The 72,089-nt window shown below is 33.0% G+C and overlaps 3 protein-coding genes across 7 annotated transcripts; all 3 read left to right on the forward strand.

The window, feature by feature from the left end:
- Positions 1 to 4,693: 4,693 nt before the first annotated feature.
- Positions 4,694 to 19,958, forward strand: LOC130636530 (uncharacterized). 3 transcript variants are annotated; one of them, XM_057446275.1, is made up of 15 exons: positions 4,702 to 5,268; positions 5,862 to 5,918; positions 6,890 to 6,917; positions 8,071 to 8,125; positions 8,654 to 8,805; positions 11,489 to 11,611; positions 11,844 to 11,891; positions 12,049 to 12,154; positions 12,286 to 12,492; positions 13,394 to 13,500; positions 13,689 to 13,780; positions 15,304 to 15,330; positions 16,123 to 16,199; positions 18,031 to 18,189; positions 18,846 to 19,958. In XM_057446275.1, exons 1-15 carry the CDS (start codon positions 5,188 to 5,190, stop codon positions 19,099 to 19,101), a joined length of 1,575 nt encoding a protein of 524 aa, XP_057302258.1. In that variant the 5' UTR covers positions 4,702 to 5,187; the 3' UTR covers positions 19,102 to 19,958. The 3 variants fall into 3 exon arrangements, with proteins under 3 accessions (XP_057302260.1, XP_057302258.1, XP_057302259.1); XM_057446277.1 differs by lacking the exon at positions 18,846 to 19,958 and having other exon boundaries at positions 4,694 to 5,268; positions 16,151 to 16,199; positions 18,031 to 18,184; XM_057446276.1 differs by lacking the exon at positions 5,862 to 5,918.
- A 9,702-nt stretch (positions 19,959 to 29,660) lies between these two features.
- On the forward strand, positions 29,661 to 49,733 carry LOC130636531 (uncharacterized). Of its 3 annotated transcripts, XR_008982272.1 has the most exons (13): positions 29,661 to 30,852; positions 31,471 to 33,725; positions 33,865 to 33,911; positions 37,385 to 37,439; positions 38,202 to 38,350; positions 38,997 to 39,119; positions 39,986 to 40,033; positions 40,139 to 40,244; positions 43,237 to 43,433; positions 44,114 to 44,210; positions 44,363 to 44,454; positions 46,948 to 46,974; positions 47,947 to 48,471. XR_008982272.1 is itself a non-coding variant. In XM_057446278.1 (9 exons), exons 4-9 carry the CDS (start codon positions 37,414 to 37,416, stop codon positions 43,337 to 43,339), a joined length of 555 nt encoding a protein of 184 aa, XP_057302261.1. In that variant the 5' UTR covers positions 29,661 to 30,852; positions 31,471 to 33,725; positions 33,865 to 33,911; positions 37,385 to 37,413; the 3' UTR covers positions 43,340 to 43,507. The 3 variants fall into 3 exon arrangements, 1 of the variants encoding a protein (XP_057302261.1); XR_008982271.1 differs by lacking the exons at positions 29,661 to 30,852; positions 31,471 to 33,725; positions 33,865 to 33,911 and adding exons at positions 48,513 to 48,670; positions 49,134 to 49,733 and having other exon boundaries at positions 35,132 to 37,439; positions 47,947 to 48,023; XM_057446278.1 differs by lacking the exons at positions 44,114 to 44,210; positions 44,363 to 44,454; positions 46,948 to 46,974; positions 47,947 to 48,471 and having other exon boundaries at positions 43,237 to 43,507.
- Positions 49,734 to 60,481: 10,748 nt separating this feature from the next.
- LOC130636532 (uncharacterized) lies at positions 60,482 to 61,349 on the forward strand. Its single transcript, XM_057446279.1, has 2 exons — positions 60,482 to 60,725; positions 60,942 to 61,349. Exons 1-2 carry the CDS (start codon positions 60,551 to 60,553, stop codon positions 61,076 to 61,078), a joined length of 312 nt encoding a protein of 103 aa, XP_057302262.1. The 5' UTR covers positions 60,482 to 60,550; the 3' UTR covers positions 61,079 to 61,349.
- The last annotated feature ends 10,740 nt before the right edge of the window (positions 61,350 to 72,089 follow it).

A 72,089-nucleotide genomic window follows, 5' to 3' on the forward strand; every position in this document is an offset into this window, starting at 1 on the left:
TATATATATAAAAGATTTGATATATATATATATTTGATATATATATATATATATATATATATATATATATATATATATATATATATATATATATATATATATATATATATATATATATCAAATATATATATATATCAAATCTTTTATATATACATATATATATATATATATATATATATATATATATATATATATATATATATATATATATATATATATATATATATATATATATATATATATATATATATATATATATATATATATATATATATATATATATATATATATATATATATATATATATATATATTAAAAAAATACATTTGTTCAAATATTTTTAGTAGTTTGGTTGTATATATACCTTTTGTATTTATGTGACAATGCAGTAAGTAAATAATATGCTCACTGAAGTTTTGGATTAGGTTTTTCAAAGAATGTTGGTGTGCTGTATTACACCTACAAACTGTTCAACCTCATTCGTTTATAAAGTAATTGCAATCATCAGCGCAAGTGTATCACACCAATGACCTCACAACTATTTGATGTCCAAGTCGTCATATTTTGGTAAGCCATATCATTTATTTTGTAATAAAGTTTCCGACGAATGACCCTATCTTGGCTAGAAAATATTTAGTTCATATTTACACAAGATAAGCTTCATTTTTTTTTCATTGTTTTGCAATAATGAACCTCAAAAGTATTTTGTTGTTATTTAAACCTATAAACTGCTGAAACGATACTTTTTCTTGTTTTGAAAATTGTTTGTTCTCATTCATAGCTTTTCTCTAATGCTTGTCATTTGCTACAACAGTCACGCGAGTGCAACTGAAGACTACACAGATCGTATGCAGCCTTTATATTCGTCTGAACCATCACGTGAGCATTAATCCATCAGGTAATCTAGAAATCGCATTACGATCTATGCTGGGGCATATACGATGCACATGGCGACATGCCTAATCTTATAATGAAAAAAAACGCATTACGTTCCATGCTGGGACATATACGATTTACATGCAGACTTGCCTAATCTTATAATGGAAAGAAAACGCATTACGTTCTATGCTGGGACATATACGATTGACATGCAGAATGTTATAGAACAATCTTGTGGAGCAGGTTGCTACTTCGTGAAAACGTCAGCGGCCGTAAAGCTATATGTCCATTTAGCGATTTTGTCGCTATTTCGCAAAATATAAGTAATAGAATACTCATGAACATGCACATATACAGAAACGACGAGTGTTTCAAACCGTCAAGATTTCTTGTCTTTGTTTAAGATGCGCACTTTGTTTGTTTTCCGGCAAAAAATCTTTAATTTTAGTTGCTAACCCAAACCAAAGGAGTTAGAGCAGAAGTTAAAGAGAAAAAATAACACTCCCGTTCCCAGGAATTTTTGCGGTTTGAGGTTTGAGCTAACAGCGTCGTTTTTTCTCATATCTAAAATACAACAATTTGCTTGTCTATGTAACAGAAACATGCAAGCGTAAATGCAGGGCGATAGTTATGTTTTATGGTGATATTGGACTCAATGGATTTAATGGATATCTTCATTACATATACGCAACGCTTGCACAATTTTCTCACGTATATTTTCACCATTGATTACGTAGATTACATTAACCGCACTCCTCGACGTTGATTCTATGCTACATTCAAACGTAAGGATGGATTCTATAGAACCCATCCTTACGTTTGAATCGAAGGTACATAACAAAATATAACATCATTTGAGAGACATCAACAAAATCAATTGTATTTATGTCCAGAAATATTATCCTACAGTCGGATTTTCTTCTAAAGAAATTATGCCGATCTATTTTAAACAAACCAACCAATGGCATTGTTTTCCTGTCAAATGGCGAAACAGTTTGGCCGGTATCTTTCCATATTCTTCACTACGTTCAGTTACGCAGTTACGTTAAGTTATACCATTGAGCACTCTGCATTGTAATTTAATAACGACATTTTATAGAATCCTCTTTGTTAAATTTTTTTCTTCCTTCCTTTTAGGCTAAGTGACACATGTGTATTGGAATACAATTTATTCCTTCAATGTTGACTGTCAACCCATCATCAATCAATCAATCCAGGCAGGTCTTCACTAGAGAAACTTATTCTCTTCAATTCAACTCCTCCTCTACTCCTCGCTGCTTGAAATTGTTCTTAACGGGCTTTACAAACTCAGGCATTTCTTGAAGAGATAAAAAATCATTGACGTATTTATCTATATGCATGATCGCAGCGATATAGGGATACTTATTTTTGATAAATTTGCATTTTCAGGATGTCTCGATCAACTTGTTTGGCAATTAAACGCGCTCTGGAGATTAGTATTTTGTTTAATTTTACGTAACATTCCTTTGTTTCATCTAATTAATCGCACCAATGATATCGGTGAAAAACAATGTTTTAATTTTTACTCTAACAAAGCATGTATGTGGAAAGCTGCAGCATTCGTTGACCATCTGATAGCAATTTCTTACAATTCCTTGAGTTTACTTCTTCCCTTGGTGAGAATATCATTAAAGCTTAATCCAGTGTCTGTGATTCAGGAAGCGTAAAATACAAGTCTGCATGTTGTTGAGAACAAAATTTTGTAGTTGCCTTTACCAACTGAATTATTAGATCTTTAAAAAATTCCGACAAAGATGAATTGTTAGTACCTACCTGGTTATTTAAAGAAAACCTTCTAAAGTATGCGAATTCAGCTATGTTATTGTGTCGGAAACGAAATTATGTCTCACAAATTCCTATACAGACGGCACAGGTGGGTATAGCGAGTAGTGTCTGTTTTTAACTGTAGTGTACATATTTCTTGAAACCTCTTTTAACTTTAGTTGAGATAAATTTAATAGCCCGTCTAGGGTAATACAGAAAGCCAGCATCTTCATTGTCAGATTGTCGTGAAAGTTTAAAAACTAATTAAAACAAAAGTTTACCCGTTGTAAAAATATGAAAGACTGTTGTTACATTGCTTGCAGAAATATATATGTTACAGGAAGTGTGATAAGGCATTTTTAGTGATTAGTGCGATTAGGCATTGTTACCGGTTATTATGCATAATAACACTAACCCTAACCCTTTGGTCGCCTTCATCCTAAGTAGCCGTAGCTAAGCATATACCTTACATTTTACATAGTGGTTTCCAATCAGCTAACTACCTACCTATAATTACCTCATACCTTGGAGGTTGGTCATAAGGAAAATATGTGTAGTAATATCTAGCGGTGTGTCATCTATTTTCTAACAAATACTTCAGTCTATGCTTACTGACCCTGCAGTCACTAGATGACCATTTACAACCATTAAACTTTAAAAGTTTAATAACTGAAAGTTGTTCTTACTTGAAGCGTTTTAATAAAGGTAATCTACCATAGAGAGGACTAGCAGCACCATTTTAGCACGTTATTTAGAAGTTTAATGTTAGTATAAAAAGCAGAGGGTGAGGAAACAGAACGTTACACATTTTTGCCTTTTTTCCTATGAAACAAATAATTCTTTGTGAGAAAGTGACCAGGACTATTGAGTCAAACGAAAAACAGGCTAAAATTTGTCCCTGCAAGCACTTTACTTGTGCCCAGACTGCGCTATATGAGAGTCGGTATAAATAGTACACAATGACAATAACACCAAAACTCATCCTTGTTGTTATCCTTTAAAATGTTCAAATTCCGTTCTCGTCCCCAGGTTCGCTTAATTACTGAGCCGTTAGTACGAAGCGTCATGGTCATCGTAAAGCTCTGGGAATGAGCCTGTTTGCTTGTCAGAAGGTGTGAAAATAATTTAAAAATATATAATTTTTGTTCACAAACACAATGTGAGCTTAATGTAAACAGTTTTTTATGAATAGGTGATGAAGCGGAAACAAAAAGTGTCAATAATGTTTGTTTTTCTTGATGTCTTACAAAAATAAAAAATATTGTGTAGTTGGTTCACCGTTCTTAGAACTTTGTTGAGTGAAAACTGGAGTGAAAAAATAATAATAATAATAATAATTATAATAATAAGTAGATATACAATAGGTAAACATAGGCTATTGAGATTTATTAACCCGAGGTGATTTATATTCAACGACGCGCAGCGGAGTTGAATATAATATCACCGAGGGTTAATAAATCCAATAACCTATGTTTACCTATTGTATATATGTTTTATTATATACGCAAAAGAGATTGTTATAATTAATATTACTTATTTTGTTTTGTGTTTGTTTTGTTTTCGTTTCATTTTATAGTGTAGATCAAAACATTTTTTTGTTTTGATGTTTTTGTAAAAAGAATTTTCTCGACAAAAAAGTTCCCGCCATTTCACGTGTTTGGAAATCGACCAATCAGAAAACGGACCACTAAGAAACAACCAATCACAGTTAATTACGATAAAAATTAATGAGGCGGAAAGGATAAAATCAAAACATGCGTTTACGAATGTTTTGTCAAAACTATTGTTACGTCACAAGCATTGAATAATACGGGTGGAATACGATTATTTATTCAATGGCTGTTTTTGCTTACGGGTATATAATAATAAGTAGATATACAATAGGTAAACATAGGTTATTGAGATTTATTAATCCGAGGTGATTTATATTCAACGACGCGCAGCGGAGTTGAATATAATATCACCGAGGGTTAATAAATCCAATAACCTATGTTTACCTATTGTATATATGTTTTATTATATACCCAAAAGAGATTTCTTTGTTTTGATGTTTTTGTAAAAAGAATTTTCTCGACAAAAAAGTTCCCGCCATTTCACGTGTTTGAAAATCGACCAATCAGAAAACGGACCACTAAGAAACAACCAATCACAGTTAATTACGATAAAAATTAATGAGGCGGAAAGGATAAAATCAAAACATGCGTTTACGAATGTTTTGTCAAAACTATTGTTACGTCACAAGCATTGAATAATACGGGTGGAATACGATTATTTATTCAATGGCTGTTTTTGCTTACGGGTATATAATAATAATACTAATTCATGCTCGATAGTAACCATTCAAATGTCATATAACTTATAAAGCAGTCGCATGGGAACTTACTTTAACACTTTTCTTTTCTATTCCTTGAATACACGGTAGTTCATCGTAGTAATGTTGATACAACGTTGCAGCAACTTTACTTTAACGATACTGTATTACTGGAAACAGTATGATTTATAGTTTTTTTATTGCAGATAAAAATGAATTTAAAGAGATTGTTCATGTCTGGAAACACAACACCATTACCTTGGAGGCTTCTTACTGCTCTACTACTAGTCATGGTAACAAATTTCTATGTTATTCTATTATACCGAAATTGCTAATTTGTATTAATAAATGTTTGCAAGAGGTAAGACTGAAGAAAACTTTTAGTAATATGTGCAAAGAAATTTCATATTACTAGTCGTTAGCACGTGGAAAAATCCACGAGTTCGCTAAGCTACCATTTTACGTGACGGACGGACGGACGGACGGACGGACGGACGGACGGACGGACGGACGGACGGACGGACGGACGGACGGACGGACGGACGTGTGTTAAAATTTATTTTACAAAATGAAAAATGCACTGACATATTGCATGTTGTCAAATACCGATAAACCCGCTATATGTATTATTTCGTGACAAAATCAAAATTGTCTCCAACAACTTATGACATTAAGTGGTTGTCGGGAGACACAGAAAACAGAGAAACTTCGTACATGGCATATATAATGCCTTGTAGTAGCGTAATTCGATCCACGGCAGCCAGATTTACGACGCGCGAACGAGTGTAGTGGGTTTGATTTTTTGGGCGCGCTATTCTTTTAACTTTAACTATACTATCTCGTGAAAACCCATTGGCATATGTAGGACATTTCTATAACATTTTAGGTATTTGATACTATGAATATGACAATGATATTTTCATTCCTACCTAAACTGGTGAAGGTGAGTTTAATTAAAGTTTAATAATTGCATTATTTACTTCTCCATTTTTTATTAAAATAAAACGAGGCCTTTTTTTTTAAAACTTGGTGAGCATATTGGTAATTCGCATGCTCTTGCAGTGAATAATTTTAACTCATTTGTACGTACCTACAATGCTACTCTTGAGGCACGACAGCTAACTTCAGAACCATAAGTAATTGCATATGGGCTAACTTTATCACATTCACGCATTATTAACTTGTCAATAATCACTTGTAACTATTTTAGGAGAACGTAGGACTTTGGTTAATTAGACGAGTCCAAATTCTTGAGATGTGCTAACTGCAGCAGACGTCAGCATGACAATTTTCTACCGATTTCTTGGCCCTCGCGGGCCCAACGTGAATTATTTTCTGGAGCAAGCGTGCTAGAAAATGTGATTAGGACATTTTAATCCCTGTGTGCCTATCCTAAGTATGTGTAAAATTAGCAACTTCCAAGTTGCGGAGTATTCTCCATGTGAATCCATTGTCCTTATTCGTAAAATGAATAAAAAACTGCCTTTGAGTCAATATCCTCTCTAACATTGTAACAGCAATGTGCTGTCACAAATCAGCTAGCTCGTTCTACGAAAAAGAATAATTAGATTAGATTCTCACCTCATAGGAAGTTCAGACTTGTTTAATTAGTTGTTTTGCTTCTTATTTATTCGAATTCAAAAAGTTCTTGTTAAAATTAGAAGAAACCTTGTAGGCAGCGCTGGTGCGTCCACCAGGCAATGCAGACAAAATGTTTTCAGGATACCTAGTCATTGAAACAAAAACAACGCACGTCAGCACCGCCTTCGTACTTTTTTTACGATAGAAAAAAGTTAAATCAAATACGGCCTTGCGGATTGTATGAAAAAAACGATAATTAGTCGTGTCTTTTGATTGCTATGAATATGCTATAATTAATAAAACGTGCTTAATTTTTCATTGTTATTTATTTAGTCTTTTGGAACATCAGAAGCTGATACAGGTAAGCCTCATAAACTGTTTTAAGAAAGCATCAACTCTATTTACAAACAATTTAGTAAGGGAGCAGATTTAAAGAGAAACTGCATTTGAAAAGATCAAAAGAAAAGAGTATGATGCATTTTCGAAATACTTATAGGAAATTATCTATTCCACAAAACTTGATCGCAAACATTGTTAGATTGGCCGAATTTAAACGCGCCAAAGTACTATTTCTTGGTCATGTATTTCTCTTTTAGATGCCTTATATTCTAGCTGTGTGCTTAGAATTGACTTTATCATATTGCAAAGGTTCATCTGTTTTAATAACTAAAGTATTCCATGCTATTTAGACATCCTAAAAAAAAACGGACATTTCAAGTTAGCGGACACATTGTTCATACACCGATGGTGCCGCTAATTGGAGAATAAACTGTAGTCTTTTTTATTGATATGCCGATTCCGTCTGGGTGCTATTATATTGTCCACAATTTTTTACAACACAATGAAACATCGCCTAAACCTATATTCTGTGTTTTATAAAATGTTTATTTACATTTTTAATTGGGTAGAACACCTTGATTATTGATCTGCTGAGAATTTCACTGTGTTCTAATTTAAATTTAACGTGACAGGTTTAAAACTTCAGGTAATGTAATCATCGTTATAGATTTGCGTACAGGCAAAGTCACGAGCAATTAAAATTTATGATAAGAAGCACAATAAATTTTAAAAAGTTTCTGTAAGGGAATTCTTCCACAGGTTTCATGAACTAGTTTAGTATAACTGTGTAATTTTTGATGAAACCCAAAGATTTGTCTTATTTGCAAACTCTTTCAATGAAAATTAAGAGACATATATTTAAGGAACACATAGCTATAAATCTATTCAACTTTTTCTGGTAAAATTGTTTAGTAAAAACTTGTAGGAAATAGATTGCCTAAATACTGACTTTAAAATTGTGTAGGAGAAACGTCTGAATTAAATCTTCTTAGACATTATTTTCCCTTTATATAAAAAGTTAAAGAAAGGACGATGCAACTAAATTTATAAAGTCGTATTATTTTTGCTCATCAAAGATTTGAAGTTTCCACTTGCAACTTCTTGCAATTTAAAAGCATTCCATAGAAATAATTATGACTGATGTGTAATCATTATCTTCTTATTTTTTTTGCTAGGCTATTATGCAGGTATCATTGCATCTTCTATGGGTATCGGACAAACAATCTTCAGGTATTCCTCCTTAATATGTCTTTTTATTAGTCACTACTAAATACGTTTCGTGCATATTGATAAACGAGGTAGACACTAAGTCATATTTATTGTATGACAATCTTTAATGGAAAGTATTAGACGACTGGCAAACAAAGCAACCTAATATATTAAGTCCTAAGTCCACTGGGAAAATTTACAGCACAGATAATCCGCGTGTATCACATCAAAGCGCCTTTAAAATATCTTAGGGGAATTTAGAGTTTTCCCCTTTGTCTTCAAAGATTTTAGTTCATTGTCAGATATTTAATCCGCGCATTTGCGAACTTTGCTTACCTTAAAAGTACTAGTTTTCGCACGGTGCAGAGTACAACATGATATATTTTTCGAGTTATATTATTTCTTAAGGCAAGAATTAGGCTCTTCGACGGTGTTTTGCTAAAAATAGACGAAATAGAGACACCCGAAATATGTATGATGGGTGAAACCGTGGGTATTCCACGGGGTAGAGACCAATCATAATAGTCGAGTACATACTTTATCTTGCAGTTTAATCTGGGGAAGCATTGCAGATGGTAAAGGGAAAAAAACGACCTTAATCGCTTCAACAGCATCAATGATGATTGCTACACTTGCATTTGGATTTAGTCGTAGCTTTACTTGGGCAGTTACTACGCGATTTATTGTGGGAGCATCTTTAGGTTAGCATGTACATTTAATGAAGCAAATTAATTGTCACATGTCTGTTCGCACAATGCACGATGTTTACATGCTATTATGCCTTTTTTAAACTCGTGGCAAAACGTTCTTGTTTTCTGTTTTTATCTATGCTTGCACTACCATGAATGTACTTTATGTCAAAATCTTTTATCCATTTGTTTTTTAACATTCTATTCACAGATAAGAAGTCACGATTTTTTCTAACGATTTTTATTATTTCTCTATCATGGAGGTTTTTATTTTTTTATTTTTGTTATTTCCATTCTTCTGTGTTGAAGAGAAAGTTTTCTTAACATCATTATGATTGAGAATAGTATTAAAGTTAAAAATTTCCTTATTGCGTAGTATTTAGTACAGAAGGGAAAACATAATTCTATATTTTACATAAAACACGTACATCGTTATTGCAAAACAAGGAATTTTACTATTGCCCATGATACTTGTTGGGGAATATAAGTTGCAGTGACCATGTCGTTATCTCAACGAATAATATTTCTGTACAGGGAGGATAATGTATACCTTAGACATAAATTATTTTTTAAATTAGGCTATTTGAATAGGTTTATCGATAGACTTTTGGCAAAAACAGTTACAGCCGTTGCTTAACAATATTTCATGATAAAGGGTTTTGTGTGATAGAAATGAATGTAAAGAGAACAATGCAGATTTTAAAATCGTTTATATTGTAGAGAATCTTAGAGGTTAAAAACTCACGACCATACTGCTCTTTGTTTTTCTTCATTACGGGACGGTAAGAAGAAATAGGACTGGCGCACAGTTATCACAATTTTCTCACAGTTATCACAATTTTCTCACAGTTATCACAATTTTCTATAACGATGTCTGCGAAACACTCGTCACCATCTATGATCTGCAATGTATAAAACTTTAGGTTACATTTCTAATTGAGCAGAAAAACTTATGTAATGAAAATAAATCAATTTTATTAACGAGAAATATAATTGGATGTTAATTTAAATTTACCGGGACGGCTTAAAACAACAGCGAAGCGCATCACACTGTCTAGAAAAGATAATGCATTATAATTTTACTAGCAGAAAAAGGCCTAACGACGGTTATTTCAGACAAGAAGAATTATATTGATAACTGTTATGACCACCTTAACAACGGTCCATACCTCAAAAGAAATTTAATGGAAATTATCAAGCGTTATACAAGGAACATCTTCATATGTCATAGTCAGACACTCCACCAACCCGATGCTATCGTCTTCCTAAGATGCATAAAATTCCGTTACACCCAATCATTTTGTGTACAGGATCTGCTTTGTATAATTTAACGAAATAATCTGTTTCAATTCTTAGCAAGTACATAAAGAATGATCACTGTAAAAGCTCAAAAGAGTTTTCGAAATGTATCAGTAATTACGGATTGAGGACTACGAGGGTATGGTATCATTTGATGTTATTTCATTGTGCACAAAAGTACCGATAAAGGACACAGTGCATATCATCAGAAAATTATTGCTAAATGATGATGGTGTGAGTATAGGTGGCCCAACTTCCTCTATGGATAGATAGGTACACAGGCTTATCAGACTGCAGCTTTATCAACTTCATGTCTAGCTCCCAGGGCTTGGAAAACATTTGCGGATGAGGTCTTCTTAATAATTATTAGAGCACGTCTAGACGCATTTCATGAAAATATAAAAATTTTCAGACAAGAACGATACCTTTCCTTTCTTAAACATTCTAGTGTCCTGCAACGGTGGTAACTACAGTATCATGATAATGCAAACTAACTAATATTGATCAATATCTCAACTACACATCTGACATCAAATGTCCTGCAAAAAAAGCGTAGTGTCCTTATTATTTGACAGATCAGTCAATGCAGTCGGTGGAGAAAATAACTGAAAGAAAAAAAGTTATGTCATATGAACAACGCCTTGTACTCGAGACAAAACAATAAAAAGGTTGAAAAGAAAATCAAAAACAGAACTGATGGAAACAATGGCAGGGAGGATGCAGAGGATGAACGAGCAGCTGCAGTATGTATACCATATATACCACAGACAAGTAACACACTTCTTCCGTTATCAAAAGATCATAAAATAAAGCTAGTGTTTCAATTTAAAAACACGCTACATAGCATACTGTCGCATCTGGAAGACAAAATATGTTTAGAGAAGCAATGTAATATTGTCTACGAACTTCCGTGTAATACTGTCTATGAATTATAGACTGAAAGTCCGGTTGGACAAAAAGAAAAGTGAAAGAAACTATAACTAGTATAGACAGAAATACTCATATCAATAGTATTTTTTATCAACTTCTAGAAATTTGGTTATCCGCACTTTGGAAAGCGAATATTTAAGAAAGTGCAGAATGGTTCGGGACAAACGCAACAAGAACCGAACTTTTAGGAAAAGGAACCAAACATAAAGCGAACGACTTTAATCAACCTAATTCTTTCATATAGGTCCGTAAATAGTTTACTTTAATTGCTGTGTTCCGATTCGTTGATTTCGATCCTCTAATTGTCTCCTTAACTAATAAATAGCCAAACATATATATGATCATTGTCCGTTGATGACAGATATAGCTGTCGAAGCGTCGCCTAAAATAAACCTGCTTTTTCTTTATTTTCTCACAAAATTGTTTGATTTTTTTTATATTTCCAATGATGTTTATATTTCTGCAGGTATTTCTCTAATTTCAAAATCAATAATTGCAGATGTTTGTGACGATACAAATATGGCGTTTGCCATGACAATCTTACTTTCGACAGTTTCGGTTGGTTTCATTATTGGACCAAGCTTAGCAGGTGCGTTCGTATGAAAATAAGTTTGTTAATTAGAAAGAATGGAAATGTAATTAGTACGTACATGTATTTTCTTTTATTTCTTCCGGTAGTAGTCAAAATTGCAATTTTAGTACTAAATTTTATGGTCATTTCATCATTATCGTACGGTCTCTTTTTTCTCAATAAAGTGATTATGTCAATGCACCATTACCACTTAGTGTATTTTCACATTAAGTATTTCATTATTTTTTAGGTTTTTTGGCATTCCCGGCTGAACAATATCCAGATACGTTTTCTCAAGGTTAGCAATTATATAGGCTACAAAACATCCAACTTCTGCCATAGCTTGTTTGTTCCAGTGAATTTACACACATGCATTATATTTGACTGATTTGAAGGAGTAAAATAAGATATGCTTAATGCTTTTTAAATTCACGGAATTAATATTCTTCTTGTAGATTCTGTTTTTGGAAGATTTGGTATTCTTCTCCCAAATTTAGTTCTAGCTATTGGTTTGGCTATTGGAATCATTCTCATTGTTTTATTTATCCCAAACAAAACCAGGTATAATTTACTGTACTGTTGGGATTAACTAATTTAAAATAGTTTCAATGACAGTAATATTAATGTAAAAGTAATATAATCTTTAGTAAAATATAGACTTCAATCAATGTTATTCAAACGAATTTATCTAGGACTAAAAATGGAGGCACGCCATTACTAAATTCTTCAACTCAGACGAAAGAGGATTTAATTACTCGCGCGGTTGAAAATGCTACAGGAGAAAAGAAAAGCTCACAATACGCCACCTTTAGTTTGCACTCAAAAGATAATGCTCAACAACGTGGCTGGAGGACATGGTTAACGAAGGTTAAAACATATAAACTGATAAAACTAATTTGGTAAGCATCTCGTTTTTTATATTTATATCCTTCGGGGTAAAGAGAATTCATATATCCTTTGTATCTCGGAGGTAGTACTGGTTTCAATTTGATTTAAAAATAAACTGACGGTTTAGTAGGTGAGGGACAATCGCTTCGCAGTTATATTGAAATTAACTAAGGTTATTTCAAAATATCGAAAGCACTTTGGTAACACACTTGTGTGATACATGCAAGATATTTTACTATTTATGCTTATTGATATCTTATTGATAAAAAGGAACTGCTAAGAGGTAACTTATTTTTAACCCCATTCACAGGTATAGTGGGGCTAAGGAAATCTGTGATGAAAGGCGGATAAAGCTCTACCAACACAAATTTTCATGTAATGGGTTGTAAATCATCAAATTTGGTGGACTTAATGTTCGTCACAGGAAAGCGGAACATCTGGCCTACGTTAGCATTTTTATTAAAAGTTTAGTTTTCAAGGAACTAAATTGATGCGCAATGTTGTTAAATCGTTTTACTTGCGTATTTTCTGATAGTAAAGATTCATGTTTACCACAACTTTGGATCAAAATGAAACTTTTTGCAGGACCGCACAATCCCAAAAACTGGAAAACAGACGTAAATATGCGTAACTTCAAAAAGATAATAATTCAAATATCGGTATAATGTCGCAAAACGTAATCCATTTTACTTCTTTATCCCCGGGCACTAATAAGGATAATACTCCTTAATTATTTTAATAACTGATTTTTAGGCTTTTATATCTATTTTGGAAAAATGTGATGGAACAATGTAATGTTTTCTATTTAATCAGGATTGGGCTTTTCTATATACCATATACACATAAAGGTGAGATATACGCGACTTAAAGGAGATCAACGTGTAAAAGTACTGCTTCTTACCTCGTTTTTAGCACTAAAGATTATGCACGAGTTAATGTGGTATATTTCACTATTGGTATGAACGCATTCGGGAATCATGAAATACTCCCATTGTTTGCTGCTAGTTCCACTGAATATCGTAAGTGACATTCAAACAAATTACTTTGTTGTTCTTAGTCTAGATCTTTCCTGAGATTAAACTGCAACACTTTTGTTTTTGGTAATATGTGCGCCCCAAAAAGTGGGCGATTGTTTTACAAGCATCTAAACAAAGTTGTTATTTACAAATGCAGACCTTTGTTTACACTTGGTTGCTTCAACTTTTAGATGGTATGGGCTTCTCTACGTCAAAAATCGGACTGACGCTTCTAATGGTGTCGGCGTGCTTCCTGCCATGTCAATTGTCGATCATACCCAAAGTAAGTTAAATGATTACGTGACTAAATATCCTGATATATGCTTAGGAATTCCTGACATGGCGAATGTAGATTGAAAATGTATCACACAAAACACTATTGACGCAATACCGTTTTACGTGCCCACTTTATTTATCGTGTATAAAGACTTTAAGAAATAAAGTACCAGAATTTTTACACCTTTTTTTTGAGCCAAAATTGTGAGAAACTGATTTTTGTAAAGGACATTATGCATAACATGGCGCGTTTGTGTAAGACTTACACACGAATTTGTGACATCATTTTTCAATTATATTAAAAACTTACTCGGCAAGGCAAAAAAATGGACGATTTGTTTTCGCTATTACATGGTAATAATAGGTTTTGGACCGTATTTTTATTTCCACCGATGTTGTATAGGTAAAAAATAATAATAAAAAATATATTACACTCGGAAGGCTTTACTGTTATAAAGGCTAAACTGGATTCGCAACAATCCCTGTTTCTTATTAAAATTGAGGCCTACTCCGGATACATAAACGCTTTGTTTGTTGCTTTTGCTGGTACAGGTTTACGCCCTAAAACTCTATTGTGTGATTAAAGGATACTTGCACTAAGCTCTTTAAAGGAATGTCTGTCACAGTACACCTGCTTTTAACAGTTTAACTTGGGGTCCAATGCAAATCACCTAGTTAGTTACAGTCTTATTATATAAGACTAGTTGTCTAGCCCGAACGGTTTAGGCGATAGTGTTTAAAGGTTATTTGTGACAAAAAGTTAAAACAAAATATAATCCACTTTGCAAACGTTAATACACACACACGGACAGACAGACCGACAGAGCATATTATTATATAAGACTAGTCGATGGTTCCGTGGCTGACATCTCTGTTCGTTGAGTTTTTGCATATCTTTTAAACTTGTATTTTTGAACTTCTTCTTTGTTATAATCATCCCAAAATGTAGTAAAACAGGGTTGGAGATTTCGTCAGACACCACAAGTAATTACACAGATTATTTTTATGCCATTCTCATGCATTTTGAACCTTTATTGTTTACAGCGGTCTGAGAAGGTAGAACTTTGATTAGATTCAATCTCTTAAACTGTAGAAATTACTGCTAACGTCAGCATGTGATTTGTTGTTTTTGTATAAAGCAGCTTTCCTGCAGCCTCTACGATTCAATGCAGTTTTTTAACTGACTGTCTGGACACATGTATTTGTGTAAATGCATTTGTAAGACGACGCAGCTTACTAATAATATTAATAAGCAGTAGTCTATATAAGACACGAAATTAAGTAAGTTTACTCAGTATTTCATCCGAATTCGGGCAGCGTACATTTTTCTCAACTGGTCACAAAAACTCACTTGTTCAACATGACCGTACAAGCATTCATGACAGTTCTGAGAGTTGTTGTTCTTTGGTCAGACTTGAGTTTTAACATTCATAAACGTATATGCGCTCTTAAGGTTAAGAAATTTACTCGTTATGTTAAAGTGAAATAATTATTCAAATATTGTTTAAACTTTTCTTTTTGTATGTGTAGATCATAAGACGTTATGGATCGAGAAAGGTAAGTGTACATAAATAATTAGCAAGATTTTCAAGAAGGTTACAAACATTTTAATCGCTTCTTTATTTAAAGGGCGTGCCAAACGAGCTGTTGATTTAAGACTTTAGTGACTTAAGTTACATAAAACTTTAGAGTTTTGTTACATATAACTGTAAACAACAAAAAAGTACATTACAAAAATTTGATAAACAAAATTTACTTTATCTATTTTGACTTAGTCTGCTGATAAATTTAGCATTTTTAACATACACTGTTGTTATTTTCACTTTCTCATCAAAGCAATATTTCCATTTTAATGTTATGCATTATGTGTCGCAAAGACCAACCTGTGTTACCGTCAAAAAGAATACTGAAAAACATTGAAAGATAGTAAATTTATTTGTAAAAAATAACTTCAAAAAATTGCCAAATGATAAAGAAGCAATTTTCAGTATCTCGTTGTCTATATTCTTGCAGTTAAGTTGGACTAACTTCTTACACGATCTTTTGAAGATGCACAATGGTATTCCGAATGTGCGTGGATTGAGAATAACATTAATCTTATTTGAGCCGCTTTGTAGCCTTTATAAAATAGAATGTTCATGCTTAATATTTCCGAAGGAATAAATCTTTTGATATTTTCAATGTTTAGGCGGAATCCGCCGCCTCACCTTGACTGGATAGGGTGAACACCTTCATTCAGTTAAATTATTGGTATCTTTATGTTTTATGCTCTCTTCGCATGTAACTATTTGTTATCTTGAAGTTCAACGTTCCCTTTCGATGTCACTATATAATATTGTTATGTTTAAGACCCTCATCGGATGTAATCTTTTGTTAGCATTTGTATGTCCATGGACACCTATTTTGGTTAATATTATTTCCAACAGGTATGTTGATTATATAGAACTGGTTTCGTACTTTATCTTACGTATTTTTAACGTGATATCATTTCAACTTCAATTACATAGATATAATTATTTGCTTTAATTAGAGATACTTTTGCAAGAACAAAAACTCGCGACATTTTCCGCAATGTCTGAAATTGGAAGCCTTCCAAACATGGATGGGCGACATGTTTTACTTCTACTAATTTTTATATTTTCACGGGAACTTATTCTTTAAAATAGAAGGCTGTTTTTGCTGAGACAGGGTAACAAAAGGTTGTAACCTGTATTCTCGTATCAGTTAGAGTTGCGGATAACCAAAGCGCTGTATTGCTGTACACGCTTTATTGTGCGCACATACCGTACACCTTGTCTAAGCGCTTAACCAGACGTCCATCTTTAGGAAGACTTTATTGCTGCAAGCGGTCTACTTAAAGGTTGATTAAAGTGAGACCGCTACTGCTGATGTGCGTTTGAGCCTTGGAAATGATGCGATAGAAATTATCGATCTTGTTGAGAAATAGGTAAAAAGAAACCAAAATAAACTATACATCTTGTTAAAAAGACGTATTTTTGCACTTCTTGTCTAATTGGCGCCATTATAAATGTCAAGAAAAGTATAAAAATAATACCAAATCTAAATATTTAATCTAGCCCAGTGATTGAGTTATTTCGCGTAAGCAGTCAAAGCAAATTCAGTGAAAAACACGGTCCTGCCGTGATTCTGAAAGGTACGTGTTAAGGTGCGTATGACCAAAACAACGTCCGTAAATATCGGCTTTTCTGGGATCTTCCAAAACAAATTCAGCGCGCAACTATTATGAAAAAGTAAGGCTAATATTAAATACAACAGTCAGTGGCCCGTAGATAAATTCACGCGTTTGCCTGTCTTTCATATACCAGATTTTGTGTGTTTACTTAGCACATTACTACTTCTGGTACCACCTTGTGAAGAAGACAAAGCGTTAAGATTCTGGAGTAAGCCGGTAATCAGGCGTTGAATGCTAGGCTAAACGCTGAAATACAGGTAAACCGTGCCGTATATTCAGATGAACAGCCGTAGCAAAGGTATACATTATATTATAAATTTCAGAGCAGCGTCCACAGTGTTTTAGCGTTTCGGGTGTAATGCCTTTTTCCAAAAAATAACTGTCCCGCAAATTTAGCTAAAATAAAAAGACAGTGTACAACCTATTTTCCCGGCATAACAAAAATAGTTGACCAACGTTTTTTAATTTGGCAGAATAAGTTCCTGTGAAAGTTAAAAAATCGTTCACCAGTGCTAAGCGCTTAGTACAGGTAAACCATGTTGCACATGCGTATAGGCGTAATAGCCTTTTCAGAAAAACTTGATTGCATTTTCAGTTTAAATAAAAACACAGAAAACATCCTGTCGTTACCCGTCCTGCTAAAATGATCAAGTTTTTTTGACAGTATGAAAAGGCGTAGGTATGTAACTACATTAAGCATAAGGATTATTTTGGGGAATTTCGTTGTATCTAAAATGCATTTGTTTACTTTCACCTTTTAGCTAAATGTAGCTAAAAATAGCCACAACCCCAACATAGGTGTTATACCAAAGCTTTAATAATATAATAAATAAGACTAGTCAGCTGGCTTTGGAATGCACCCTTAAAATCTTCGTTCGTATCCAAAATTAGTGCGTTATAGACTTGTACATTGTTAGAGAACGTGACAATATATTTATCCTAACATCTAAAAGCATGCAGAAAAAAAATATTACAAAAATTTAAAGACCCCCTTAAAAGACCGTTTTCCACTTATATTGATGATGTTAGAAATACACTTATATTAATGATCTTTCTATTTGTAGAACTGCTGCGTGGATGGCTGTGGTAGTTGTTTCATTTTTGCAAAGATTATGTATGGCAACTGTCTTTGTTTCAATTAATATTCTACTTAATAATTCAGTTTCACCAGATCTTTTGGGATCAGCAAATGGCTTTTCAATGATTTTCCTATCACTCGGAAGGTAACTGCTGCATTAATATATTGTATGAAATTGACAATGTAGCTAGGTTGTTCATTCGTTCGTTGTTTCTTTATTTTTTCGTTATTTTTTTTTAAAGAATACTGTAATGGTTCTGAAAGATATTTAGTATATTTATTGCTTCTGGGTTTTGCTACAAAATTATTTATTGAATATAAAAGCAAATTGAATTATCTGTAAGATAATATATCGTATTTTAGTCCAGGTAGCCTCTCCGTTTTTTTGTTTAATTTAATTTTTTTGTTGTGTGATAATTCTCAGTCAATTCAGCATTATCATAGCATCAATGCTATGCTACATTCTTTCAAAAAAGCGCTTTTATTTTTTATTAAAAAAATTTGTAAAAAAATTCTTTTTGCTTTGTCTTTTTTACGCGAACCCGTCTTATTTACATAATCAAAATCTACATAAAATGTGGCAAATCAATTCGCAGCAGGTATTGATGAGCACCGGTATAAAGTTTTATCAAAATTCTCTATCGTGATTAAGAGTTTCGGTCGTCGTAGTGAAAAACGAAAATGGAGATTTATGGCTACCTAGAAAAAATCTAAATTTCATATTAATTTTATCCTATAGACAATTAAAATTGCTTTTATATTTAATGAGCAATCTTGTAAAAAATAATTTTTCTTGTTTAGAATGATTGCACCACTTATCGTCGGCAGCACGTATTCTTGGTCACTGAAAAACATTCTTGACGTTTCGTCTAATTATAATCCAATAGGATTTCCATTCGATCAGCATTTTTCATTTTATGTTTTGTCTATGATGGCAATATTTAATAGTTTCTTGGCTTCAAAAATCTCACCTACATTGGACAAAAAGAAGATAATGTCATCTGTAATACCGCTGAACAGGGATGCAGTACGAAATGCTCCAGAAAGTACACTATAAGGTCATGATGATAGTGCAAACTTCGCTTTTCATTACTGGTACTTTAACAATAAGAATTCTCGTTTGCCAAGCATTGATCATTAAAAACAAAGCACCAATTTGGATTAATCCTTTTCGTGCTAGGGAAGGGGTAGAAGGGGAGAGGGGCTGGGTTAACTTGGTCTCCCTCTCTTTTTTAATAACTTTTTATGTGTTAATAGTTACTTTAAATTTTGTGACTTCTCCTAACTTTTATTTAGATTTGCTTTCTTAGAATGTTTTTTTGATTTAGGTCGAAGTGTTGCCATGTTAACACTTTTTTATGTTAAGTAAAATTCTTAAAAAAAAATTATTAATAAAAAATGTTTTTACATGTTTTTAAAAGCTTTATGTGACTTCTTAGTTTATATTGTTATATTTTTTGTGTTTCTATTATTATTGTTACCAAACTCATCGCATTCAAAACCGGTAACAAAATTTAAAGTTAGTGCTTCTTTTTTAACATGTCACTGGCCTTGATGACGTCATCACCAAATATGCTGACGTCATCCACATTTTATTAGGAAATTGTTTATTATTACCTGGACAACACTTGTGGTAAGTTTTAAGTCCAACGGACAACAATTGTAGAAATCACCCCCCCCCCCCCCCCCCTTGAGGAGCCCCTAAAAGGCCCAGCAGGAATAGGGTTAAGAGCAGTTGTGTTTTTTATACACACGCAACTTATTTTTCGGCGCCTAGTTTTAGCGCACGCTTAATTATTATGCTTTTGGGTAATATATATGAGTAACACCCAAATGTTTTGGACAAATTTAAATATAGGTGTTTATGAAACGTCTTTGTAAACAGATCGTTGTACATGTCTCTTTACTTTAAAATTTATTCTTTCTTTTTTCCCCTTTCGCGCGATCTTGTTCCCCACTAGTTGTGAAAAGAATTTCTTTACGCATTCAAATACTGGAAATATAACTATTTTTACACGTCCAATTATTCGCGCAGAATTTGATGAGTGCGATAAAAAAGAAATAATGGTACTTTTAAATTGGAATTTCTATTTATTAGTGAGTTTATTGCTATGCAAAAACCTTTTTAAAAAATATGGGAATAATTTTTTTTTAAAAAAGACCATATCGGAATGAAAAATCAACTGCAATATACCCTTTATTTGTTAAGTGGTAGACATATTTATTAACATATAAATAATATATATGAAATTTTGGCGATTGTGTGACTAAGTTATTGGTGAATAACAATTCGCAACTACGATTGCTTATAAAAACAATGAGATAATTTTAAGTAGTCCAACCTTGGGAAACAAAGTGCAAGATTTAGCAAAGTTTGTCAGCAAAGAAATGCAGAAGCAGCCATTAATATTAATGTGAAAGTAACAGATTGCAAAAAAGCTAAATTAATAGTGAAATCGACAATGCAGAAGCCTTGCCATAAAACTTTTGTAACCTTAATGGAATACAAACTTCGGTGTTAAAAAAGATGTTAAAAAAGATTCATTTGAGAATTTTTGTAGAACTGAAAATGGAAGTCCACCATTACGGAAATCTTTAACTCAAACACAAGAGAATTAGATTCCCTTCGCGGTAAAAAATGCAACAGGACAAAAGAAAAGCTCAAAATATGATGTTCAACAACGTGGCTGGAGGACATAGTTAGCGAAGACTAAAACATATAAGCTAATAAAACTAATTTGGTAAGAATCTCATTTTTTATATTTATATCCTTCGGGGTCAAGATAAATCATATCTCTTTGTATGTCAAGGTAATACTGGTTTCAAATTAGAAATAGATTTAAAAACAAAATAACTCTTTAATAATGTAAGGAACAATCGCCTCGTAGTTTCATTAAAATTGACTGAGGCTATTTCAAAATATCGAAAGGACTTTGGTAACACACGTGTGCGACATAAGATATTTTACGATTTATACTTATCTTATTGATAGAAAACTTTTTAATAGGTAACTTATTTTTAACCCTATTCATACTGGGCATGGTGAGGCAAAAGAAGTCTGTGGTGAAAGGTAAAAAAATTTTTACCAGCATAAATTTTTATGTGTTGAGTTGCGAATCATAAAATTTGGTAGGATTGATGTTCGTCACATGACAGCTAAACATCTGGTCGACGTCAGCAATTTTATTAGCAGTTCAGTTTGCAAAGAACTAAATTGATACGCCTTTCTTGAAAATCGTTTTATTTGTGCATACTTGCTAAAAAAAATTCGTATTACTAAAACCTTTGATCAAAATAAAACCTTTTGCAGGACCGTGAAATGTGATACAACATTATATTCTCATTTGATAAATTTGGGCTTTTTTATACCGGATACACAAAAAGGTGAAATATAGGCAATTCAAAGTAGACCAACGTGTAAAAGTACTGCGTCTTACCTCGTTTTTAGCACCAAACAGTATGCGCAGGTTAATTTGCTACATTTTACTATTCGTATGAACGCACTTGGAAATCATGAAATACTCCCAATGTTTCGTAAGTAACATTGGAACAAATTACTTTGCTGTTCTTAGTCTAGATCTTTCCTGAAAATTAACTACAATTAATTTTGCTTATGGTAATATGTTTGCACCAGAAATCAGTCTATTGTTTTACAAGCATCTAATTAAAGTTGTTATTAAGAAAATCGCGAGAAAATGATTTTTGTAAAGGACATTATGCAAAAAAGGACGCACTCCCGTGAAAGTTACACGCGAATTTCTGACATCATTTTTCAATTATTACAAAAACTAACTCGACAAGACAAACAAGATAGACGGGTTGTTTTCGCTATGACCAGGAATGCTTTACTGTTGTACGTCTCAACTGGATTTGCAACAATTCCTGCTTTTTTAATAAAATGGAGGCCTACTCTGCAGACAAAAACGTTGGTTGAGTGTTTTTGCTGGGACAGGTTTACGCTCTGAAACGCCATTGTGTATGTAAAGAATACCTGCACTAAGTTCTTTAACGGAATGTCTGTCACGTTAAACCTTTTTTTAACAGTTTAACTTGGAAACCAATGCGAATCACCTACTTAGTTACTGTCTTATCATATAAGACTAGGTGTTTAGTCGAAATGGGTGAGGAGATAGTGTTCTAAGGTTTTCTACAACCTTTTTGGGACCAGAAGATTAAACAGATTTAAACCACTTTGCAAAGGTTAGACACACATGCACGGGCAGACACACAGAGCATATTATTATCTTAGACTAGTCGATGGTTCCGGGACAGAACCACATGCAGACAATATATGTTGTCTAGTATCTCTGTTCGTTAAGTTTTGCATATCTTTTAAAATTGCATTTTTCGCACTTCCTCTTCTTCTTTGTTATAATCATCCAAAAATGTAGTAAAACAGGGTGGCAAATGTCGTTCGACACCAAAGTAATTATACAGAATATTTTTATACTATTTTCATGCATATCGAGCTTGGTAATGTTTACAGAAGTTAGATATTTGGTTAGATTCGATCTCCTAAAATGTGCAAATTACTGCTGACATCAGCATGTCCATCTGATTTGAATTTTCACTGTTAAACAGCATTCCTACAGCATCCACAATACACCTTTCCCAAATTTCATAAATTATAATGATTATGACGTCATCCAAAATTTTATAATGGTTCTGTGCTCTTCAAATAAGGATATTCAGATAGAATATTAAATTATCATGACAAAAATAAAGTTTTTAGAGCAATATAATATTCTGTTTGGATTTTATTTAGATTTGCAAAAAATAATGATTTTGAAAACGAGGCTGATCTTGGAAAGCTCGTCTATATAAAGGGTTTGACCGTAACTTTCAGCTCGGAATTGAGGCACTTAACGAATAGAAATATTTACGAAATTAGGTAATTTGTTCTACCTTTTGCTAAGGAACTTAGGGATGAGAATCATTTTTAGTACCGACCTCTTTAATTGAGTTTGGCATAATTAGGAAATTCGGAAAAGGTCTATTCAATGCAATTTTTTAACTGACTGACTGGAAACGTGTATTTGTGTTTTTGTTAGGAGATGTAGTTTACTGATAATAGTAATGAGCAGTGGTCTATAAAAGACACAAAATAAAGTATTTTACTCAGTATTTTATCGAAATCCGGGCAGCGTAAATTTTTCTCAACTGTTGAGAAAAACCCACAAAACTTGTTAAGTATGAGACCATATAGGCATTGATAACATTTTTAATATATTGTTTTTGCGACATATGCATATATATGACCGTCTGTCCTCCATTTAACGTTAAGCACCTGTTCGCAAAGCAGCACATTTTGATAAAGATTTTAAGAGTTATTGTAGTTTGGTCAGATTTATTTTGAAGACGTTAACATTCATAAACGTATACGCTTTAATTGTTAAAATGTTTACTCGTCATGTTAAAGTAAAATATTATTCAGATATTGTTGAAACTTTTCTTTCTGCATGTATAGATCAATAGATGTTATGGATCTAGAAAGGTAAGTGTGCATGGAAACTTAGTAAATTTTTCAAAAGTTTAGAAATATTTTAAACCCTTAAGCATTTAAAGAGCCTACAAAACGAGCTGTTGATTTTAGATTTTAGTAACTTTAGATACATATAACTTTAGAGTTTAGCTACAAATGACTAAAAACAACAAAAAAGTACATTACAAATATTTGATATCCATAATTTATTCAATTTATTTTGACTTCGTTTGCTACTAAACTTAGCATTTTTAACATACACAGCCCTTCCTCTTGTTTTTGCATTGTTACCAAAACAATATTTCCATTTTAATGTTTTGCGTTATGTTTTGCAAATAGTAGCCTGTGTTACCGTCAAATAAAATACTGTAAAACATTGATAGATAGTGTACTTATTTGTAGAAAAAATCTTTAAAAAGTTAAGGAATAATAAAGAAGCAATTATTTGATAACTCGTTGTCTAATTCTTTCAATAGGGTCGGACTAATTTTTTTCTTTTGAGGCAAGGTATTCCGAATGTGCGTGGATGAAGAATAATATCAAGCTTTGTAGCCCTTATAAAATAACATATTCATGCTTAATATTTCCAATAGAATAAATCTTTTGATATTTTCAATGTTTAGGCTGTTTTCGCCACTTCACCTTAACTGGATAGGGTTTATTTAGTTTAATTATTAGTATCTTTATTTTTTATCCTCCCCATGCACGTAACTATTTGTTATCTTCAAGTTCAACGCAATGTCTGGAATTGTCGCAATCTTACTCTGTGTGTATACTTCATTTATCGCGTATGAAAACTTTAGGGAAATAAAGTTCCAGAGCTCTTACATTAATTCCCCAAAATAAACTTACTAATTGTCTTTCTGTTTACCAGGATAGGATGAAGACAAGGCTTTGCTTGTTTTTCAACTGAAATCGCGAGGAAATGATTTTTGTAACGGAAATGATGTACAAAACGGCGCACCTGTGTAAGAGCTACACAGGGATATGTGACATAATTTTTGAACTATTACAAAAACTTACTCACCAAAACAAAGAAGTTGGGGGAGTGTTTTTACTATGACAGGGTAATAATAGGTTGTAGACTACGTTTTTACTTCAGCCGATGTTGCGTAAAGGTAATCTTTAAAAAAGACATTTCACCAGAAATGTTTTACTGGTCCAAGCGCTCTGCTAAATTTTCAACAAACCCGTATATATAAAAATCGAAATTACATTTCATTTTCTTTTTTTAGAAAGGTTTTGTGCGTCGTAAAAGAAACCTGTACTACCCTTTTCAGTTGGATTTCTTTCACAATTTGTACTTAACCGTCAAACTTCGAGTTAGTTTCAGTATTGTTATATAAGACTAGTTTCAGACCCGAACGTTTAAGGCGACTGTGTTTAAAGGATTCTTACCACATTAATTGAGACATCCTATCCACTTCTGATATCAAGGAACACCTAGTAATTTTCACGCGAAGTGATTTCCTTTATTTTTATTCGCTACCAAGTTATATGGCATCAAATTTTGACAAGCACCAGCTTAAGTTGGTTTAATAACACGCTAATATGTAGTTTCACCGGTAAAGTTTTGTAAATTAAACAGCTAATTTATAGGTTAATTTTATGGTCATTGTTAAAGAAAATTTACCAAAATATAAACCACTTTGCAAATGTCAGACACGCACACCCGGATAAACAGAACATTTTATTATATCAGAATAGTCGATTGTTCCGTGAAAATGCAGACAAAATATGTTATCTGTCATCTGCAGTCGTCAAATTTTAGATATCCATTAAAGAGGAATTTTATTGCATTCTTTCTTTGCGTAGCGTAAAGGACATTTCTACAACTATCCAAAAAATATTGCACCACAGTGTGACAAGTTTTACGCCACAAGCAATTACACAGATTTCCTATACTATTTTAACGAAATTTTAAGTTGGTAATGTTCACAGCTTATTCAAAAGGATGCATGATAAGATCCAAACTCTTAAAACGGGCTAGTTATTGCTTACATAAGTAGGAAGAAGGAAAATTAGAAAATGGGATCACAATGATCTTAGATTTAAGATCTAGAGGTTTTGCCCCTCTCTAAAAAATGTGCTTGCAAAAAAAGAGAACTCTACTTTTTCCAAGGAGTTAATTGTCACATAAGAAGTAATTCGACAAACAAACAAAGAGTATTTAGTCTAAAATCTATTAGACATAACAAATGTTTAAAATTCAAGCAAAAGCTTTTCAATACATTCATATCATCGTCAGTTCTATGCAACAAAATGTTATCTACTTATGTCGATATGACATTAATTTAAAAAACTAAACAATGAGTATTAAAATAAAATAAAATGAGTTTCAAAGTAAAAGAGTATTTAATAGTATATATGTCAAAAACATTGTGGTGCTTTATCTCCAAATTTATGAACAAACCAACAATGACATTACAATATTTAGAATATAATTAGATTTATTCGTAAATCATCTTCAGCTAAAATATAAATTTAAATTATTAAACAGTAAAAACTGAGTTAAAAAATATACATATTTATAACATCAAAATTCCCGTATTCACTAATCACTGAAACGGACAAATGCGCCGTGTGTTGTTGTAATACAATCAGAAAAGTGAAATCCGTATTATCGTCATTGCCGTCATTGAAGATCCAGTTGCTAAATCCCTAAAGAGTAAGATAGTTTAAAATATTAATTGTTCACGAAATGATGCGTGTTATGTCGGGAAAATAGCCCGTGATCTGATTTTCCCAAACTAAGGAACATCAAAGAAGTGGTCTTATTAAAGCTCACATTAAAGCATGCAATCCATTATCCTTTGACGATGGCGTGAAAATTCTAGCACAGACAAAACGATCTGTGTATCATTTAATGACTTTGGAGGCATTGAATATGGAAGCAATTAAGTCAATTTTAAATACAAAGATGAATATAAGAGTAGAACTCGAACAATAAAAAGATAATTTTAAAAAGTTTCTTACTTTCGACGAAACTTTTTAATAAGGTTATATGTGATATGTTGATGGTATACGGGAATTTTGATGCTGTGTATATGTTTATTTTTTTAAATCAGTTTTTACTGTTTAATAATTTAACTTTATATTTTAGCTGAAGATGATTTACAAATAAATTGAGATCTATTCTAAATATTTTAATGTCATTGTTGGTTTGTTCATAAACTTGGAAATAGTATTTATTTGTTAAGCTTTTTGTACACTAAGTACATCTTCAGACTATATAATCAACTAAAATCAAATTTAAATACTTACAGTTAAATAGGTTTTGAGAAAAGCTCAAGGGACCTCATGTAATTTTTACCTAAACAATGAGTATTCTCAATAATTACTATATAATTATCGATGGGTAATCTGGACAATTTACAATAATTGCTAAATAACGTAATACCATTTCTAAATAGATGTAAAACTTTTGGATCTATTTAGTTATCCAATTATAGTTTTTTAATAACACTGACGATGATATGAATATATCAAAAAACTTCTGCCTAAATTTTTAAATATTTGTAATGTCTATTATATTTTACACAAAATTCTCTGGCATATTTTGATTATTACTATAAACAAAGACTAGGACAGGACTTTTGTAAAAGGTACAAGGGCTTCAACTCTATTCCTAAACCAGGCTAGCCAAAATGGGTAGCTGGGTCACTTAAAAAGAGATCTGCGAACAGTCGTCAGCAGGAACTAGTAATTTTTTTCGTCCATAAAACTTTTTAACTGTCCTAATAACGTGATTTATTTTGTAAAGTGGCAGCCTCTACGATATAAGGCAGTTTGTCACTGGAAAAGTGCTGTTATGTAAATGTTTTTGTAAAGAAATGTGGCTGACAGATAATAGTATTAATAACCAACGATCTAAATAAGACACGAAACCAAAAATTTACCTGCTATTTCATCTAAATTAAGACAGCAAACATTTTTCTCAATTTGTCACGGAAACTTTCTTTTGCAGCACCAAACCATAAAGGCATTAGCTAATGCCAGTTTAAATAAATTTGCATTGCGAGATAAGAATGTATATATCCGTCTGTTTCCACTCTCTTATTTTTGTTCGCAAAGTTGTTCAAACAGTACATTTTGAGCTGAAAATTTGAAGAGTTTTTTGCAGTTTGGTCAGATTTAAGTTGAAGAAATTAATATTCATAAACGTATACGCGCTCTAAAAAATATTTTTATTACGATGTATTTTACTTCAGTGGATATGTTAGCATCTAAAAAGATTTTCCGGCTCATCATGTTAAAATAATTATTTAATTTGTTAATGTTAAAGGTTCTTTCTGCATGTGTAGGTCGTAGGACGTTATGGATGGAAAAAGTAATTCAGCATCAAAAAATTGATAAGGTTTCTAAGAAGTTTACAAACATTATAAACGGATGGACAGTTAATGAAAAGACCTAAGACCTGTTGATTTTTTACTTTAGGAATTTAGTTACATACAATTTTAACCTTACATATAACTGAAAACGACAAAAATTAAAAATATTTAATATCCATGAATATTTCTAAACAGACGCTTAAAGGGACTACGGAACGGCTGTTCGTTCTCGACTTGAGTGACTTACACGAATGTCGAGCTGATGGCGGCAAAAAACAAAAATGGTTATTTTTCAGACATGTATGTAATTTAATGATTTGAACATATAAATATATTTAGAATTTTTATCTTCTCCAGCCTTGCTCATGTTTTCATCAAGAATAAGTCTTGGTAAAATATTTCTTTGTAATATAAAAAAATATTGAGCCAGCGAGCAAAGTGCGCTGGTCTGTTCATTGCGCAAAACGCTTTTGCCAAATTTTTAATATGTGCGGGGGATGTACGGAATGTGAACATCTTAAACGGTTCATAGTCCCTTTAACTTGTTTTCTTGTAATAGAAGTTTTGCACATTGTTGACGTAGTTAGGTGCTAAACTTATCATTTTTAACAAACACATACTCTCAGGTTGCTTTCGCTTCCTTATCAAAGCAATCTTTAGATTTTAATGGTATACATTATGTTTTGGAGACCGCAGCTTGTGTTACCGCCAAAAAGAACCTTAAAAAATGCTGAAAGTTTATGTATCTATACTTAAAAAAAGCCTTTGAAAAACAACAAGTATATTCAAGATTGATTCAATGGGAAATTGCTACTACTTTCTCTAAAAAAATTAATTTGATTTAAAAAAGACCTTGTGAGCTTTTAAAGCCACAATGTTGAAAAACGTGTTGTACGTCGTGATTCCATCTATAAAATATCTGCAGCAAGAATATACAAATGTGCACAATTAACTGTTTGCAATATATTGTAGCAGTGAAAACTACGCTATAAAGAATCAATTATTCGTTAACATGTTGGTTATATTCTCGCAATAAAGTGGAAATTATATCTTGTACAATCTTCTGAATGGCCTGGTTATTACACAATGTTATTCTGAATGAGCATGAATGAAGAGTAAAATCAATCTTATTGAGGCGTTTTGTAGTCCCTTTATCATAATATATTCATGTTTTATAATCTCAATTAAAGTAACGATTTGATCACTTTATTGTGTAAGCGGAAGCCGCCACTTCCCCTGCACTCCAGTGTTAGGGTTACCATTGGCATTATTATTTTTAATGGTCTCTTTGCACGTAAATATTTGTCATCTTCAAGTTTAAGGGTCTTTTAGGTTATACCTATATCTTATGCTCTGTTCAAGGCTCTCATCAGATGTAACCTTTTGTTAGCACTCACATGTCCATGGACACCCATTTTCGTTAATATTATATCCATCAGGTATCTGAATTATAAAGAACTAATTTCGTACTTTTTCCTACATATTTTTTCATATCTTCTACACTTTTAATTGAAGATACTTTTCCAAGAACAAAAATCGGCAAAATTTTTCGAATAAAATGTACCAAGTAAATAAATTCTCGCGATGTATAAAATTATAAAGTTGTCGCAAGAGAAGGGTTTCCGCTTCTCGTTTTTGGATTGCCCGGACGGTTTTACTGGTCATTAATAAGCAATGGAACAACTCCTATTATGTGTTCATACCAATAAGGTGGCCCATGATGTTAATGAAAGAGAAACAGTCCACGACTGTTGTTATAGGGTTAATTTTTTAGGCTGCATACGTTCGAGCATTTAAACCATTACCTCACTTTGTTATGAAGTATAATTTCGAGTTTCAAGAGATTTTGGAGGACTCGAAAGGAAAACATTTGTACTGACTAAGTTTTTGAAAATTGTTTCCCCGATTATTGTCTTCTTGTTAATGACATCATTAAATGTATTTCATAAAACAACACGGTTTTCTAATCTATATTAAAAGTGCTGTGTGTCTGTTGGTTTGGAAGTGGTGCAGTGGTGTTGAGTTGAGGTTTGTACGTTACTTTTTGACCTTTTTATCTTTTTAAATTTTTCTAAAAATTTTCGACGGGCTAACGACTATTATATATTATATTACCAGACTTTCCATCCTGACACGTTATAACAATAATAATCTTTGAGGTAAAGTAAGGCAAGAACAGCTTAAATCTTCTATTTGGTTTTTAAAGTTCTGTCTACTTCTTTCTTGTTTTTTTATTTATATTTAAAAGTTTGTTCGGCTTTACCACCTTTTTTGGCTACGTAGGACCCTGTTGATAACAGCTTATATTATTTAAGCTGAAATGGAAGTCCTGTGTAAATATTTTTAAGGATTAGTCTGCATCGTTATAATAATAAGAAAACCTGCGCACACAATTATTAATCTATTATGTTTAGTTACTGTAATGTTACTTTGGTAAATGGTGAGAGCTATCTATAAAAAACAACGTTGAACACGAACCACTGAATTGTTTAATTTCTTTGGATGATTCAAACCCTATTTGCGAAATGCTGCTAGGTAGACACGAGTGCAATGTGAACTTGAAACATCTGCCAGTTCATTAGCAGTATGGTCAAACGATTTTAGAAATATCAGCACATGCCAAACAGGTTTTTTAACGAACTCCATATCAACATGAAGCCAATAATCATCGTTGTATTTAAGCATTGCATTTTAATATTAACAAATTCGACCAGATGAAAGTTAGGTCATGATGGTACAGCTACTATGTTGTAACTAGTGAGATAGCTTCCGTCTTATATATATGTTAAATGCTTAATTTATGTTTGAGAGAATTTATTTCACTTGTGAACTTATTGCTACATGTGCCGTGTGACGCAAAGTCTCGGCTAGTCATTTCTCATTTGTTATTGCAGATGAAAAAATGAATTTAAAGAGCTCTTTCGCCAAACTGTTCATGCCTAGAGATGCAACACCATTACCTTGGAAAATGCTTTCTGCAATGCTATTTGTTATGGTAAGGAACTTTGTTGATATCATATTATAATGAAAAGGAAGGAGTAATCAGTGTCTTTCATGGTAGCCTTTGTCGTATGCCAATGCCTTAAGATAATTGTTTGAGAAAAAAGAAGAAATAATTGTTCCCTTTAATATTAAATTTTTTCACAATATACGCCACAGAGGCAGACAGAGATGATCAGACTAGCGTGTTGAAATGAAAAAAACTAAGTGGTTTACACAGCGCTGTCTATAGATGGGTTTATAGGCTATATTTTTCAAATACTGAATATACCAATATGGGGGCTGTTCAAATACCAGAATCAGTACCGATTTCAATGTTACATTAATAAAGAATTTCACCATTGTGAAAAAAAGGAAGTTGCACAATTAGATTTAAAATTATGGTGATAGCATTAGCCAAGTTACGTCAATCAAACATTGGTTAAGTGATGAGATTTAAATTTTGAACACTATTACAAAACTGTACAACACGCACATCTCAGTTGCATTGTTTTCTTTACTTTCGCTTTAAAAAACCCAATTTTAAGAATTACTTAAAAGTTTCGCCCAAACTAAATATACTTTCAAATCATCCCTTTCTTATGACTACATTCACATTCTTTTAACATTTCAGATACTCCGAACGATAAATATGACAATGATCTTTGCATTCCTACCCAAATTGGTGAAGGCAAGTTTATTTAGAGTCTATACTATGATACTCAACGTTCAGTGTGTGAGCCAACATGGGAGCTGCAAGTAGCGGTGTGTGAATTCATGTAGATTTTTTTCTATAGTAATTGAATAAAATCCGACTGATAATATAAGATACTACGTATCTTGTTCTCTTCTCTGAAATAAATTGTTTTTCGCAAACGAAAACTTTTCCACATAAATAACTTTCTTACTCAGGAACAAGTTTATAAAGTTTAGCGAATTTATTCTTTTCGGTATGCAATAGATTCGTAAGTGTGAAAGTCAACAACAATGTTAAGGTCACAAAACCGCAAGCTGTAATAATAAAACGTGTTTTTAAAGACTCTGCAGAGAAACAAATTTTTCCTGGTTACAAGAAATGGACCATTGTCGTCTCTAAATCTCTTTGAGATTAAAATCTGGAAAATAGCTCTATACCCGCCTGGTCGTGAAAATACCCCACTATATGGGACCCCTCCTTTGTAGCAACTTTTATGGTGGATTAGAAAAACTTACACTGACATGAAATAGAAATGAAATGCTAAGGAGTTAGGAGTACATTTACATTTGCGTCTAAAGTAGCTTTTATACAAAAGAATTTGATGAAATACTCCCGTTTCGAAATCCAATGATTATACAAAAAATGTTCTGTAATACTTTATTTGATGGGAGGTTATTGTGTAATTGTATACTTATTTATTTGTTTACATAACGTGAATTGAGAAAATATGAACTTACAGATTAATAAAGATAAAAATAATTATTTGAAGAAATGTATAGTGTGTCAGAAACAGAAAGACAGTAATAGTTGATAGAAAGTTAATCAGTACTGAAAATGGCAGAAAAAAAATTATTGAAGCAAGTAGAAATGAATGACGATGAATGAGAGGGAGTAATAGAACGGTCGTTATCAACACCATGCCTGCTACACGAACTATCTGAAAACAAAGAGTCGTGTATTAGAACGCGAGACAGTAGAAGATAGTGAAAATCAAGAAGCATTAGACAAGGAAATTATTGCAACATCAATGTACTGACAAGATGTTTGTCTTTGGATAAATTAGGAAACGTCTGCGCAACTGACATCATGTACCACAAAGATTTATACTTGTTTAGATTTACACTTGTTATATTTTCGTAGTGAAAGATATTACAGAACAGCCAAGGTTTGTGCTATAGCGTAGAAGTTAAAAACGTTAAGAATGAACTTACCAATATCACACCGCTACTCTTTGCGTACGACAAAGTAAATTACAAAAGATGTGTCCGTTTGTGCTGCGAGGATTGTCTTTTCATCCTAACAGCATATCATGTATTGCATAAAGCATTCTGGGATGGTGATTTTGTGGTTTCCCGAACGACGAGGAAAGGCATTCCAATGGATATGGAATTAAAAAACAGTATAATAAACCAGCAAAGAGTCAATCTAAGATAAATGGCTTTTCTAAAAGGTCAGAAGCTGTTTGCAAATGATCAAATTAAACACGAGAAGGCTTAATTCACAGATTTTCTGTATGGCTACATAAGCAAACTCCATTAAAATGACGAAACCTCCACTTGTTTCCAGTTTCCAGCATCTTTCACTAAACGGGAACAATGTATCGAATATCGTTGCACTTTTTATTGGAACACTTTGAAATAGGAGATGAAGGATATCAGAGATTTGAAGAATTGCGGTTAGTACAGAAGACAACACAATTTTTTAGCACAATCCAAAAGTTGAAGCTAAAAACTACGACGGTATGTAACAATTAACAATGACAAAAAAGAAACACTGACAATAATGAGAACATGATATTCAGTACCTAATGGAGAGTTATGCGCGAGATTCCTTATTACCTATTTAAGGATGAATTTGCTAGGAAAAAAGTCTGAAATACCGCAGGAAAGTATATTATGACAAGCTGCACGATTTTATCAAATAGCATCGTAGAAGAGTATTTGCTTCTCAAATGTAGGCATAAAGGGGCCGACGATAGAGTGAAATTCCATCTCAATCATGATCTCATGATTAACTATACCAAAGTGATAGTTACCTTTTTTGACAAAGATGGTTCCCAAGTTTGGTTCATCACTTTAATATATGGAAGTACTGAAGTTCGCTTTAATTATAGGGTATCATGGGGAAATCAGGAAGAAAAGACTCCAATTTATGAAATCTTCAGCCAAATGGATGATGATAACGTCATGAAAGTAATAAAGTTTTTGATATTGATGTAATTGTGCGAAATATAAAAAAATAGTCGCTAGCCCGTGGAAAAATCCACTGGTTGGCTCGTCCTTTCTCAGACAGACGTAACATTTTAACCAGGTGTTATTTTTTCCTTTATAGGATTCCGGTAATGACCAACCCTTAAAATACCAGAATTTTTGATAGTGGTAACTAAATTGAAATTGTGCTCTGCTTAGTCTGGACCTTGCAAAAACAAGTCGTTCGTGAACATACTTTGTGATTATAAGTATCAAGTATATGTTTGTATTTATCCAAACGCTTAGGGGCTGTTTATATGGAGGTAGGTTGACTCGGTTGAACGGGCTGGCTCGGTTGAGCGGGATCTCGCTGCTTTTAAGACAGACAGACAGACAGACAGACAGACAGACAGACAGACAGACAGACAGACAGACAGACAGACAGACAGACAGACAGACAGACAGACAGACAGACAGACAGACAGACAGACAGACAGACAGACAGACAGACAGACAGACAGACAGACAGACAGACAGACAGACAGACAGACAGACAGACAGACAGACAGACAGACAGACAGACAGACAGACAGACAGACAGACAGACAGACAGACAGACAGACAGACAGACAGACAGACAGACAGACAGACAGACAGACAGACAGACAGACAGACAGACAGACAGACAGACAGACAGACAGACAGACAGACAGACAGACAGACAGACAGACAGACAGACAGACAGACAGACAGACAGACAGACAGACAGACAGACAGACAGACAGACAGACAGACAGACAGACAGACAGACAGACAGACAGACAGACAGACAGACAGACAGACAGACAGACAGACAGACAGACAGACAGACAGACAGACAGACAGACAGACAGACAGACAGACAGACAGACAGACAGACAGACAGACAGACAGACAGACAGACAGACAGACAGACAGACAGACAGACAGACAGACAGACAGACAGACAGACAGACAGACAGACAGACAGACAGACAGACAGACAGACAGACAGACAGACAGACAGACAGACAGACAGACAGACAGACAGACAGACAGACAGACAGAGAGACAGAGAGACAGACAGACAGACAGACAGACAGACAGACAGACAGACAGACAGACAGACAGACAGACAGACAGACAGACAGACAGACAGACAGACAGACAGACAGACAGACAGACAGACAGACAGACAGACAGACAGACAGACAGACAGACAGACAGACAGACAGACAGACAGACAGACAGACAGACAGACAGACAGACAGACAGACAGACAGACAGACAGACAGACAGACAGACAGACAGACAGACAGACAGACAGACAGACAGACAGACAGACAGACAGACAGACAGACAGACAGACAGACAGACAGACAGACAGACAGACAGACAGACAGACAGACAGACAGACAGACAGACAGACAGACAGACAGACAGACAGACAGACAGACAGACAGACAGACAGACAGACAGACAGACAGACAGACAGACAGACAGACAGACAGACAGACAGACAGACAGACAGACAGCATTTCATTTCTATTTCATGTCAGTGTAAGTTTTTCTAATCCAACATAAAAGTTGCTACAAAGGAGGAGTCCCATACAGCAGGGTATTTTCATGATGAGACCAGGCGGGTCCAGAGCTATTTTCCAGATTTTAATCTTAAAGAGCTTTAGAGACGAGAATGGTCCATTTCTTGTAACCAGAAAAATTTTGTTTGTCTGCAGAGTCTTTAAAAAGTCAAATCTGTGCATAGTCATAACCAGCGTCTTAAAACACTTTTTATTATTACAGCTTAATGTAAAGCTAAATACGCTACAAAATGATATTAACACAATACCTTTTTAAAAAGACATTTACATTAATTTTAGAGCCATAATTGCGTAAATTTTACCACGAACCGAAAAAGAGCATTAAATTATCTTAATCCCTTGGACCATTATCTAACTAAATCAAGAGTCAAAACTGCTCTACAACAAACTTTGTACGAGACTGGTCTCAGCTGCTGTGGTATTTAGCTAGTTAGTTAGCAGCGTAGTGAAGAAAATGCGAAATGACAATTAACAACAGATGCACTGAAAAAAAAAAAAAATTAAACATTTCAAATTAAATTAAGCAACAACAAATTAAAAAAATAAAACTTATTATAACCTTTAACTTCCTTTTTAACGAAGGTCGTGAATAAATTGTACGAAGACAACGATCTGTGTGCCAGGACTTGTTAATCTAGCAGTAGTTCACACATGTTAATGTGTCCAAACGCTTAGGGGCTGTTTATATGGGGGTGGGCTGGCTCGGTTGACCGGGCTGGCTCGGTTGACCGGGATCTCGCTGCTATTAAGAAAATCATAACAAAATAAAAATGTGTTCATATGAAAGGCGAGCCTGCCTCCTAGGCGAGATGAAATTAACAATAGATTTAAAAAAATTCTCATCATTTATTTAAAGTTTGAAATATATTCTTTTGTCTTCTTTGTTTATGAATCTTTTGCGAAATGTAAACAACTAATCCACCCCGGCTGGCCAAGATGTAAAAAATTTTATATGAACATGAGATGAAAATCACCCCGGCTAGCCGAGCCAGCCCGCCTCCATGTGAACAGCCCCTTAGATAAGATAAGAGAAGAACGAGAAACTCTTAATTATATAAGATTGAACAAAAGAGGGAGTAAAGAACAACTGAAAAGACACGTGAATTGCATATTCTAATTTTAATATGTCACTTGTGACAGAAACAACCTTGTTGGGATGGTGGAGGAGGGTTGTACCAAGAAATAACATTATATGTTGAATTTTGAGACATCAGATATTGAACTTTCGTATAGTGTGCAATTGCATGATCTAGTATAAGGAATTATCTGTGGAATATGCAAAAAAAACTTTTTTTAACATCTGTTCCTACTAATAGCTCGTGACTATCATAATAACATAAAATTATTTCTGTTTTTTTTAAAAAAACGTGCAAAATTGTATAACTAGTGTTTTTAATTTATTAAGTCGTTTCGAACATCAGAAGCTGATACCGGTGAGTGTTCTTGTCTTAGGGATGCAAGCAATTCCATACAGGTTAAGTAGAAGATAGCGTTCAAAAAACCATTCCAATAATACAAATATTAACATTGTTCTTAAAAAACATCCCTTGATGTAAGGAAGTGGTGTAAAAAATTAGCTGGTTTTATGATATATTGATAAAATAGGTTTCTTTATATTTCTGTAATGTTTAATTGACACTAAGAAACTCTGAGACTTACTTGCAATTTTAAAGTTAGTTTTTACAACCTGTTTTCATTGTTCTACTTTAAATAAAGTTGTTTATATTTCCCAAAGTAAACGTTGCTGCTTAAGTACAGTTCCATAACTTTTATTTTAACAAAACAAGATCATAGTAAATAAAAAAATGCCCAAAGTGTTGCAAAAAACTTTTTCCTAAACTAAATCATTTATGCAAAATAAAAAAGAAAATGTAGTACAACCAAATTTAAATAATTTCATTTTTGCTCTTCATTGGAAGGTAGGATATCTATCACCTAAATTTAAATATTTGACCTTTTTCAATTTAATAACATTCCAATAATTATATTCAATAATTATAAATATATTTCACGCATTATCTTTTTCCATTTTTTTTTTGTTAGGCTATTATGCTGGTGTCATTGCATCTTCTATGGGAATTGGACAAACAATCTTCAGGTACTTCTTAATGGACATAATGTACCTGTTACAAAACGTGCTGTGTATATTTAAACACACCTGCAAGAAATACATTTTCTTCACCCATTTCTCGGCAGCAATTGATCACATGCATTTTTTTCTTTAGTAATTTTGTCAACACTTTATCACAGATATTTCACAATTTCTAAAAATATCTTTAAATGAATATATTAAAATTGACACCATCAAAATGCATTTCCGTATCTCTTTAATATGTTTGATTACTCCATGAGCCTTAGGCTACTTTTATCTATGTGATATAGGCTTAGATCAACCATTGCCTGAATAAAGTTCTTTCTTTGGATGAATAGTTGTTTTTCTTGCTGCATCTCTACGGTGGTGCTAACCGTTGATAACTAGCTAAAATAAATAATTTCGAAACCAACTTCCTTTTGCGTAAATTGTGACTTGAAATGACGTCTAGAATAAGGGATGGACATACATGTTTTGTTATGAGTGTTTTGCCGTCATTTGATTGTCATTGGAACGGAGAAGGTTTGATGACATAACGGTATGAACGGTAAGATGTATTTCTCCACAGTAAACGACTAGTTTATATTTGAAATATCCATAGTTTTATTTTCTTTACTTTAGTGAGATACATTTTTTTAATTGCGGTTGTTTTCTATTACTTTTTTGGTTTGTATTTGCTTGTATATTTGCCTACCCTAATGTAAAAAAATTCATGCTTACTATTGAAGTTTTTTAAACAGCAGTAAGGTGAGCTCTTTAATCTTACAGTTTGATGTGGGGGTACATTGCATATGTTAAAGGAAAGAAACCAACCCTCATCGCTTCAACTTTGATTATGTTAACCACTTTAGCATTTGGATTTACTAGTAACTTTGATTGGGCTGTTACTACGCGATTTATCCAAGGATCATCGTTAGGTTAGGATATGTTTTAACTAACCAAACTGTTTTTACATACCCAGGACACTGTGCTTAATTCCACAGTGACCTTCTGGCATGTTTATAATTAGTAGTTCGGCCACGAAATGTCTTTCTTTCCTCGCCAAAATTTTTAGCATCACAACTACAAATGCATTTTCCGTAAAGAAGAAATTTAGAAAATTAGTTTTTACTTTGAAGATAAAAAGTTTTTATTTTTTTTATCAATACTAATGTTGCTATTGTCTTGAAAGAAAAGGTTTTCTTGTTCTGCAAAATTTAAAAAGTTAGATGCATTAAAAAATTCAAGAAGTTGAATACTAAAGAAGCCTGTAACTGTAATTTACCTAGCCACTTAATCAAATTTTTCAGCCTTGAATTATGAAAAAGAATTTTTTCTTTTGTCTAAGTCTTTAAATATTATAATAAATATTATTGGACAGTATCTCAATTTTCTTTTTAAAATTAAGTTACTGCTGTGTTTTTTTATTTGTCATAGTCATATTATCAATATAATTGTTTTTCTAAAAAAGAAAACAGAAACAGTTTTAAGACTAAAGTGAAAAAATAATAACACAACGTTGCCTAAAATTTATTAATTGTACAATTTTACTTCAAATAACATTTTTTTGTTTTATTTCTGCAGGTATTGTTTTAATCTCTAAATCAATAATTCCAGATGTTTGTGACGATACAAATATGGCGTTTGCCATGACAATCTTACTTTCGACAGTTTCGGTTGGCTTCATCATCGGACCAAGTGTAGCAGGTGCGATCTTATGAAATGTTATTATTGATTGAAGTGTTTAATTAAGTGAACAGAAATGTATTTCGCGAATAAATTCTTCTGTAGTTCTTGCGGTAGTCGTAATAGCAGTTTTATAACTAAATTTTATCATCTCTTTCGCTATACTTATAGTATGTTCTCTCTATATTTCGATAAAGCATAGTCACAAGAAAAAGAATAGTCTTGGCCATTCCCGGCAGTAAAAAAGGTACTTTAAAAAACTGGGAAGGCGAGGATAAAAGGACACTAATGTTGCTACGAAAGAAAGGCTTTGGTACTTGTTAACTAGCTAGCATCGTTCTTCTTAAGAATTTGAAACACTTTTGTGATTTATATTTTTAAGAATTATTTAGTACGTTCAGTAATAATTCATGTTACAACAGTTTTTGCCATGGCAGTATGGTACTTATTACTACGTGTGGGACATCCTGTGTTATAGTTAAATTGAGGGAAGAAAATTAATTTTTTGCAGATTAATTTTTGGATATTTTCTGATATCTTACATCGTGAATGTGGCAACATGTTATATTAGGTATATAGGTATATATACCTAATATCAAATATACATATGCAAAATAATAAATTATACCACACAAATATTTATCCAAATTACAACCAAATTTCAAGTCTCTTTCCATTCTCATTAGGTACACTTAAAAGTAGTCTGAGTACTAGATAATAAAGGAACTTGATTCCCTTGCCAGGAGTGCCACGCTATAAGCTGTAAGCTTACGGACTATTCATTTTCTTATGAATAATGATAAAGTCAATTTGAATCTGTCTATTTTTCAGTGAAAGCATAGACTTTTTAAGTATATTTCTACATCAAATATTTCATTATTTTTTAGGTTTTTTGGCATTCCCTGCTGAACAATATCCAGATATTTTTCCTCAAGGTTAGCAATTATGCGGCGTTTAACTTCTGGAATAGTCCGTTATTTCAGAAAATTTGTGCTGCAACACAAAGTAAAATACTTGATGCTTTCTCTTACTTTTTTTAGATTCTGTTTTTGGAATATTTGGTATTCTTCTCCCAACTTTAGTTCTTGCTGTGGGTTTTGCAATTGGCATCATTCTTCTTGTGTTATTTATTCCAAATGAATCCAGGTATAATTAAACATCACTCCTGTTTAATACAGTATTGTTTAAAGTAGTTATAGTTAGTTTTAAAATCACGGGGAATGATGTGGTTTTGCCTTCTGTGTAATTCCCATCAAGCAGTAACACGAGAGACAGAAATTATGAACAGTGGTTAACAACTTATAGTTCAATTAAAACGCTTCATCATGTCAAATGGTCATATCTCAAAACAATGTCGCCAGTTTCTTGTTTCCCATACTTCTTATACCCCGGTCAACCCTTGCTCTTATGCACGGGTTAAAGAACATTTGATGACAAAAGAGGATTCCAGGGCCTCCTGATGACCTTTTTATTGGCCTCGGATTACACCTTGATGAAGTTTTTCGTTGTGGCGTTGTTAGGAATATATGCTGCAATTAGATCTTGTGACCATAATGTGTGTACCATGTTTCTGCACTACCCTTTTAGTGTCATATGTGGTACATTTTAGCGTGAACGCGCAATTGTTGTCGATTTTACAAGAGCCTACACAAGCAGAATAGTTTAGTGCTTTCTTACTTTTGCAATGAAAAATGTATACGATTATTGGTGCGACAATCAAACATATATTAATTAAGTAATTTCGGTAGATTTATTTGCAGAAATATAAAGCTGTTCTTACCACTGGACTCTGTTCTTCTTTTGCCAGAACTTGATCCTTTATATTGTCCCCATCGATGGCATTGCCAGTTTGTCGGTCGATATCCTGGCGCATTTGTTTTGATCTAAACGTTTTACATAGGAGCACGAGTTTACCTCTTCCACCCCACTATTCCAACTATCGAACTCTTAAAAGATAAACACATTAAGACTAATAGTTTCTTTCACCTCTAGTAGCATACAATAAAAAAACTCAACTTTCATGCTATCGAAATCAAGTTTTTTAATCCGAAACAATTCCTTTGCGACAGCAACGAAAACCACATTATACGCACACGCATTTTTCACTCTACATCTGTTTCATAGCATTCGCATCTGCTCCATGGAATCTGGAAATATGGTGCACGAGATTTGCTTTTTAGGACATTGGTGAGCCTTCTTTTTCACATTAGGCTCAACTGGTTTTTATTAGAAGTGTTTTTCTGAGGCGGAGTGCGTTTCCTTTTTCAACATTCACATCACATCAAAAATATTTATATCATCATGTGAGTTCGATATATCTGCATTGAGCGTTAGTGGTATAAAATAGCTAATTATAATTTGTGGTTCGGCCATCAAATCCATTAGAATTGCTATAAATATTTTGAATATTTAGCGGGCTCTGGAAGAAAATATACGAATGATTTTGACTACTGAATAATGTTGAAAAGAAATCAGGTTTATAGCAAATACCACAAGACTGAAGTGGTAACGTTGGCGCTAAACATTTTTTGCAGTTTCTTTCTCCGGTAGAGTGGGCGATTGGATTATAAAGTTTTAATATTTTAACCTTGTTTGTTTTCACATCCCTCTATAAATTATTTGCGAATTGCATTACATAGTCGGAGAGTTTTCCTGGTATATCTCAACCGGGTGAGTTTCCATAGGATATCTGATTTATTGCATGATTGTATCTTGCTCTACTATCCAATAACATCCCTGATTTCCGCCAGTTTCAATGTATGTCGAGTGTAAGTGTCGAAGTCTGTTAGTGTGTTCGAATCGTTTTCTGCCCAAGGTTAACGTTATAACTTTTTGTAGTTTTTACGTATTAAAAAATACTATCAATAACTCCAATTTCTCAAAGAAAAATTTCTGGTTGACAATGCTACACAGAATGAAAAAAAATAATACCGGTTTTTGTTTTGCAATACAAATTACAAGTAACACACATTCGGCACGTTCTATTTGTCTTTGAAATTAATTTAAAATTCCTTCCCGCATTCATAGTATTACCTGAGTGCTCCTGGTCAGAAGATAAGGAATCCTGCCAATTCTCAGCAAAAAACAAACAAAATTGCAATATCTTTCCAAATGTGTATGCCTACCCAAAGGGAAGCATCAAAATATTGTAAAGAGTGCACAAAAAGGATAAAAAATCGTATGAGGCTATTTTACGCCCACACGGCATATTGTGTGCTTGGGCGCGAAAAGGGCGTAAGAAAAGCATGAATTAAAAGGAATAACACAAAGTAGAAAGTTTAGTGGTAAAATAATTAGAATTCTTTTCTCTTTAAAGGCTTAAACGAATGTGGTCAAGTAGATCGAATCGATCGATGGCGATTTTATTAAAATTCATTACGAAACGATTTTGGTATTGCGCGCCAATTCATTAAAAAACATGACAGGACAAAACAATAAATTCTGATTTTCCTTTGATTAAGAAATATGTAAAAGAAAACGCTTTGCGTTGACACAAATTTATAGAGAAAAGAACAAAAAAGGAGAAGATCACTTGCCGATTAAGGATCTGAAACTGCACGATCAGACTCTGTTCTATTAACAATTTTGAGTGACCTCTGGTATTAACGAGAATGTGTTTACTCTTGTAGCACCAAGAAAATTAAAATCGTACAAGCAATTTGCCCCCGTGAACGCTTTCTTTCTTCTTCATCGATTTGTTTACGTTTTTTACATCACTTGGGTGTAAATCAATTATCTCCTTAGATAAATTTTAATCGAACGACAAAAAAGGAGAAAGCAATCCTAATTTGCATTCAATCGAAGATTATTCAATGTTCTATTTTTGTTAACATCGATCCGATCAACGTCGATCGATTTGACTACATTTGTTTGAGTGGAAACCCGTCTTAGAGAAATAAAAAATATAAGTTCTACACTCTGCCGCCTTTGTGGTGCAATTTTATTCTTTTTCAGTAGTCAACGACATAAATTAGGGCGATCAGAAGGTACCTATTAAAACGTCTGGGAATGGGATTCCCTGCAACATAGATAGAGTTAAGTTACCAATAAACCGAACCAAGACATTATAATGCACGTTAATTCTTTCAGGTGATAAAACATGCATATCTCACCAACATGACTTAAATATATCATTTAGGAAAAAAAATGAAAAAACACCATTACTCGAATCGTCAACTGAGAGCCAAAGGAATTTATTGCCAGTTCAAATGAAGTCGCAAAAACGCAAAGCTCACTTATGACACCTAAATTACAAACAAAAGATATGGCTCAACAACGTGGTGGGGAGACATGGTTAGAGAAGATAAAAACATATAAGCTAATAAAATTATTTTGGTAAGATATTGAAGATATTAAGTAAGTAAGGTATTCTTTATATTGAAAAGTTTTCTGTCATTCTTCTGATCAAGGCAATTCAAGAGAGGCAGAATGTCTCCAAGGTTGCCATCCTCTTGATAAGATCAACTTAGGCTATTATAAACTTCCAAAAGAATTCTGGAAGCACATATCTCGGCCACATGCTAGATAATTAATAAATTATACTTAGTTAATTTAATGCATAAGGAAGTCAATTAGTAGCTACGTCTAAAAAAACAGGTTCTTTTTGTTTAATTTGCAATATTGGTCAGTTCGCTTTTAAGACTTGGTCCTTAAAATCTTTATCCTTTATATAAAAAAAGTTTGTTTCACTTTTAATGTTATAAATCGCTGATCGGATCAGCATTACTACAAAATATGTTTTCGGCAACAATTAATTTTATTCACAGGTTCATGCGTTTCTGTTACCGTAAGGAACAGCAATATAAACTCCTGTAACCGTCCTTTGTTATTCATTTGTTGTTGTTTCTTAAGTTGTTTGAGCTTAACAAATTTATTCCAAAACGCCTTAATGGAAAACCTCGATAAAAGTCTTGTGAACTTTCCTCGCTTGTGTTACATTATATTGCCTTCATTACAAAAATTACTTAAGTCCCCCGGCCTTCTTGTTTACAATTTCATTTCATCTTGTTTTTCAGCTTAAAAAATTACGCACAAGTCAATTTGGTATACTTTGTTATTGGACTCATCGCATTTGGAAATAATGAATTGCTTCCACTGTTTGTGGCTAGTATCGTAAGTAACATTTGAATAAATTGTTTTGTTATTCTCTTTGAATTTTAAGAAATATTTTTTAAACTTTCCCTGAGGTTGAGACTAAGTAGACCTATAAAACAGAAATTGAAATAAATTTTTATTCGTTTTAACTTGGTTGATTAAAATTGTAGATGGTATGGGCTTCTCCACGTCAAAAATTGGACTAACACTTCTCATGGTGTCGGTGTGCTTCCTTCCAACGCAGTTGTTAATTGTACCAAGAGTAAGTTAAAGTTTTTAGAAATGATTTGACTAAAGCAGTCTTTACACGGACTCGAATTGAGATTTTAAAGCACAAAAATATTTCGTCATGTGTACAAGGGTTGCGTGAACTGCACTTGCGCCATAACTGCGTTGACATGCGAATGAACATGCGCAATAGCTTTTTACGCATGTGCAATAACGTTGTACTATGGGTAATAATTCTATTTCGGAAAAATTGTACTACATAAATATCTGGAGGGCAAAATGACATATCACTTCGGTCATTTAGACAAAACGAAATCAACATCAAAGTATATCTTTGTTAAATGCCTCTAACGTCATTAGATGAGCTACAGTTGGTGACGATACAGCAAAAATTTGCACGTCTTGTATAATAAGAGTGCAATTGAAATGATTACCTACAGGAAAACTATTGCGCATGTGCTTTTTGTACAGCTTAGTTAATGACGGCAGGTTTGACCAAAAGAATACAGTACACATCGCGAACACATAATTTTATATGCAACAGCGCCTTTGAAAGACTTCTCCACACTTCGACTTAATGATGGCAATACTTTTTTCATTTTCTTGAGAGTAGTAATAATCTTAGGTGCATTCTTAGCTAACGTTAAAAATTCTCAGTTACACTTCCTCTATATTGTGCAAAAATTCATCATTTTATTCTCATTTACTTCTTCTTCTTCTTTACTCTATTTTTTATTAACGTGTATGTGCTTATATTTGCACCGGAATTACTGGTATGACATGAAATAATATCTCAACATTTCATTTGGATAATTTTGGATCAAATTAACATCAACACCAAAATGAACCTTATCATCATAAACGCAATATAGTACTTTCCAGGCAACTAAACATTTTTTAAAAAGGTTTGCTTAAAAAGACAGTAAAGGTGGTACAATGATCAATTAGTGACAAAATAAAACAGGATTAAGAAAAGTTCCCTAGAGCCTTTCAGTCCGTTATTTAGAAAAGGCCTATGTGTTTTAATATACAGTGCTTCCTTCAGTACCAAAATGGTCTATCTATCAATAACTGGTATATTGTTTTCAACATAGTTAACAATATAATTCTTTTGTTCAGCTTTGTCAAGTTCAGGTAAATCATAATGCTTCATTTTGGTAATGTCATTAATGACAAAAATTTAAATGATTAATCATAGCACTTTCATTTGCTGTCGCATGCGTAAGACAATGTTCATATAGATTTCAGTCTGTTTTACCAATTGCATCAGCGGAAGAACCAGGACAACGAAAACGGTATACTACATTTGACAGTGTTTTATCTTTCTTATTCGTGTAACAACTGATTTTTTTTGGTGAATAAGTTACTTTCAGAATAAGTTTCACATTTCAACAAACAGACTTCGGCAATTTCTTTTTTAAAGATCCATTTAAGTAACTTCCCAAGGTAAGTAACTTCCCAAGGTAAGTATTTTCATCCAAATAGTAACAACATTGTCATTAGTAGGGCTTTTAGCACTGGTGTTATTTAATCTTATAAGTGTTCTTTCAATTATGCTGTTACAAATATGCAAATCATTGAAAGTTCTTTTTAAAGTTTGTTATTGGAACACGTCCTTTTGGCTCGAATACAAGAATTTTATCGTTCCAATAGGGTTGAACAATCTGGTGGAATTTCTATCTATTGTTTAGAGAGGCAAGCATGTAGCTAAAGAAATAAGTTAACAATGGATTGCCTATATGCAAGAACAATTTTTCGGAAATTCCATATGCCGTTGCTACCGCTGTGTAGAGCTGAATACGTGCAATAAAATGCTGCATGGAAACATGCCCTCTTGTGAAACGAATAGAAATATATTAACATGTGAAGTTTTTTGACAAAGTTGTTAACACGTTTGTTCTAAAACGGGTTCGGCACAATTTGTTTTCTCAAGCGCACCTAGTTGCCCTTATTGGGAAAAAAACTGACTCCGCCGTCCCTTTTCAAGGTAATTTAGACTTAAAGTGCAATACAATGACTTCACTGAATTAAAAATGTTAATAAATTCAATCTATTCTTCCTTCCTGACTTCCGAATTAAATTTTCCTTGACACCGTTGCTTCCACTTTTTCTGCCACAGGCATTCATAAAAACAGCGGAAGTAGAGTATTAGTGTAGTAGATTAGCTAAATGACTCGTGGAAAACACACTAAATTTAGAAAAGTGGTATTACAGCAATAATCTTTCTATGTAAAGAAATTTATTTTGAGAAATTTGTGAACACGTAAATCACTGATTAATACAATATAGAAAATCGTTTACTTTTGATATTGGAAATTAAAGATTTTTGATAACGTGATAAGGTTTTATAACGGATAAACAGCGTTAGAGTTCTTTTTGACTTCACCAGGCTGTTCATATACATATATTAATATCTTCACAAAAACTTGTTTCACTTCAGCGGAATTTTTGAAACCGCCATTTGACTAGTCATGTTAAAGTAAAATAATTTTGTAATGGATTGTTATTTTTTTTTTTGCATGTTTAGATTATAAGACGTTACGGATCGAGAAAGGTAAGTGTAAAGCGTACATAAAAATTGGTAAAATTGGTGTTTGAAGTGTTTAAGTGGGCTTTAAAACAGTTTAAGTATGATATCTGTTATCGATGCTACACTTCATCCTCACACATTCTGAAAAACATTGTGTAATAACCAAGTAACTCAAAAATGTCAAGCTCACAGAATTATACTTTATTGGAACAATTACACAACCTGTTATTGAATAATTACTTTTTAATGACTTGCTTCTTTTTTAATGGTATTTTTGAAAATCAGATACATTATCTTTCAATGTTTTTCCGTACTCTTTTTTTGGTGGTAGAACAGGCTTCAATGCGCACAATATTATGCAAAGCAGTTTAATCGAGGGTTGGTTTTAAGAAGGAAGCAATTACAACACAATGGTCTGTATTTGCTAGGGTATTTGTTGTTATCTATGGCAAATAACCTTGCTCAATAGCCTTTTTTAAAGAGAAATAATAATTTTAAAACGAATTTGAAGTCATTATCATAGCGTTAACTGGCTTTGCATGCAGTAATTTGGGTCTATGAAGAATGTGGAAAGAAATGACTAGCTAGCTGGACCAAAAAAGTTCTTTTACCATGAAGCTTGACTTAAAAACAGGGAAAGTGCTGATTTAAGATTTTTTCTAGTTCTATTTGAGTGTATATTAGATATCCAAGAGGATTTAAGATGTTTGTTTTTGTTTTCACTACTCATAAACGCATCACTAAGTCACAAGTCACTAAAGTCAAACATGAACAGCTCTTTTCGTAGCCTCTTTATTACTCTCGATGGAAGTGCCCTTTCGTTATCTTTCCTTTTTAGGCTCTTCTTTATTATCATTTGTTATGTTTATGTTTAAGGCCCTTAGTGACTTCGATTACTTATTGTTGTTATGCTTAAGGTTTCCGTTAGTTAACTATTTATTATTTATCTTTTTAATAATGTTATTGTTTTTAGCTATTTTTATTATTATGTTTAAGGCCCTTATTGGATGTTATCTTTTGTTAGCATTCACATGTCCATGGACACCTATTTTGGTTAATATTTTTTCAAACAGGTATGTGATACATAACAAGCCACTTTCGAAGCTTTTTTTACATTTTATTTTTCTTCGCCATCCACTACTCAGATGGTGGTATTTAGTTTGACTACTTTATCATTTTATGATATCGTTGAAATCAAGGAACAAAGCGCGTTTCGATAGGTGGTTATGATATTCAAGTTCTAAATTTATATGGTATGACGAATAAATTATGCCAGAAATAAAATAACGCATGATTGATTTTTAATAGTAATTCATTCGTTGATTTAGTTAGTAGATTTGTCTGCGCCAAAAAAAATGTATTTACATGTTGAAGAAGGAAAAAATAGTTGACTACCTTTGCTTATTGACCTCCCCCAGGACTCCCCCAAACAATTGACACTTCTAATTTATTGAATTTGTAAACAATAAAAAAACTAAATAAAAATACAATAAGCATAATATTGCAGTTGTGTCTCTTTTTCGTTTTGAACTGATTGATTAGTGGATATTCTTCATATTTAGAACTGCTGCGTGGATGGCTGTGGTATTTGTTTCATTTTTGCAAAGAATATTTATGGAAACTGGTTTTGTTTCAATTAATATTCTGATCAATAATTCAGTTTCAACAGACCTTTTAGGATCGGCAAATGGCTTTTCAATGATTTTTTAGCAATCGGAAGGTAACTGATGTTACTGCTAAATATATTGTATGAAATTGACAAAGTAGCTAGGATGTTCGTTCGTTCGTTGTTTCTTTTGTTTATTTTTTTAAGGATACTGTAATGGTTTAGACAGATATCCAATATGTTCCTTATTTCTAAATGTTATTGGTTTTGCTGCAGAATTATTCATTAGAGATAATAACAAATTGAATTCTCTATAAGATAATATAAATATGATTTTTTTGTCTAGGTAGCCTCTCCGTCTTATTTTTAATCGCGTTATATTTCTCAATCAGTTGAGTATTATTATAGCAACAAGGCTTTCCCACATTCTTTCAAAACACTTTTTGTTATTTAAATTGATTTTATATTTAATGAATAATTTTGTAAAAAAACTATAACTTTTGAGGAATAATGAGTTTACCAAATATCTGTCTAAACCATTTCAGTATCCTTAAGACCCTTACTTTTTCTTGTTCAGAATGATGGCACCACTTATCGTCGGCAGCACGTATTCTTGGTCACTCAAAAACATCCGTGACGTCTCCTCTAATAATAGTCCGATAGGATTCCCATTCGATCAGCATTTTTCTTTTTATGTTTTGTCATTGATGTCACTATGTAATAGTTTCTTGGCTGCAACAATCTCACCTACATTGGACAAAAAGAAGATACTGTCATCTGATATTAACAATGAACAAGGGTGCAGTACGACATGATCCAAAAAGGACACTAAGATGTGAGTTCATGACAAGAGTGCCAACATTTACTATGAATTTTGTGACGTTAAAAATAAGAATTCTCGTTTGTCAAGCATCAATCATTAAAAACTAAGCAAATTGGCTCAAGAGCATTTCTTACATCTTTTTATACACCAGCATTGAGTTCTTGCGCACCTAGTAATTTTTTCACACTCTATTTGGATAATATATATAGGAAGCACCCAAATGTTTTGCGCAAATTGCCCAAATATCATTTTAGCTGAATGTGGTTTGTTTCGCTCTTTTTAGCGTAGCAAAAGCAGGAAACTGTAGGCTAACAGGTTTAGTGAGTACAACATAAAAGGAAACTAAAATGTTAAGAGGGGAAAAAAGCCATTCTAAACTGAATAAAAGTTTCGATAAGTACTTTTTGTTAGTTGCATAGACTACTTGTCACTATGTATATATGCGAAAAAGTGTAAACATGCTATACTCCTTAAAATGTTTTCAAATTAATAAATAGCAAAACTCCCTAACTCGATAACATGTGATATGGTAAATGTGTTATCATAGACAACGCCTTTAGGTGTACTTATTATATTAACAGCCGCACAGTGTACGGAGTTTGTATTCGAAATACCGCAATACTGCGTGGGTCCGTAAAATCTCTTGATTCATCTCTTGAGCTTGGAGGTATTGAAACTTTGAAAAAGTGTCTTGGAATATTGTTTCTTGTTGACACTGAGGACAAATCCACTGGCCACGCGCCTTAGCCCGTGAAACAAAGTGGTTTCCTGTTGAACCTATATAAATCCACAACAAGCCATATTACAGCCTTTGGGGGTCAGTGTATACAGTTGCCACTTTTAAATTAAGTCTGGGACCTTGGGGTAATAATGCAATATGAAAGTTTAATTAAAAGGACCTTCCGCAGCATGTTCAAAGGAGCTATCGCTACTCCGATAACTTTTTATTTTCGAAAAGCAAACAGAGTACGGGTTTTACTGATAGGCACGCTATAAAATCGGTGTGGAACGGTAGCTTTAGTTAGGTAGTCCGGTGTGGAACGGTAGCTTGGACGCTTTATATAGGTAGTCCATGTCAGGCAGAAGGCAGAGCGCGCAGCTGTGCGAACTTTTAGGCGTAATGACCTTATAAAGAAACTTTCTTTTAGCTTTGGTTAAACAAAAACGCAAGATACAACTTTTTGTCACCCTGTTATAGTAAAATTAGTCGGCCGGTGTTTTATTTTAGGAATAAGACATTTAAAAATTAATTGTGAGCAACAGCATCAGAAATTATGCTTTGAGGTAATACCAAGTCCCATATTCATCCATTTTCAAGAACTTTAGTAAACATGAGAGTATCCAGCAGTTTTATTTTGTATAAAAGGTTCTCGCAAACATGCTAAATTTATTGCACCTGGTACACACAAAACATCGATTTCTTAAATAACTCAAGTTATAACTCAGTTTCCAAATTTGCTTCTCAACCTGGACTCCAGGGATTTTTTGAAATTTGATTGCATCCAAAAAACCTAACAGGCCCTGGGGGAGAGGTTATTTACTAATAATACATTCAATGATTGAGGATAATGATCGTGGAATAGTTGAATTTAAAAGTAATTGCAGGACTTTTACCTTAGCAAGGCACCTAAATTTTCCAGATACATTGTCCTAACTATTTTGCATTTTTGTTCTTTTTCTATAATGTGCTTTTACATTTTTTAAGACTCGATTGCACTGCAATTCACATTAAAGCGAAAAAAATTATAATTGTAATTAGTTAGTGTTTTTGCACCCGATTTTCTTGTGGTTGTGACAGTTGAATGTATTCAAACCTAGAAAACGTTTATTAGAAAATTTAGTCAGTTAAAATAGAAGATATAGAAAAAAAGGCCTAGCAGGAAGTGCGGCCAATTTTCAAACCAAGATCCTAACATACCTTATTACACAAAATTAGCGGGTCAAGAATTTAAGTGAATTAAATTAACGATCATGAAATTAACGCGGTTCAATGAAATTGTTTTGAAAAAGGCATTTAATTAACGCGTTTGAGCAAGGCTGTTTTCAAAAATGCATTTAATTAACGCAAATTTGAGAGTATGCGATCTCACACGAAGAAAAAATTATGGGCACTGTCGAGTAGTGAAACGGTGTCCAATATTACAAGACGGTTTTAGAAATCGAAATAAAATTTTTCGTTTTTGAAATGTTATAAATTAAAAATTAAGTTAATTTTCGACTTACATCAGAGTATGAAGGTTATACAAAAGCTATTTTAAAAGAGATCGCTGAAAAAGAGAACACCGTTAAGCTACCGTCCAATGAGGACAAAATAGTTAAAATTTGTAAAAAAAGATGTATACTTATGATTTTGAGGCTTTTATATATTATCAAAAAGTTACCAAATTACCAAATTACCGGAATTTTAATTAGCAAGTCATGAAATTAACAGTCTTTAAATTAACACTGCATTTAATTAACGGTCATTAAATTAACGCCAATTTTAAGAAACCGCGTTAATTTCGAGACTCCTTAATTTCATGGAAAAGGGTATTCTTATTGATGATATTAAGTTTTTTGAAACGCATAAAATTTACTGGCTTTTTTAAATTAAAAATCCTGCCTTTGGTCTAAATTATGCCTTTCGCGAAGATAGTTGTGGAATGCTGCAACGTGCTTTGACCATCTGTTAACAATTTCTTGCAACTATTAAGATTATTTTGTCCCTTGGTGGAATCTTATTAAAGCTGAAACCGGTATCTGTAATTTGAGGAGCATACGATGCTCCGTCATCCTGAGAATGAACTGTCCTTTTATATAGTTTCACATATGTGAAGTTTTGTATGACGCTCTTTCTTTGCATATTTATATTATTTGTATAATCTGCGAATTTAAGCTCACGCGATATATACTTATCTGTGCGCTAAAATTTTCTTCAATTTTTAAAATGTTGATAGTAGATTCTTATCGCTTTATACTTGCCTGGTGCAAACATTTGTAGTATCATGAAAAAAAAGTGATACGCGAACTGACTGTGCAAAAGCTACTATATACTAAAGCAAGCCAGCGAACATGCGATGTTGCTTTTTAGCCCACGGAGCGATCACTGTTTTCACCGTAGAAAATTTGCATGTGACCCAGCGTAATCTTTCTCGCCGTAATAATCTGATTTCCACATGATAGGAAAAATTATGCTAGGTCTACTGGCTAATCACAAAAAGCATCCATATTCATTTCAAGTTCACTGTGACTATTTGTATCAGTAAGGAAAATATTATTTGTTGGTATTTATATTCCAAGTTTTAGTTTTAGGAGTAAAGTCTCTTAGTTCAAAACTTGATATAAACTAGATCAAATTTGTTTTTCTTATTATTTACAAAATTATTTGTCTACTACAAAAACGTGGTAACACCCACAACTTTAACACGGGGGTTTTCTTTCATGTTTTTGTCATTTCTGAGGATCAACTGGAATATTTCTGCTGTTTTTAATAAATGCGTCACAAAAACTATTCTATAGTTTCACCAGCACCTAGTTAAAGTGGTTATTTGCATAACCGACCTATATGGCAGAAGTTGGATTATTGCCCATCGGCTGTCGCTTTGTTTAAATTTGATTGCTGAAACTGTTAGGTGGCATTGGCTTCTCTACGTGAAAACTTAGGCTAACCATTTTAATAGTATCGTTAAGCGTCCTACCATCCCAGTTGTTGATCGTACCCAGAGTAAGTTAAGGTTTTTATATTATGTTGTGCTTAGAGATTTTATATTTGCTTAAGAATTCCTGATATGCGGAATAAAAGTTGAAAATATTTCACTACCAAATATTTCATTGACTCAACACACTATCGACGCAGTATAACTTTACGCGTATACTTCAATTTTCGCGTATGAAAACTTAAGGAAATAAAATTCTACAACATTTATTTACAATTATTTCACAAAAACAAGCGTACTAGGTATCTGTCAATTTTATTTGGGTAGGAACTTCGCTGAGACAGTTTCACTAAGGGTTGTACTCTGTGCTTTTTTCTTTTTTCGCCTTAGTGCGTCGCGAAAGATACCTTTACTAAGCTTTTTAGTTAGAATTCTTTCACAATATGTACTTAACCGTTAAGTTTGAATTGGTTACAGTATTATTATATAAGACTAGCATTCCAACCCGAACGGTTAAGGCGATTTTGTTTAAAGGAATCTAACGACATTATTTAGGACATCATATCCACTTCTGATACCAACTAACACTTAGTTATTCCCACCCGAGTTGATGTTCCTAATTTTTATCCGCTACCAAGTGATACGGCATCACATTTTGACAAGCACCGGCTTGAATAAGTTCAATAGCACGCAATTATTTACCGGTAAAGTTTTGTAAATTGAGAAGCAAATTTATAGGTTACGTTTTATGGTCATTGTTGAAAATAATTTACCAAAACATAAACCACTTTGCAACAGTCAAACACACACACCCGGATAGACAGAACATTTTATTATATCAGACTAGACGATTAGTCTGTGAAAATCCAGAAATATAATCCATATAATCCAGACAATGTTATCTGTCATCTACAGTCCTTAAATTTTTAATAACTATTACAGTTGTATATCATTGTCTTATTTCTTTGTGTAGCGTAAGGGACATTCCTACAACCATCCAAAAAATATGATAAGACAGTGTAGCAGGCTTTACGCCACAAGTAATTATATATAATACTTCTATACTATTTTGACGAAGTTTGAAATCGGTAATGTCCACAGCACACTCAGAGGATACATGATCAGACTCAAACTCTTAAAATATGGAACCATTGATTATATCAGCAGGAAAAAAGAAAATTAGAAAGTCGAATCACAATGATAAACTCGATCAGTTAAGTCTTACATTTAAAGTCTGGAGGTTTTGCCCTTCTCTAAAAGAACAAAATTTTCTCTTTTCCAAGAAGTTAATTGTCTCATACCAACAAAATCCGACAAACAAACAAAGACTAGGACAAGATTTTTGTAAAAGCTACTAGGGCCTCGGGTGGGTCACCTCAAAAGAAGTCCGCAACCAGTTCTTAACAGGAACTAGTCATTTCTTTCATCCATAAAACTTTTCATCTTTCTTAATAACTTGAACTTTTTTGTAAAGTAACATTTTAACAGTTGCCACCACCGAATGTATTTTGTCAACTGACTGGAAAAGACTTGTTCTGTAAATTGTTTTGTAAAGAGTAGCTAACTTACAATAGTACTAATAACCAATAGTCTAAAAATGACAATAAATCAAGTAAGTTGACTTTGTATTTTATCTGAATTCAGGCAGCGTACATTTTTCTCAATTTGTCCCGAAACTCTCCTTCGCTGTATAAGACAAGGCATTGGCTAATGCCAGTTTCAATAAATTGTCATGGCGATATTATCATGTATATGTCCGTCTTTTTTCCTTCTTTTATTTTTGTTTGCAAATTTTTTTAAACAGTACATTTTGAGATAAGGATTAGAAGAGTTTTATGCAATTTGGTCAGATTTAAGGTTAATAAATTCTTGATATGAATTCTTTTCATTATTATTGTAATGCAAGGGACATTACAATAATAATGAAAAGAACATAGCAGTTTGTATGATTTTTTTCAAACATTGCAAATGCCTCCCCCTACAATAAAAGTATATTCAAGAAGGATATAATAATGCTTAAATACACAAGAAAACAAGAGGTATTTAAGTTTATATTCTTGTAATAAGGTGGAAATTATATCTTGTACAATCTTCTGAATGGTTTGGTTATTACACAATGTTATTCTGAATGTGCGTGAATGAAGGGTAAAATCAATCTTATTGAGGCGTTTTCTAGTCCTTTTAAGATATTATAATCATGTTTTATATTTTCATTTGAAGTAACGTTTTGATATCTTCAATGTGTACGCAAAATCCGTCACTTCCCTTTGCAAGACAAACGTTCGCACTTCTCGTTTTTGGATTGCCTCGACGGTTTTACTGGTCAAAAATAAGCAATGTAACAAATTCTATGTTTTGTTCACATGGTGTAGGTTACTTTTTAACCTTTTTATTTTCTTTAGCAATTCCATAAATATTTGACGGACTAAAGACTTGTCTATATTATAATAGCGGACTTTTTGTCTTAACACTTGTTGTAACAGTAATAACCTTCGCATAATAAAATAAGGCTAGGACAGCTAAAATCTTCTATTTGCTTTTTATAGTTCTTTGTACTTCTTTCTTGTTTTTTTCAAAACTTTTGTTTGGCTTTACCACCTTTTTGGCTACGTAAGACCCAGTTGATAACAGCTTAAATATTTTTAAGCTGAAATGGAAATTCTATGTAAATATTTTCAAAGATTATTTTGCATCTTTAAAATATTAACAAAACTACGCACACAGTTATTAATTTAATATGTTTAGCTACCATAATGTTACTTTAATAAATGGCGAGAATATAACTATCTATAGAAAACTAACCAGAAAACAAACCGCCGAATTGTTAGAATGCTTTGTATGATTCCAATCCTATTTGCTGAATGCTGCTAGGCAGACACGAATGTGAACTTAAAACATCTGCCAGTTCATCAGCAGTATGGTCAGACGATTTCAAGAATGACAGCACGTGCCAAAAACGCACTCCATAACAAAACGAAGTCAATAATCATCTTTATATTTACGCATTGGATTTTAATTTCACTTGTGAACTTATTGCTACATATTGCGTGCGACGCCAAAACTCGGTCAATAATTTCTTATTTGTTATTGCAGATAAAAAATGAATTTAAAGAGCTGTTTCGTCAAACTGTTCACGCCTAGAGACGCAACACCATTACCTTGGAAAATGCTCTCTGCAATGCTATTCGTTATGGTAAGGAACTTTGTTGATATCATATTATAGTGAAGAGGAAGAAGTAATCAGACTCTTACATGATGGTTTTTGTCGTATGCCTGTGCCTTTAGATTATTGTTTGAGAAACAAACACTCAAACATTAGTAATTCTCCAAGAAGAAAAAAAGTAATAATTTTAATACTACTCCTTCGCTTTATTATCATATTTTTACACAATATCCGCCACAGAGGCAGGCAGAGATGATCAGAAAAACTTTAACTTTCGCATTTTGAAATGATAAAACTAAGGGTCTTTTTATATGAGAACCGGGAAACTCGCCTATCGAGTTTCCCGGTAGAGCGGGGTAATATCAACTCGGGTTTATATGCAAATTTGTCGTTTTCCGTCCCGGGTTTATATGAAGAAAATTAGCGGGAAATTGAAAGTGGCGGGGTGAGTATATAAACAAATATGGCTTCCATCAACAGAACAAAGAAGATAGCGATACTGTTTATGCTTAAAACAACTTTGTTATCACTATTAGTTATTTCTAAATTTTTTTTAAAAATTACCATCATTTCAGACCAATTTAAATATTATTCGTATAAATATATTATTGGGCTATTATTTATCTCCCACACACTTCAAACAGGATAAAAAGTAAATTTTAGATCATTCTCAATTATAATTTCAGTCAAACCTGGTGTTTTCAGCATGATCATGGTTTTGTTGTTTTTTTATGACAAATACGCTATAATACAAAAACAAATATATCCATTGATTTGCATTAATAGTGATAATTATTTGCTCTTCTAAAGCGTACATAAACCTTTTCCGTCCTTAGCCACCGGGCTTTTCTGTTTACATGGACAAATATCTATCCCGTTTGACCGGGATCCGGGTCACTTGCCCGGGATCTCGGTTGACCAAGTTTCCCGTTGTAGCCGGGGCGAGACGAATATGCACCATATGAACACGATTTAAATTTTCAGCGTTTTTCCGCGAATATCCGAGATCTCAGTCATGCGGGATATCTCGGTGGACCGAGTTTCCCGGTCTCATATAAAAAGGCCCTAAGTGGTTTACATAGCCCTGTCTATAGATGTGCTTATAGGCTATATTTTTTAATACTAAATACACCAATGTAGTGGCTTTTCAAATAACAGAATCAGTACCGAATTCAATGTTGTATTTATAAATAATTTTGCCTTTGTGCAGAAAAGGAAGTTGCACAATTAGGTTTAAAATTATGGTGATAGCATTAGCCAAGTGACGTGAATCAAACAATGGCTAAGTGAAGAGATTAAAATTTCGTACGCGATTACAAAACTGTACAACACGCACATCTCAGTTGCATTGTTTTCTTTACTTTTCCTTTAAAGTTCCAAATCAAGGATTTGTAATAGCACATTGCCTAAAGTTGAAATATTAAATTTTCCTCTTGTCATTCTCATTTTAGCAAAGTATACTTTTGTATTTGTTAATTTCAAGAGTTACTTGAAAGTTTGTCCCAAGCAGAGTATACTTTCAAATCATTTATTTCTTGTGACTATATGATGTTACCATTTCAGATACTGGAAACGATGAATATGACAATGATCTTTGCATATCTACCCAAATTGGTGAAGGCAAGTTAGTTTAGAGTCTATATTATAATGTTCAACTTTCCGTGTGTAAGCCAATATGATAACTGCAAGTAGCGGTGTGTTTATTCCCCTGAATTTTTTCATATAGTAGTTGAATAAAATCTGACTGAGGGCTGGTAACCAAATCTCAGGAAATTGATACGAGATGCTGTTTATGTGTTTGTTACGTTCTACACTGCTGATGGTTTCTTTTACTCTCCTGGCCGTTGTTCTGGATTCTCTGTCAATGATTTTCTTCTCATCCTAATTAAACTGACGACTTCTGCTCTAGCTGTGGTCTGCAATTTCGTTTTTCTTCACATCTCCGTTTCTCACTGCGCGCATATGTTCTTAAACTCGTTGCCTAAATTTTCTTTTTGTTTCGCCTATATACACTACTTCATAATTTTAAATGGAATTTTGAAGATAACATTGCTTTGTTCTTCCAGGTTTATTTTGTCTTTTGGTTTAGATAAAGTGCTTCTTAGGGTGTCTTTAGAGTTAAGAATACATTTGATCTTGTGTTGTGTTAAGACTCGACGAAGGATCTCGCTCGTACCTGGTACGAAGGGTAGGAATGCTGATGCGATAAATTCCTCTGATGTTTCCTTGTTGTCTCCGCTGCATTTCTACTTGCGTGATGACTTGGTGACTGTATCCATTTGCGATTAATGCATTCTTTACATGTCGAATTTCTTCTTTCCTCTCCTTTCTGTCACCGACTACGCTGTTGGCACGATTCAGTAATGAATATTCAGTATGACACTTTCTTTGCAAGATTTCTGATGCTTTGATTCGAAGTGTCTGCCTCTTCTTTTAGTAGCTTTGAGAGCTAAAGTAAGCACAAAAATCTGAAAGACTGTCATTGAAGAATGTAAAGAAAGACAAAGATATCATGATTCTACCGGCTGACAAGGGAAGAACAACGGTGATCCTGAATACACCTGACTACATGAAAAATGTTTTGAGACAAACCAGTTCGAATAGTGGAGGGGGTTGTACAAATAAATGACATTATATGTTGAATTTTTGAGACATCAGATGTTCAACTTTCTTAAAGTGTTAATACAGATGTGAATCAAGGGAGGCCTGCCTGAGTCAGTATGTACAAGTGCATGATCTAGTATAAGGAATTATCTAGTTAATATAAAATAAAAACTTTTTCTTATATTTTTTTTACTAAGGGCTCCTGAATATCATAATAAAATAACATTCTTTTTTTGAAAGCGTGCAAAATTGAATAACTAGTGTTCATGATTTATTTAGTCGTTTGGAACATCAGAAGCTGATACAGGTGAGTTTAACTGTCTTAGAAATGCAAGCAGTTCTATACAGGTTAAGTAAAAGACAGGGTTCATAAAACCATTCCGATAATACAAGTATTAACATTGTTCTTGAAAAACATCTCTTGATGTAAGGGAGTGGCTTGGAAAAATACCTGGTTTCATGATATATTATTAAAATGTGTTTCTTTACATTTCTGTTTAAAGCATTGACATTTAGAAAACTCTGAATCTTATTCGCAATTTCAAAAATTAGTTTTAAAAACTGCTTTCATTCCTCTCCTTTAAATAGTTTGTTAGTTTCCCACGTTTGTGAAACTCGCTAAGTTGCCCATATTTTTAAATTAAATGATGCTGCCTGAATAATGTTTCATAACTTCCATTGTAAAATGACTTTAAAATGACTTTGTTAAATAAACAGTTATAAAAGCTTGCTATTTCTAGGCAATTCTTTTTTTTCCTCCCTTGCAGGGACATTTTTATATCTAACATTTAACTTTTTATGTAGTTAGTGAAAAAGTGCCCAAAGCATTGCAGAACAAACTTTTCCCAATCTGAATCATTTGTTCAACAAGTTAAAGAGAATATAACATAACTAGCTTTAAATAGTCTCATTTTTGCCCATCATGGGAAGATGGGATATGTTACCTGGATTTAAATAGTCGATCTTTTAATTAAAGAACATCCCAATAATTATATTCAATAATTATAAATATATTTTGCGCATAATCTTCTTTAAATATTTTTTGTTAGGCTATTATGCTGGCATCATTGCATCTTCTATGGGTATAGGACAAACAATCTTCAGGTACTTCTTAATCTACCTAATGCAATGCTGTGTGTATTCAGACACACGTACAAGTAATACATTCTCTCACATACTTCTCGACAGCAAATTACATGCATTATTTTTTTTGTATTTTTATCAGTACTTTATCACAAATGTTTCATAGTTTCTAAAAATATCTTTAAATGAATGGGTTGTAAGTGACATCATCAAAATTTATTCCCGTATCTGTTCAACGTATTTGATAACTTTATGGGCCATCGTCAGAATAATTTTTTTTTATTATGAATAGTTATTTTCATTGCTTTCTATCAACGGGGGTGCAAAACGTTAATCAATAACTAAAACAAACAATTTGGAAACAAATTTAAATAACAGACTTCTGCGAAAATTGGAACTTGAATTGACGTCCATAATAAGGCATGGAGGTATCCACTACGTACATATTTTGTTATCAGTGTTTGACTGTCATTTGACCAATAAAGATTTGATGATGTAATGGGTGAACACTTAAATTTCTCCACAGCTAACGACTAATACCTAATATATCCTTAGTTTTGTTTTCTTTACTTTAGTGAGATTAGTTTCTTTAATCGCACTTGTTTTTAGTGCTTTTATTGGTTTTTATTTGCTTGTTTATTTCTACACCGTAATAAGAAAAACGCTTAGTTTTTTTAACAGCATTAATGTTAGTCCTTCAATCTTACAGTTTAATGTGGGGGTACATTGCAGATCGTAAAGGAAAGAAACCAACCCTCATCGCTTCAACAATTTTGATTATGTTTACCACTTTAGCATTTGGATTCACTAGTAACTTTGATTGGGCTGTTATTACGCGATTTATGCAAGGATCATCGTTAGGTTAGGATATGTTTTTAACTAACTAAACTGTTCTTCATATAACTAAGACCCCGTTCTTATTCCCACGGTGACTTTTTGGGTCTTTTTTTCCTCGCCAAAATCTGTAGCATCTCAACCAAATAGAAGCACTTGAAGCAAATAATAACACACCGTTGTTTAAGATTTAACAATTTTACAATTTAATTTCAAATAGTGTTTTTTGTTTCATTTTTGTAGGTATTGTTTTAATCTCAAAATCCATAACTGCAAATGTTTGTGACGATACAAATATGGCGTTTGCCATGTCAATCTTACTTTCAACAGTTTCGGTTGGTTTCATTATTGGACCAAGTGTAGCAGGTGCGTCTTTATAAAATTTCACTGAATGGATTAGTTACAGTAAATAGAAATATATTTCGCGAATGAAGTCTTCTAACTTCTTGCTGTGGTCCTAATAGCAGTTTCAGTTTTATATTTTATCATTTTATATTTTATCATTATTATAGTATGCTCTCTATATCTTTCGATAACGCATAGTCAAAAAAGAAATAATAGTCTGTGTACTCGGCCATTCCGTGCCGTAATAAAAAAAGTACTTAAAAAAACTGGGATGGCGGGAATAAAGGGCTACGAAAGTGAGGATTGATACTTGTTAGCTAGCTAGCCAGTTAACCAGCTTCCAAATCTAGTTCTTTGTTTGATTAGCATCAATTAACCATCAATATATAGCCGATTAACTATTTTGCCCAGCATATATACAAGTGCAATACAAGTGCATAAACCACTAAAATTAATATTCATGGTTAAAATATGTCACATACGGTTAAAGTAAATCAGAGGTAAGTTTAATGAAAAGCAAAAAAAAAAAACTTTGACAAAGCCAGGACTTCAGTGAATGTATGCATTTTTAACAAAACTACCTGCAGAAATATACATTTCTCGGTGGCCAATTTCGAGTTGGGACAAAACGAGATTTTAAACAACAATGCAATTTTGCCATGCTTACATTGAGTTTTTAATATCAGTAGGCACATTCGCCATCATTTTGTAAACATAGACAATGGTTTAACACAGATACTACAACCTTACCGCATTCAGTGGGCGTTTTGAAATCAAAATAAAATTTTATTTAGTCATTTTGGCCGAAATGAGACAGACCCAAAAAAGCTTTCATTTAGCCGAAATTCATGAACAATTTGCATAAACACGAAACCCGATAAAAACGATCTCTTAAATAAAAGCTTTTAACATGCTGACATACTCACATTTTCTACAAAATTTCTTTATTTAGCCAGCTATGTTAATGTCTAATGTGATCCCTAAATCATTCCTCTAGCAATATACAAAAAAACATGAAGGGACATGCCAAAATAAAATATTTTTTGAAATATATATATAAGCATATTAAAATTGGGTTTTTTTGGTTCCTAGCTTAAACTTGTTGCACATAGAAATAATTTGATCAATTATGTTAATATTATAAGCATTAAGTGTGCAAAATACATAATGTTTCTTTAACATCTATATTATAATATGGAAGATGTTTTCTTTATATGGTAGTAGTCTAGTAAAGCTAGCTACACTATGGAAGTTTGGACTGGTGTGGAGTTAACATTTTTTCTCAATGTTCAAACTTTGTTGCCCTATTTAACAAAAATAATCATAAATATAGGTAAAAAATAAAATGTTTCTGGCAGAAAAAGCACCGTGGACTTCCTGCAGTTAATTCTCTCATCGTCTTCATTTGGTGCTCTTAAAAGTAGTCTCTGTACTATAAATAGAGGATCGCGAGATTTTTCCGGAAGTAGCGCACTATAGCACGAGCATGCAGACTATTTTTTTCTTATGAACATTGATAACGTCAATTTGAAACTGTCAATGTTTCAGTAAGAGCATGGACTTATTTAGTATATTTTCACATCAAATATTTTATCATTTTATAGGTGTTTTGGCATTTCCTTCTGAACAATATCCAGATATGTTTTCTCAAGGTTAGCAATTGTATGGTGTCCAACTTCTGAAATAGTTCGTTTGTTCAAAAAATTTGTGCTGCAACACAAAGTATAACACTTGATGCTTTCTCTTATTTTTTGTAGATTCTGTTTTTGGACGATTTGGTATTCTGCTCCCAAATTTACTTCTTGCTACTGGTTTTGCAATTGGAATCACTCTTCTTGTGTTATTTATTCCAAATGAATCCAGGTAAAAATAAACCTCACAATTTTAATAATAAATTGTTTGAAGTATTTATAATTAGTTTTAAAATTACTTAGAAAACTTCACTCAAAGTTAAAGCAGATATTAAGAAGAGTAAAATTAGACATTATAGTATATTGTTTTTTATATTGTTTGTTGTTTCAATATTTATTTTTGTTGTTTGTTTGTTCTAATCGCTGGCACAAATTAGGCATCTAGTCCCCAACAGTCCTCTCTTTTTCGTTCTCGCAGCTATCTCCTTCTCGAATCTTTTTAGTCTACATCATCTTCAGGGAAAATTTTTAACTCGTTTTTATATAATATATAAATAATTTTATTACTTTTATTTATTATTGTACATGCTTTTCAAAGATTATAGACATTATACCTCGTTGGTAGTTACTATGTAGAAGTTGAACCCTCTAAGAAGTGTATACATAATTTCACAAAATCTTCCTTATTGCAAGGATTTGGAAAATAGGTCAAAGGGAATACAATGACCCTAAATAACACATAGTTTATCAGAAAAAACAAAATCAATAATATAAGAACACACACACAACAGATACAGTCAAAAAAATTGAGAAAACGTATCATAAAAAGAATATCATTAAATGAAAAAATAAATAATTTTTACCGAATCGAATACGTAAACTGTTTCAGGCAACAAACTGATAACCAGAACAAAACTTTAGTAGGCGCAATGGACCAGTCTAAAGACTGACAGTCAATATGACCTTTGCTACACGATTGATTTTATCACTGATGGCCCCTCGATATTATATTATTATATTATTAAGGGCCTGATACACTTGTACAATATCACTGAAATATAAGTTATAATATCAATGTAATTTTATAAAATATGTTTAAAATATGGTTATCATTTCCTATAATTTGTTATAATATAGCTATAATATGTATAACTTCAACACTATGGCTATAACATTTAAATAAAATCAAACGAGTTTGATTTTATTAATATTGTTGCTGATCTGGTTTCGAATGGTTTTTCTTTGTGTGACAATAGATCTATTACCTGCTAGCGTTGTTGTGGCAACGATGTTATGAAATTATATGAAATTATAACGATATTTTAACAAATTATAAGTATATTGTAGAAAAATTTTATATTATTATATTATTATATTATTATATTATTATATTATTATATTATTACATCATTACATTATTACATTATTATATTATTATATTATTATATTATTATATTATTATATTATTATATTATTATATTATTATAATATTATATTATTTTATTGTTATATTATTATTATATTCAGTCGTATGTAATTCAGCAGTATGCGATATCAAGTATATGCTCAAGATATTTGACAGTTTCTCCGCCATCTATAATTCATTTATATTTATCAGGGGGGAGTAACTATAATAATATAATAATGTAATAATGTAATAATATAATAATATAATAATATAATAATATAATAATATAATAATATAATAATATAATAATATAATAATATAATAATATAATAATATAATAATATAATAATATAATAATATAATAATATAATAATATAATAATATAATAATATAATAATATAATAATATAATAATATAATAATATAATAATATAATAATATAATAATATAATAATATAATAATATATATATACAGTTATAATTTTTCTACAATATACTTATAATTTGTTAAAATATCGTTATAATTTCATATAATTTCATAACATCGTTGCCACAACAACGCTAGCAGGTAATAGATCTATTGTCACACAAAGAAAAACCATTCGAAACCAGATCAGCAACAATATTAATAAAATCAAACTCGTTTGATTTTATTTAAATGTTATAGCCATAGTGTTGAAGTTATACATATTATAGCTATATTATAACAAATTATAGGAAATGATAACCATATTTTAAACATATTTTATAAAATTATATTGATATTATAACTTATATTTCAGTGATATTGTACAAGTGTATCAGGCCCTTAATAATATAATAATATAATATCGAGGAGCCATCAGTGATAAAATCAATCGTGTAGCAAAGGTCATATTGACTGTCAGTCTTTAGACTGGTCCATTGCGCCTACTAAAGTTTTGTTCTGGTGATCAGTTTGTTGCCTAAAACAGTTTACGTATTCGATTCGGTAAAAATTATTTATTTTTTCATTTAATGATATTCTTTTTATGATACGTTTTCTCAATTTTTTTGACTGTATCTGTTGTGTGTGTGTTCTTATATTATTGATTTTGTTTTTTCTGATATACCATGTGTTATTTAGGGTCATTGTATTCCCTTTGACCTATTTTCCAAATCCTTGCAATAAGGAAGATTTTGTGAAATTATGTATACACTTCTTAGAGGGTTCAACTCCTACATAGTAACTACCAACTGTCTTAAGACAAGTATCCTCATCGTCACGAAGTAAAAATTTTAATTATAACAGCCAACATTCAGACAGAACAAAATTCCGATGGCGTGATGAAAAACTGAAAACTATTTCGTGGATGTATCTTTTATTAATGTAATGTGTAAAGGTTACGGCTTTATCATTCAATCACCAAAATTTGTGTATATTCTCCCAGCTCGCGTTGCCCTCTACCCTTTAAAAGTATGACTTCTATCCTGAAGTCTTTAAAAGTAAGTTGCAATGCCATCCGTTCAGCAGAAAGCCACCTTCAGTATACCTTGAGTAAGCAAAGTTAACTGGATATCATCAAATCGGGAAAGAGGTTGTGGTCTTGTTAAGCAGAAGGGTATACCTTTTAAATGATGCCAGGTGTACTGCAAACCGTTTCTGATATTTTATGATAACATAGAGGAGATTTTCGCGCAGTAAAACTTCATGTTGAGTTAACTGGATGGAATGGTGCAGTTATGTGAAAAACGATCTTTCGTGGAGCACTCTTTTGGCTTTTCCACAATGTCTAATTTTTTTTTGCATTGGCTCCACATATAACACTATTAAATACAATTTAAGTAAGGTTCAGGTCGGCATAATAAATAAACGTAATACGTGTTATGCAGCCTCTACCCTGCAAATATTAACAGTCTTACCGAGACTCTGGTCTCAATTGCCATCTGAAAACACCTTTTTAACACCACTATTCAAGTCCATTTCCTTAATTATGTCGCTCATTAAGCGTTCCAACTCACCAATCGACCCCTCCAATTTCCTACGGGCTTTCCAAGACAAAATGCAGGCACTTGATAAAAATTTATTTTAATTCTCGGCAGGATTTTCCAGAAATTCTACAGGCAGTTATTGAGGAGCTGATTGGGTCATTCCCTGTGGTTGACAATCTTCTCTCTATAACTCTGACAACAAGAACGTCGTGTCGTTTTTGCTTCTTCAAGGGAACAAAAGGAAACCATACTAACTTTACCTATGTGCAAGTCAATACCAGACGGTTTCAACACACTTTTACAACCACAACTGCTTCTGGGTGGTGACAAATGGTTTTGTCCCCAGTGTTTGATACATCAGCACTATTGAGACTGAGATTTTTAACTGTGGTAATATTCTCATTGTACAGTTAATAAGATAAACGGGTCAACGTTCAAAAACAACAGGGTAGTTAACTGCCTTCCCATGTAACATCCTGTTTTAAAAGTTCCATACCACCCAACCGATGACGTATGGTTCAATAACAACTACTAATAGTTGCAACCATCAATCATTCTGGTACATTGACAGCCGGGAATTACTGGGCATTTATCAAAAACCAGTAAAACAGCTGGTTTAAGTTTGACCACCGCTCTATTTCTGAGGTGTGTTCTTCCCACGTTAACAATTCATACTTTTTTTGCTAGAAGTTAGCTTGTTCCTATCCACAAATTTAATGGGGGAGGGAATCTTTCCCTAGCGGTTTTTATTTACCCGAGCTGAACCTTGTTTTGTCAGCTTTACCGTAATCTTGGAGTTTGCTCACTTCTCTCTCGTTCTTGGGAACCTATAAAAAGCATAGCAAGAGGTTGACAATTTGTCTTGTCTTTGGGGCTGATGATCCCACTTGTTACCCCAGCTCAGTAGGGAGGCATAGTTTGCTCGCTTTGTCTACAGGATTGACGATCCTGCTGCCCTGAGTCATTGTTTAAGTAGCCTTATGGGGTTGTAATCTACTCTGCCTGTCCTTTTTATCTACCATTTTGGGACACCGCCCCTGTTAGGAAAGGTTGGTACTCTTTTGTTGCTGGCCCACTGTAACAAACATCTGTGTAAGGTTGAGTGTTGGATACCCTTAACACATGTGGAAAGCTACGGCAAGGTTCACAAGTCCTGGCGCACAGATAGTTGAATACTTCAACTGGATAATGATATGTTGATAAGTGATTGTGCCCTCTGTGTAAATAACATCAAACAGCAACACGAAAGACGGAAGTTGTGAATGCTGGTCCATATCTTACAGTAAGCAAGTGTCTCCTGTTTGTTCTTTCTTAAATCCAACTTTATTGCCATCGACCCAGAGGTAAGAAGTCGTAAGCATGACTGGCAAAGTTTCCTTTTTACCGGTTTCTGTAAGTTTTGCCTTTGGGTGTGACGACCCTACTTATTACCCCATTCCCTAAATTAAGTTAGCTTACTTTATCCTTTAAAGTCACTATAAGAAACGTAGCAGGGGGGGTTGACCAACTTAGTTTTATCTTCAGATGTAACGACCCCACTTCTTACCTCAGTCATCCCTTGTTGTATATGTTAATAGATTGCACGAATTGAAGAACATCATAAAAAAGGATTCCAGGGCCTCCTGATGACCACTTAGTGGAATTCGGTCTAGAGGTGCCCCACCTGTATTCCTTCCACCCTTTTAGGCTTTAGGACAAAACCTGTTGTTGGTGTCCAGATTGGTATTGTGTAATCTTTCTTGTGTGTGTCTTTTCTTTTCTCTTTTTTTACTGAAATTGTGCAAAAATGAAGTTTAACTCATTCAATCCTTTAACTTAACAGGTTGGGTATTTCATTGTGATTTGCTTCAATGTTAAAAATTCTTTTTTTCGTTGTACAATTTTGTGTTTCAGAACAGTTATCATTTAAAGGATTTTTAAAAAAGTGGGTGGAAACAACTTAAGAAAATTGCGCCAACTATTGGCCTAGATGGTCCGTAGCTAACTTTGTGGGACGAGAGGTTAATTAGGCCTCAACATTTTAAGTGTTACAAAATGACTTCAATAATTCTATTTACGTTTTTAATGTCAATACGTGATTAATAAGCCTGTCTTAGTGGTTTATAAGCGCATAACCAGAGCATATTGACCGATATTAAAAGTATTACCTAAGCTTGTATTGAAAAAGCATTTACAGATGCAACTATTTTTAGATAATGACCAAAATTAACACTTAAGATATGGATTATTACGATTATTACTTGTTTTCTTAATCAAAATTTATGAAGTAAGAAAATTTAAGTATATTTATATATCAACCAACGTTTGACTGGGTGGTAAATTGAATTACTTGATAAGTTCGAGACGATATGTAATGGCTTTCTGGGTTGCCGCCGATGGGTTCCACGTCTACCTTAGTAATGGGCGGTTTCTTCGTCAGCCTAAACATTACGATTTCTCAAGTGTTCATGTCTAAGGTCACAAAGATTTTCTGTTTCCAAGTTTGCTTCTTTCCATTCTTTGCCACAACCTTTCTAAGGGCTGTGTTTTAATTCTACCTGTCTTAGCTCTGGTCCCTGTGTCGGTAGGTAAGAACAACAACAAAAGGATTTGTAGCGGTCAACTCTGCTTTTTCCAGCGTTTAACAACAGTTATTGGTTTTTTTCGGATTGTATCAATGAATGTGGCTGGTGTCTTGCAAGAGGTAGGGGATGCTTTGTGATGTCCTCGCACCAGATCCCAAGCATGCGTGAATTTCACCAATCCTTATTTTTTCGCATTCATAGGTGTTTCCTTCAGTACAGCCGAAATCCATTAGCCTTCCGGTCGTCTCCGTAAAGGGGAGAATACAGAAGTTGTTATTCTTTGTAGAAAAACCTCCTTTTTCTTTCATAAAATTTCCGTCTTGAAAACTAGTTCTATCTCCATTGCGATGTAGTTACTCCTATTCTCTCCTATTCAAAATTTATTTAAGTTATTGAAGCGTCCTTTAATCCGAGAGAAATATTTGTGTAAATGTAATGAGGGGTAGAATCATCTAAGCTATGTACACAACGGTTTTCGTGCAAGCAAAGCAACGTGCGTAGCTCATTCAGTGACATAAACACTCCTGGCTTCACACATACTAAGTCAAAACACTCGGTAAGACATGTAAGAACGTGCTCGCGGAAGATCCATTCTTTTTGCATGTAAACCAGGAACTCTAATTCTCTAATTTTGTAATTTATTTAGCTATGTGTATTATTTATTCGGAAGAAGAATAAATTAAACGGCTTACACAAGCTGCAACGTAGCAAAACAAATTACGTAGCTACCCAGCTATAGCTAGCAATATTTACCAGTAGAAAAATATAAATAACATTGTATTGGAATTTTGCGTAACCTTTGCCTTCTTAATTATGTAAAAAGTTAAACGATCACCACTCTTCTTGAGACTGAAACCGACAGTTACTTTCCCCTTTTTTGATTTATCCAACCACACACATAAAAACATCAACTATAAATATTATATAAAATGCATCTTTTTGAAAAAGTATACAATGATTATACAATACCCCCAGTAAATGATCTGATGTGTAGTCCCAAAATTTAGAAAAAAAAATATGCATTCTATATTCAAACTATCATGACCAACCAAACCTGTCATAAATCGTTAGTTCTCCTTTAAAATCAAGCAGAAATATTAACACAGTGAAAAAAAAATTCAAAGGAAGGTGCATATACATATATATAATGTTGCTTGCGTTACTCCCTCATTTGGTAAATATAAAGTTAATCGGAAAGGTGCATCAGTAATTAGCATTGGGTGACATTTTGGTGCAATTATTCTTTTTTGGTTTTTAAACAAAGACATAAAGTTAGTTAGTTTAATACTTTCTACTAGAGAACAAGAAAACTTTTTTAACCTTGTGAAAGTTGGTGTTTAAGTAATCCGGTACAAGGCCTACCCCTGTCAGAGCTGCCACTTTATTTGCTATGTCATTTGACCAACATAACACCTATGAGAATATAAAAAAATGGCAGCATTGTGTTTGTGTTACGTCGCAAAACTACAAAAATAGCGATATATTAATTGTTGCATTACGCACTTCTCAGATGGCGTGTAATGGTCAGATTTCGTCAAATTATTTCTATAAACAATGAAAACTTTCTTAACCCTATTCGGTCCGGGGGGGGCGGATTCCGCCCCCCTGACGGTTTTTTTTTAATAACTCCTGATTGCTTTGTTATATGGCTATGATACTTACTGAGTTTCAACATTTATCTATTAGACACCTGCATGCTAATTTTTTAGGTCCCATGCCTTTCAGAGGCTTTGATATTGGCCATTACTCGAAACTACCCCCAAAAATCTCCATGAAATCCTTATAATGGGGAAAATATTATAACTCCTGTTAGGATTATCCTTAGAACTTGAAACTTGCAACACAACTTTGTTTCATCAAGAAAAATCATTTTGAATAATTTGAACACGTGACTAATCCGATTTCCCGATTTTGTCGGATTTTACCCGAAAATCGGAAAAAAACGGATTTTCGGGCAATTTTTGGCAATTTTTCATCCGATCCATGTAAAAACCGGAAGATATGTTAAATAACTTTTATTTAGCTTTCAGAAACTTCAAACAGAATGTAAAAATTCGCTCTAGAACAAAAGTAATTATATCTTAAGCGGATAGTGGCATTTTTAACAATTTCCAAGCTTTTGATGACGTCACAGAAAATGTGCTGACGCAAGCAAATTTTTATTGGCGCCATTTTGTTCCTTTTATGACGTACTTTAAGTGTGCCAAGTTTTATTCAATTTGAACAACCCTATGAAAAGTTATTTAGGTTGGGCGGAATCCGCCCCCCCCTGGTTATAGTATGTTCGAAAAACCCCGGACCGAATAGGGTTAAAGATATTTGTATCTATAACAGGGCGCCAAATCGATCATATTTTGAATAAAGTTTATTACAGTTATTTTCCATCTATATGGGATAGAAAATAGCAATGCTACCGAAACTCCAGCATCAAAATTTATACCTTGGAGCCGTAACAACATTGAAAACGAGATAATTGCGCTAAAAAAAGGAGAGAAAATCGTATCGCCTATGTTGCGCCCTTGTGGGATATTGGAAGTAGGGCGACAATAGAGTGTGAGAAAAGCATAAATTGAAAGGAATAACACAAAAAGAACGTTCAGTGGTGAAATAATCCAAATTTTTTCCTGTTTAAAGGCTCAAAGGAATACAGTCAAGTCGATCGAATCAATCGGTGTCGTTTTTTATCAAAATTCATTTTAAAACAATAACACAGATTGGATATTGCGCGCCAAAACATGACATGAAAAGAGCAGAATTTCTAACTTTGCTTTTATTTTATTAAGAAAAATTCGAAGGTGGAGAGATAATGGGAAATGTAAAAGAAAACACTTTATGCTAAGACTAATATATGGAAAAGGGGGGAAAAAGAAGAATTTCACGTGCTGATTAAAAATTCGAAACTTCGCGATCGCGCTCTGTTCTATCAACAATTTTGAATGACCCCTGGTATTTACGAAAATCTGTTGACTTTTGCAGCACCAAGACAATTGAAATCGTCGCCGAGAAGAGAAGCAATTCGCCCAAGTGAACGTTTATTTCTTCGTCGATTTAAACTTTTGTTTACATCACTTGAGTATAAATCAATTATCTTATTGGATAAATTTTGATCGATCAACGAAAAAGTAAAAAGCAATCCTAATTTGCATTTGATCGAATTCGACCGCATGCGATTGGATGCAAACTATGCAATGTTCTATTTTCGTGAACATCGGGTCGATCAATGTCAATTAATTCGACCACATTTGTTTAAGTAGGAACCCGTCTTAAGAAAGAAAAAAAAATTGGGGGTTCTTTACTTTGCGTCTTTGTGGCACAATTTAAATCTTTTTAAGTAGTCAACGACATTAATTAAGGCGTTCAGATTTTACCTATTAAAAATCCTGGGATTCCCCGCAATTTAGATGGAGTTAAGTTACCAATTAACAGAATTAAGACATTATAATGTATGTTTATACAGAACCATTTTAACCCTATTCGGTCCGGGGGGTGGATTC

Source organism: Hydractinia symbiolongicarpus, chromosome 3, assembly GCF_029227915.1.
Source record: "Hydractinia symbiolongicarpus strain clone_291-10 chromosome 3, HSymV2.1, whole genome shotgun sequence".
Taxonomy (NCBI): domain Eukaryota; kingdom Metazoa; phylum Cnidaria; class Hydrozoa; order Anthoathecata; family Hydractiniidae; genus Hydractinia; species Hydractinia symbiolongicarpus.

Coding starts and splice junctions, on each gene's coding strand:
- LOC130636530 (XM_057446275.1), top strand. CDS start 5,188: ATGAATTTAAAGAGATTGTTCATGTCTGGAAACACAACACCATTACCT. Junction 12,493..13,393: donor AAACTGATAAAACTAATTTG/GTAAGCATCTCG, acceptor CCTCGTTTTTAG/CACTAAAGATTATGCACGAG. Junction 16,200..18,030: donor GTTAATATTATTTCCAACAG/GTATGTTGATTA, acceptor TTCTATTTGTAG/AACTGCTGCGTGGATGGCTG.
- LOC130636531 (XM_057446278.1), top strand. CDS start 37,414: ATGGGAATTGGACAAACAATCTTCAG. Junction 40,034..40,138: donor TCCAGATATTTTTCCTCAAG/GTTAGCAATTAT, acceptor TACTTTTTTTAG/ATTCTGTTTTTGGAATATTT. Junction 40,245..43,236: donor TTTATTCCAAATGAATCCAG/GTATAATTAAAC, acceptor TATATCATTTAG/GAAAAAAAATGAAAAAACAC.
- LOC130636532 (XM_057446279.1), top strand. CDS start 60,551: ATGTTAGTCCTTCAATCTTACAGTTTAATGTGGGGGTACATTGCAGAT. Junction 60,726..60,941: donor TATGCAAGGATCATCGTTAG/GTTAGGATATGT, acceptor TCATTTTTGTAG/GTATTGTTTTAATCTCAAAA.